Here is a 72,089-nt window from a genome sequence, read left to right as displayed (position 1 = left end):
AAAGCTATGGATGTTAAGGTGAAAATTTTGGAATACATAGTAACTAAATGGAACTAAATTGAAACACAGTATGCCACCACAGGCTGTCGAGCAGACGCATCAGAAATGCTTTAAGAGCGGTTGGTGGTAATAAGCTATAACTTTCAGCGTATGTTGAAGGGGATGCTGGAAAAACCAAAGATGCTATGCGCATTTTTCCGTTAATGCTACTACTACTACTGCTACGGTTCAATCTAAGGGTATTAAGGTGAAGCTTTTAAGAAACATTTAGGTGGATGCTGATTAAATCAAAACAAACTATGAGCATGTGGACTTTCAAAAAGTTGACACAGCAATATCTGAAGAACAAGTTATATGATTAAGTTAGGTCTTTAGGGGTAAGTTCTGGGGGATTTTGAACTATCCAGGTGACTCTATGTGTATACTTTTAATGCTACCACTACAGTTACTTTAACTAATGAGGTTAAGTAGAGAAAGATTAGGAGGGGTTTCAATGAGACGAAAAACTGTGTGAATGCAAGTTTTTAAAATGGTATACAAGCAATATCATAGGCTTCTGCATCACTCTATAATAGCTAGAAATATTATTGAAAATTTTAAACGAGCTGACTCCAATCAAAAATAAACGTTCTGGTGTCCTTTTTCAGAGTAAAAAGGGACCGGAGGGCAAGCAGTGCTTTTCTGAAGCCCATTCATTTTCCCAAGACATCAAGTCAAAATTCTGAGACAGCCATTTTGTTCAGCATAGTAAAAAGGTTCCACAATCGTGCAATTGGGCCATTATGCTTTAAAGTCAAATATTGATTTAAACTAAATTAAAAGGCATTTTGCTTATGGTTGCCAAGAAGACAACTCAGTAGCACATCGAGAACGACTGGGAGCATTAAGTTAAAACTTTTGGGACCAATTCTATTACTACTTCTGCACTTATAATTTAAATACATGAAAAGAGTGTAAATGAGTCCCGGTTGTCAAAGAACGTAGATAGAATCTTTTGGGGATGATATTGTTTTATTTTTCAGATCAACTTCAGGAGTTATAAAATTAAATTAAAAGATACTGTTTTTTCTTAGGATTAAAAATTGTTGAAAAGCTTTCTCCAACATACAAATAGCAACCCAATCTACGGATTCTTAAACGAAAAAAAAACTGAAAAAATATAAAATTTTTTTTTTTCCTTGAAAAGACTATGTCAATAAAAAACGAACAAATATTGACCCGAGAAACTTTTTTTCAAAAATGAGTCTTTCAAAGAAAAGTAAAGAGCTCCATTAAGCCAAAAATGAGCGGAGATAAAGTCAAATAATCTTCCATATAAACAAATACCACAAATCACCATCAATAAATAAGCAAAACTCAAAACTAACAGAAATTAAAATAAATAGCCAAGTCAAACACAAAACAAGCAAAAATTAACATTACTAGGCTGATAACCCCCATGCCTTCTAATGACCAGAACATAATTTTTGCTTTACCGAAAACAAAACACGTTAATATGATTTTACTTTTTTTTTTACTTCCATAAATGAAAAATTAACAAAACTTTAAGGAATAAATATCTATACATGTCAGTTAAACTGACCATCTACGGTCATTCGTTTTTTTTTTGTTTTTTTTAGTAAAATCTTGTTATTAGATGTATCATATCAGAGAACAATCCATAAAGTTTCAAGCTTCAATCTACAAAACCTTGAATTTTGCATTTTTCTTTCTAGAAGAAAGATCATCGATGCACGTTTATTTGTTTTTGTTTTTTCCTAGGGTTAATAAAATGAAACCGAAGATTCTAGATAATTGAGAAAGAACTCATTCGAACGTAAATTCAAAATTAAGTGACCATAAATGCTGTACCGCGAGAATGTTTTGTTTTCTACGATTTTTTGGCACCTTACTATGTCTTTGCTCCAAAAGGACCAATTTGCGATAAGTTTAAAGTTTTGTGAAGCTCATTGATTTAGAAGTTGCAATAGAATATATTCTAGGCTTCCAGGTTGCAGAGGAAGTAATGCCACATTGTGATAGCACTGGATTAAACTAAGTTGAATCACTTTTTGAATACACATACCTAGGGGGATGTGTAATTGCGTATCAACTGTAATAAGGGAGTGGGAGAGTCGGTTTGTAGACAGGGATGAAGTAGATCCCTAAAAGAGCACATTTTAATGGTCCAACTACTTACTCTCCATGTCTGTGTAATGAATTAATCGATCGAAAAATCCTATTGTAGAGATCGTGATGGCTTCAACGGTGTAGAAGATCAAAAGTCTTATAGAATTTCCATTCATATCAACAAATATACCCCTCTTTATCCAACCGAAACAATGCAGTAGAAATATTAACAAGAACTTTTTGAACAAAGCGTTATTCAATACAAATTTTGTAAGTGTATTTAAATTTTGTCAGAAATTTCAATTACAATCCAACATTCCATTTCTTAAGCTGAAAAACGGAAAACATGGGGCGGTGCTAATCCATTTACAATTATTGGTGTATACATTTACACAGCAATTATTGGTTTAAGGTGTTTTTATCCCATAATATACCTTGGATAGGTTAGGGCATGATTCGGAAAACAATCAGAGATCAAATTAAAAAAAAAAAAACTGTTTTTTTTTCCAAGTTGAAAAAGAGGAATAGCTTTGAAACCTATTTGAACAAAATATTCTTTATATGAATGGGGTTGTCTCTTCCTTACCTACTTGCTCTTTATTCTGAAGTTTGACTTTTTCTTCAAATTCCTTAAGATCATTTACAGAAACAAAAGAGCTTTTGAACTATACAAGAAAGTTTTTTAAAGCACTAGAAAAATTTTATTTAATGAGCAAGGTGTTGACGAAGAAGAGGCCCCAAGCCCTTTATATAAATACAGAATTATTTCAATCGGTTTTATGTTATAAAGTTGCTCCTTACTTTAAGCTGAAAAATATTGTTTATTTGTTCAATTATACTCCATGAAACGGTATAATTTTAAGATCACGATCACAACAGTCAGTCTTTTTCAGGGTCAACATTGGAATGATCTCTGCCTCATTCATGAGCCACATTCATGTTCTTAATCTGAAGAAAGCCGGTTTCTCTGTCCTTTATTCAGAGATGATTAGCTTAGTTTCGGTGAGAAAAGCAACTATACAGGTATATTTTGATTTAATATTTAATATATTTAGGTTAGGTATTTTGTTTCAGCATTCTGGGCAGCCTGCTTTCCATAATCCCCTTTACAGTTTCCATAATATGTTACTAAACCATTATATTTTCTTCATATTTTGGTATATTTAATCATGGTTAACCTAACTTCACATCTTGAGTGTGGTTGGTACAACAGATAATTAAAAAACAAAAAAGTAAAGTAATTAAAAAAAACACACAAAAACAATCGCTTACTTATGAAAAATAAGATGAAAACCACTAACATTCAATTCTAATGACCAGCGCCAAACCGTTGGACAGATATTAATAGTAGTAATGCCTCAATTGGTTTAAGGTGGGTTAACCTTAAACCAATTGAATCTCAGCCTGGACACTTTTTTTAAAACTCCTTTAAGACACAGGTGCTTGATACGAAATAAGGTTTGTTTAATTTCCCCCCCCCATCAAATCATGTTTTTTGGATGTTCCATAATGAGACTTGTTAGAGTCCGCTAGTCAAGTGGGGAAGTTTTGGTTATTCAAAAATTGATCGTTGTCTAATATTTACATGTGAAGATGACGTTATCTCGCGTGAATTTTTTGTTCTGGTGTACCTTTATAAACCAGCAAAAACTGGTTTTAAAGGTCCACGACACGTGACATTTTAGATCTTAGGGTTCAATACCTTTAGTATTGAAAAAGAGTTCAGTGCGTCAATATTGGGGAAATTATTCTTGGCACATTCTACAGTAATGATTGTTTTAACTCTGTTGGATATTGAAGACGCTAACATTGGCGAAATGAGAGCTAGAATGCCTAATTTAGCAATAGAAATTACAAGGGGTTGCCGAGGAAAATTCAAGTCGGAACAACAGTTATACTTCGCAGCAAAAGTGAATACAATGCACATAGAAAGATTAAAAGACGGATTAAATGCATTAGTGAAATATATTGAAGACAGCGATCTGATTCATTCTATAAAAAGGATTAAGTTTGTGTCACTGTTAGTCTATAATCGGTTGTGAGAGTGTCAAGATCGAAAATAGGTGGCTATGAGAAACTAAAATCATGCAGAATCTAGTGACTTTGAAAAATCTTTGATTTTAGAAGATGATTTTCTAGAGATATCTCTTCAAAAGAAAAATACTTTCTCAAAGAATGTTTGACGATATAATGAGAAATGACTCTTTGTCTCTAGACAATTTTACGAAACTTGTACGTCGTGGTCCAGATGCATTTACCGAATTTATTGAAATGTTAATTGAAAAAAAATATAAAAAATTTGTGGATTTGCTTTTAACTGCTACGCAGAAATTCATTTCAGACGGCAGTTTTGTAAGGCACCAAGAAACAAGTCGAGAAATCCCGTCTAAACAAATTTTTTGAAGTCACCCAATTACTCCTCCTCCTAGAAGGTATTGATTTTATCGATCATGAGTCCGTTTCTTTTTTGCACTGTGACAGTCAACACTAAGAAAATGTTCCATTATGTTTTCATACATTGGGCAGCTGGTCATCTTGTGAGAATTTTACTTTTATTGATTACTATTCTGAAAAGTGTAGATTATACAATCTATGTAAATTACATTGGAAGAAAAAATCTAAAGGGACTTTTGTACATAGAAGTTTTATTAATAAACACATTTTTATGAAAATTTTAAAGAAAATCACTCCTAGGGCACTGAAATTTATATTATAAAGATAGGAAAGAGTATTTTAAACTAGAAAATCGTTCAGTCGACTATTTTCTTCATAAAAGCTAAGAATTTCAATGTAAGTATATCCGCAACATCGAAAAATTAAATATAATAGTAGATAAAAACCACAGCTTTTAGTTGATAAATCTTCAACTTCCAATTTTGAGCAATAGATTTTTCACTTTTCTCCAGAAAAGTTTTAATGTGAGGTGTGTAAAAAGCATATGGTAGGCCAAGAAGATAAAAAAATTTATATTCTTCCCTGTTTGAAAGATGCAGAGCCAATGCCCTTCTTTACGGTTGTTTAGTTACTATTAACATTGACAATGACATTGTTAACATTTTGAATATAGTCAAGAAAATCAAAGGGTACGCAATAAGAAATATATTTGGACATATAGGGGTCCAACTGGAATACATTGATTATTTTATTTTTGTTTTCTTGGTGCCAAGGCCAACAAAATACTGCGGTCAGGGGTAATTTCCCAAGAGGCTTCAAATTGATTTAGCGAGATTAAGTTTTATAATCTCCTCTAATAGTTTGGCAAAGGCACACTCTAAAAGTACTATGCCCGTTCGGAAACAAATCATATCTGGAGTACCAGACAAATCCAATACAATGATACCATGAGTTTTTGCAAACATTTCTTCGGTTATAACATTTTCAAATAGTTTAGAATCTTGAACTAAGGATTGTATTTTTGATCTATATAGTCTTTTAGGATTTACGAAAGGATAAATTCTAGAGTGCAATTCCATTTACTTTAAATACAAGGGAAAGTCTAAATATTTCAAATTTATGTGGGGAACTCAATCATGCTCCTATGGCACTAGCAATTTTTACAAAAGCCAAAGTAAATTTGAAGGAATTACGCCATTGATATATGATGAATCGGTCTAGGTACGTGTATCTGTAGCAATGTGTTGTTGATTCGTGATTGTACGAGGAACGAACAGTTTGATATTATTTCAACTTGCTCTTAATTTCTCAATTGCCAAAGCAACAGGGCTCAAAACCTGTAGTTTTCGAACATGAAGTATTCCCAAGGTGAGAGATACTGTTAAATCAGGTGCAGTGCCAAGCACTTTTTGCAAGATAAAATTGGACAGAGCAAGTTGTTGCTTTATATCAATCTTAACATTGTGAGGCAGCTATGAGGTATATTGAATATTTCATTATTTAATTTTCCTAACCAACTTGAAGCCTTTCGTTGTTCTATTTCTAAGTTAAATTGCACTTAGATCAAATATCCAGAACTCTCAACAGCTTCTAGAATATTGGAGTCATCAACATGAATCGCATATAACTTGTATAATTTGTAACGTTGTTGCTTGTGCTCAACAATGTTCTAATTATTTAGACACTGAATTGTCTAAACAAATTGTGTAGAACACAATTTTCATAGAAAAACCCCTTGGATGTAATTGTCGTTTTATTGTTTGATTTTTTGACAATTTCATTCAAGTTTATAGATTTGGAAGTCAAATATATGAAATAATCTTCACTGGAATAATTTTGAAAATATAATTTGTCAGAGAGTGGTTGTTGGGGATATAATTGTTCATAATAACCATATTTTACACTCACTTCAACATTTTCCGCATTGAAAAAATCTAGAGATGAGATGACAGAAGGATGAGGTTCTTCATGTGGTAAATATGCCATTCCTAGGAAAAGAAATCTTTTTTTGGATCTAAAAATTTTTACTCTTGGTTTCTTTTTCTTCTTTGACAAGAGTGATAATTCACACTTCTGACCTGAGTTGAAACTGTAGAGTGAAGAAGTCTTTCTTGCTCTTTTTAAACCTTTTCTGCTTTTTTTTTATTTTAATTGATCGCCAAAGGATCGCGCTCCAGACTTGAGATTTTTTTAAAACGCTCTCAATAAATTTCCTTCCTAGAACCCAGTATTGTAGTGTAGAAGACGCAAAATCCATGGAAACCGGTGGAATATATTTTTTGTCTGTGGATTATGCAGAGTCAAATAACTTAGCAAACCATAGCGAAACAATTGCCAAGATCGTAACCGGACATTGAAGAACAACCCCTATAATAGTCCATTCCAAGACTAAAATGTCTTGGTCTAAGAGTAACAACATAGCAAACAATATGAGGAAAAACAAAAGTTTTTTTTTTATTAGGCATCTCACTGAATTGGTCAAAAATGGCATCTAATCACAGTCAAACTCTTTTTATTGCTAGAGGATCCCGATTCACTTCTTAATGTTAACTGACAGAGTTTCAAATACGAAGTTTTGACTGGAATATATTGAAGGTGCCTTATATTGTAGTGATTGAATGTTACCTTTCGTTCAAAAACGCCCAGGAGGGGGACATTGGTATTGCCGACTCTCAACGTCAAAACAAAGGATGAATAAAGAAATATACAATTCTTTGATGAGTTTCTGGGTGGATAGTCTGCATAAATAACATAAACTGTCTCATCGGTCCTATTGGTGCCATTTATGAATATTGTTCAATGATAGATTCATGGGCTCTATCAAATTCATCAGCTCTGTTTGAACACCATATGCATAGCGACTAAAAACATAGATTCCAAGTAAATTCAGGCTATTGTGAGTCCTTGTATCTCGTTAAGAGTCGAAAGAAATGTTTGTAATATATGCAATGAGAAAAAGAATTTAGTTTTTCGATGTTGATTACAACGAACTATATGATTTTTCTGAAGAGTGTAGATGAGTTCATTCTGTAGACAGTCTGTCGCCAACTTCTTTTAACTCCAGCGACTCCAGCAAGTGTGGTGGGGGAATTTAAAGTTCCCGCTTCGCTAATATTTTTATAAATATGCTTCGAAACTTGAACCATTTTGAAATTAAACGTGGTATGAAGCGTTTACAATCATTTTGATATTTAACTGAGATTGAAACACTTAACTGATATTGAAGCGATTTAGAAACATCTTTAGATATTTAAGCAAATTGCTTTGATTATTTTCAAATATGGTTATTTCCAGTAAGAGTTTTAGAAAATTTGATGACTTTAAAAATTTATAAAAATGACTGTTAAATGATTCGAGTATTTTACGGTTTACAATTAAATCTGATACCAAATCAATGAAATTGTAACTCTTATTGTGGTTCATAATTTCACTCTTTTTGTCATCAACTTGTGCATTTTCATTACCACCGAGATAAGTTTGGGGACTTTTACTTTGCTCACGATACGAAAGAGGCATTAGTCTTGCAACGCTTAATAAACCTTTGTATAAATATTCTTTATGCTTGGTGGCGGTGGTGGTGGTGGTGATGTTGAATTTTTTAGCTTGATCACTGAGATTTAGTTTGAGCGGTCTTTCAAGGTAGGGTTTATACTTGTCGTTACATCGAAGACATTTCTGGAGAAAATTAATTTTTCCTCATCAGCAATTGTCTCATTGTTAATGCATTTATTAAGTTTATCTTCAAAGTGTTCTTTCAAACAGTTCGTGGTAACGAACTGTAGTAAGGAGCGACCCGGCTCAATAGTAACCAAAACTCTAAAAAATGGAATTTTGATACCAATAGCTATATCAAAAGAATCGCATTTTAATGCTGGTTTTAAATATATAAGTTTCATCAAGTTTAGTCTTACCCATCAAAAGTTACGAGCCTGAGAAAATTTGCGTTTTTTAGAAAATAGGGGGAAACACCCCCTAAAAGTCATAGAATCTTAACGAAAATCACACCATCAGATTCAGCGTATCAGAGAACCCTATTGTAGAAGTTTCGAGCTCCTATCAACAAAAATGTGGAATTTTGCATTTTTTGCCAGAAGGCAGATCACGGATGCGTGTTTATTTGTTTTTTTGTTTTGTTTTTTTTCCCAGGGGTTTATCGTATCGACCCAGTTGTCCTAGAATGTTGCAAGAGGGCTCATTCTAACGGAAATGAAAAGTTCTAGTGCCCTTTTTAAGTGACCAAAAAAATTGGAGGGCATCTAGGCCCCCTCCCACGCTAATTATTTTCCCAAAGTCAACGGATCAAAATTCTGAGATAGCCATTTTATTCAGCGTAGTCGAAAAACCTTATAACTATGTCTTTGGGGACGACTTACTCCCCCACAGTCCCCGTTGGATGGGCAACAAGTTACAAACTTTGACCTGTGCTTACATATAGTAATGGTTATTGGGAAGTATACAGTTTTGGGTTGGGGGGAGGGGTTGAGAAGAGGAGGATATGCTGGGGGAACTTTCCATCGAGAATTTGTCATGGGAGAAGAAAACTTCCATGAAGGGAGAGCAGGACTTACTAGCATTATTTAAAAAAAAAATTAAAAAATAAATGTGAAAAAGCTTTTTCACCTGGAAGTAAGGAACAGCAATAAAACTTAAAACAAACAGAAATTATTACCCATATAAGGGGCTCACCTCCTTATGATACCTAGCTCTTTACGCTAAAGTATTTTTAGTAATTTCAACTATTTATTCTACGGCTTTTGTGATTCAGGGGTCATTCTTAATGAATTGGGATAAAATTTAAGCTTTAGTGTAAAGAGCGAGGTACTGACGATGGGGCGAATCCCCTCATATATGTAATAAAAACATGAGAATACAAAAGTTCTTTACGTAAGCTAATTTATAACTTACGTAAATCTTTTACCAATAAAAAGATTCGTAAAAAATTAAAAGTTCTAGTTGCCTTTTTAATTAACCAAAAAATCGGAGGGCAACTAGGCTTCGCCCCCGCTCTTTTTTTCTCAAAATCATTCGATCAAAATTATGAGAAAGCCATTTAGCCCCCCAAAAAAAATTTGCAGAATTTCGTTTTATTATTCCTCTGCGAAGAGCCAAAATCAAAACATGCATTGATTCAAAAACGTTCAGAAATTAAATAAAAAAAAACAGTTTTTTTAGCTGAAAGTAAGGAGCGACATTAAAACTTAAAACGCACAGAAATTACTTCGTATATGAAAGAGGCTGCTTCCTCATCAACGCCCCGCTCTTTACGCTAAAGTTTTTTACTGTTTTAAAAAGAAGAATTGAGAGAAAGAGTCAAACTTTAGCGTAAAGAGCGGGGCGTTGATGAGGAAGCAGCCTCTTTCATATACGAAGTATTTTCTGTGCGTTTTAAGTTTTAATGTCGCTCCTTACTTTCAGCTAAAAAAAACTGGTTTTTTTTATTTAATTAATGAAAGAGCAAGTTCTATTGGCATTAATTTGTAAGGTTAAGCAAGTTCTATCGGCATTAATTTTGTAAGGTTTAGCCATCTAGAGAAGAGTGTTTACAATTCCCGTGATTATAGATAGTAACAATGAAAAGAAACAACCGCCCACTTGAACAAACCGTTTTCTTTTAAAGTCTTTTCTTTCTTTTATCAAGCTAGGACACGTACACGTGAACGATGTTGATTTGTCCGCTGCTTAACTACTTCTGGGAGTTGAATACTGCCTTTGGTTAAATTGAAGCAAAGCTCAGATAGGAGATTAACAAATTCACTGTCAATGTCATGTTTGAATACAGCCTTCCTAAGCTGCAGTTTTGAATTACCTAGGACGGAAAGTAATTGCCGAACATTTAATTTCCATCTGCGTAAGTGTTACAGGATATTCTCCTTTAAACAGTTAAAATCTACTTTAGGAAACTCTGCCATCTCCCGACCCCCATTAACCTACAAATCGTCCAAATGTGTCTTAGTGGCATCATATTGAGGGTATATGGTCAGGAACAAGGACTGAATACTTGAAGCACTCTAAGCCCGTATCGAGGCGAACTGCTGTACACCTTTACGACCCTCTAAATCTGCATTGTATTTTCTATAATTATTTGCCCCCTCTCGCCTCTTAAAACAAATTCCTTTTTAAGTTTATATTTAGTTACATCTCGATTTTTGATAAATAATACTATTGATCCACTTCCATTTTCATTGTTATTTTCAACATATTAGATATACTACCCACCCAATCGGTAAAAACGCCCTTAAAATTATCGACGTCCCAGTGAAGCTTCTGGTTCTCTGTTTGCAGGTAATGCGAATACACCTCACCTGACTTTTATTTAAAAAAAATTGAGCGATTGATGCTTTAACACTGTCCCTACTTCCTCTTCTCAAATTTATTTTTAAAGGTAAAGGATAAAAAGGTAAAGGATACGGCATTAGACTTTACAGTCCGTACCGACAGTGCTGATCTCCGTTTTTTGGCCCTTCAGCCAGGAAGTGCAATGGGGGGTTGGGGGCCAGCCAAACTGTGCTTTCGCACACCCTTCCAGCAGTTTACTCTGTCAACCGTGTAAAAACTACCATTTATAAGTTTATTAAATGAGTCTCCAAACTCAGCTCTAAGGCTATAAATATTGCGCAAAGCAGAATCGGCTTGTTAGAAATCAGACAATACAAGGAGTGATCTAGCACCACTTTGTTCGGCTTCCCCCGCATTACTATCCCATTTAAGGGTGATTAGTTGATCTTATAGAACCCTCTCGACCTCGTTTGTTGGCAAGTATTCTAACAAACGGTTTAAAAATTCCACATAAAGGCCAAGATACGTCTTAAAAGAGTCTAAATCAAAGTCAGAGGAATATATACTAATAGAGTTCATCCCAGTACTGAAACCTTCCTCATGTTCATTTCCCTCTGGGGGCTTCTCCATGTCAATTATATTTTCGTTATCTTCATAGAGGCTATGGTCCCCTTGATATGTTGTGAAAAACAAACTGCAACTTAAAGATGTAATGACCTGAAATTATCCAATACATGGGCCCCAAAGTGTGCCTCTGGTTGAAAAGACTATCAGTTAAAAATTTGAAAGTCAGAAACTATCCTACAAATGTGTGTTAGTTTCCCTGTTTACGTTTCAACCATTAGAAAATACCAAAGAGCGTTATAAAACTTACAGATTGGTTGTATGTGTCCATTGTCGGGGGTTCTTCACCATAAAAATCAGCAAGTAGCTGGTTGATCCATGCTGACATTTCTGGCAATTCTCAAAAAATAGTGAAAGTTTCCTTATGGGGAGCTAGGGGACCCCTAAAAAAACTCTCAAGAGGGGTCCCTCTATTAATTTTAAAAGTATTATATTTCTTAGGATGGATAAATACTGTTATACCTTGCCCTCTCAGAGGAGTCGAACATAGACCCTGACATTCTAGTTATTTTCCCATGTCAAAAATGTATTAAATTTTTTACCGCTAATAAGTATCTGTGATTTTACTTACGTTGGGAATGACAATTTCATCATGTATGGTGACCTTGTTTCTCTCATACTGGGGGGGGGGCAGAAATGGGTGCATTCTCACCTTGTTTGGTGGGGTTGGGTCTTGAAGTCCTGCAACTTCATTGCTACGTGACTAGGAAGACCCAAAAGAGGCAGCAGCTTCACCATGGCCTAGCGCAGGTGGCACGAGTCTTTAAGGATCGGCATTTTCATCATGTGTCTCCGGCTGCACATAAATTACCACGTTCTCGAAAGCCCTTGCTATTTTTAGGGGAGGGGGCCATTGGTCAGAATTCTCCTGAAATAGAAAAGAAATTTTAATTTTTCATTAAGTAAAAAATACATCTAATTTTCAACATGTATTTTGCACCCCACTTAAATTTTACTGGCCCCTTTTGCAGCCCCCTCTTTTATATCAATATTAGAAAAGCTCCTTCTGTCCAACTTAAATTGTTAGCTTTCAAATAGTTTTCACATCTGAGTGAGGATTAAAATTGAAAATTATGAAAGAAACTTTTCTCAAAGAAAGATAATGAAAAAGATTTCAACTATATTTTGAAAAGCATACAATCATTCCGATGTTAGAGAATTTCGTGAGGCTAAAATTGCCTCGATTCCAGGCCTAATTCAGAATACAGAATTTTCGAATTCAGAAAATTTCAAATTTTCGAATTCGAAATTCAGACCACAATGCTGCAACCATTGGAGAATACATATTGTATATACATATTATATGCACATATTATATGTACATATAATATATATTATATGTGTGGAGAATACATATTGAATACATATTGCTGCAACCATTGGGTCCAAATGAATACAGAGTTTCATTTGGACCCAAGTACACTGATTGCAGTTTTTCCCGTAAAGAGTGAAGATATATGCCTCCTAATTACTTCAAAATACCTTCCCATGACGCACTTTAGTCTATAGACACATAATTGATGTGTTATTTTCCCAACCTAACCCCTTTTTCAAAGTGGCAAAAAGTAGCTAAACTAGAATTATTTTTTGGGGGGTTAGGCTACTTTATTTATGAACGACGACATTTTTATGAGAAATATCTTTAATAACAGGCAACGATAGTGGGAAAATGACACACAAACAGCAAACTTTTGGTCTACATCATAGGGTTACATCTGGCCCTATTAATGGGATTGGTGCTTTCTCAGAATAGTTTATAATTATGGTCAAAAAGTCGCGCTTCTAGCAGCTCACGCATAGCTACCCGTGTCCTCAAGCACATCAACGAAATTCTCGCAATAAAAATAATGTTTTAGGTTTTCAAAATAACTTGAGCCTTAAAAATTCCAATTCCTTAACATTCACCAAATTCCTATTTATTGTCCTCTCAAAGTCACTTCAGATCTAACTGTCCTAATACCCAATAGATGGTAACTGCTTGAAATAGAGCTAGTGAGAATTCGAAGATAGAAAATAGATCACCCCTCCAAAATATCAAGGATTTAGAGTAAATGTAACTCAATCTATTTGATTAGAAAAAGTATCTTTATTTTTAAACAATTTGCCCTGCTTAAATGCTATTAGAGTGTTAAATTTACCAACTGGCAAAAATGAGCCCTTCCACACAATTAGCGAAAACCTGGCTGTTTGCTTTAAGCCTAAGTAGCTGATGGATATTAATTAAGTCAGGTTTACCCATCTGCCAGGCTAGTGAAAGGCATTTTGGAAATGCAGCCGAGGAAAAGCATATATTTTGACTTGGATAAACGAGATCAACTTATCAGCGATTGGAGATTTTCGGGAGGAGGTGTGATTTTACTTTCTATTTCATATAGAGAGTTATAGTAGCTCAAGTTTGGTTATATTCGCTTATCGCCCCTTTTTTGGTGGGGGAAAGGACATAACCATTTTTTTAATCTCAATGTATCATGTTCCAGATCTGATACAAGACTGAGGAAAATTTCTATTCTAGTACCCGTTTTTACACACACACCCCCCCCCCCCGGGAACAATGGGAAATTACCCAGGCCCACTAATAGAACAACAAAGCTCTTGTTCCTAAGAAACCAATAGAGGAGCACGTGACACCTCTGTTCCTGGAAAAAGCAGGACATGCTTTGTTTGTCTTACTAGAAGAATTACATGCCTTCGCCCCTAGAAAATCAATTGAAATCTAGACTATCTAACTGTTCTGCTCTTAGAAATGGTGCGAAAATATTTATTTGGAGACAACAAAAGGCTATGTGAGTGTGAAGCAGAAAAATATTTTGTTCTGATCAATTTGCCCATGCCCCACTTGAGGAGCCATGAAGGTTTTTCCTGGCCCTCGTAGGCTTTTTAATAATCAAAGAAAAACAATCTCTATTACATAACAGACACCTATATATTGAAGAAAATATTCACTATTCCGTAACAACCGTAAAAAACAGTATTTTACAGGAGGTCTAAAGGTTTTTCCTGGCCCACGCGAGGCTTTGAAACAATCAAAGAAATAATGCTCTGTATTATGTAACAGCCAAAAGAAAACAAACCATATTATGTAACAAACAAAGAAATCCTGAAGTAAACAAAGCATATTACGTAACAACCAAAAGTGAACAAACCCTATTATGTAACAAGAAACTGCGTCGTTAAGAAGTCTTTCTAATAAAAGTGCCTAGACCAGAATTCGAAGAGGATGGGCCACCTATGCCAACTAATGTGACACTACTATCATTGAACAATATCGATATTTTTGAACTTGGCTTTTTCAAACCAAAGTTCAAACTCGAAACAAATACATATTTCGAATGACACATGTTATTGACATGTTATCAATATGATCAACGTTGTTATCAACGTGAGTTTTGTCACAGAACAGTGTACTTTAAGTTTAGTTATTTCCTTTTTTTAATTAAACCCTATTGAACCTTGAACCTTAAAAGGTTCTTATGCATTTTGTTTTCGACAGGGATCGCTATTTACTTACAATTCATTGCTATGGAGATTTGATTTTCTCTCACTTCTACCAAATCATTTAAAAATGTTTTTGAAAACTGGAAAGGGGTCATTCAGTCACAAATTAGAATACATATAGCCCTTATTAAGGGTTAAAATTTCAGGACAGGCACCCAACCATTGGCCAAAACACTGTTTCCCCATGGTTTTTCCCCATTCTGCTCTTTTTTCCTCTGGTTTCTTGACAATTAATTTTTAGTTCCAAACTTCCAGGGGTGCCGCAGCCTTCTTGCCCCTCCCCCAGTGTGTGCCTATCTAACTAGTTTTTCAAAACTTTTGCCTCTTTGTTAAAAAAAAGAGATAATCAAATATTTAAACTATTAATACTAAAGTAATTGCTTTTTAGTTTATTATCCTTGATAGGGATTTCTATTAATTTTGCGATTCTTAAGTTTCACTTCGTAATATGCACTTGTGTGCAAAAAAATATCTTATAAATGTTTCAAGAGGAAGTCTTCGAAGCCAGCTTCCCAGTTCAGGTATTCGCACTCAAGCCAAATTCAAAAGATTAGTCTAGGTTCCCAAGAATAATTTCTGTAATGTTTGAGGGAAATGGAGTCACAGTCTTGCAAAAACGAAACAACATTTAGCAAAGGAGCTTTAAGGTTGGGTAAATGCAGGCTTGACTACTGGCAGGCCTTTTCTGCCATAAAAGAATAACTTTCGTTGAAAACATTTCTATCGCTTTGAATAACCTTTAAAGCACACATCGGACATTTGTGCCAAGTGAGCAGTTTCTTAACAGCCAAACTATAAATTTAAATATATGTAAAAGTATAAATTACGAGGCACTCAGATGCTTCCTTGAAGTCTTTATTCTTTTCTTCTAACAGAAGCTTATTGCTTTGGTGAACCGTGGTAAGCCCAGTCAGCTTTTCCTGTGGTATTTTACTTTTTTTCTGTGAAAGGAAGTCAACCAAAATATTTCGCTGGTTAGGAATTAACTCGCCGTTGGCTTTATTTTTGCAGCTGACAACTTGCATGTTGCATGCAACTAACAACTTGCATGTTGCCTGTGGGTAGAGAACTGCAAACCTGTTGGATGTATGTATGTTGCAATACCCCTTGCCTTATTTGTTTATAGAAATATACCAATTTGTTTTGGTTGAGTGGTCGTGGTTTATACAAGTTTCATACCTCTACCAACAAGGTCATCAGTTAGAGAGAGGACAGAGTTGATGGTGAGTATCCACCCTCTTACACAGTGAAGTATATTGTCTCTAGGATTTCTTATACTTCTGTTTACAAATTTAAACTCTGTTAAGAAGTCAACAGAGTTTCTTAGAAAGTGATACGATTGCAATTTCCTCGTTTGACCTTGTCGGTGAGATCTTGGATCTAGAAAAGAATTCCAATTGAAACTGCCCAGCAGTTTGTTGAAAAAGGTGTAAATCTGTGCAGTGCCTTTTACTTTCAAAGGAATTTCATATTTTTTGGCATAAAATCTAAAAATTTAAATTTTCAAGTAGCAACAATTTTTTTTTTTACTTTTAGTAAATTTGGAAATAAAAATTTCTTAACTTAAAGATCCCTACTTTCATATTCCCTTTAATTATAATGCATTTCATTATACATATCTCTCTAAAAAGTCTTTCATATTTTTATAGTTTTTGAGGATTTAAAGTTAAAAGTTTTCTTAATGTAGAGACTCGTACTTTTACATTTGCAAAAGCAAAATCTTGCTTTTAAAATTTAATTCCGGAACTACGGCCATCAACCAAGGTCCTTAGTCTACTGAACCATTGTCAAACAAACAATAGGTGCAACATTACTTTGCATACGATTAATACCATGCCGACAAACAGGCACGCGCCTTCCTTTCAACAGATTGTCCTTGAAAACTTAACCCCTAAGTAGATGAAGTTAGATAAAAGATATAAGCCAATATTCTTCACTGGGTTCTTCCTCGATATTGGCGTCACAAATGTATAACAAATATAGGCAATTAAAATTGTGAAAACTTGGTCTTAGAAGCCTAAACACAGGTGGGTCCAGAAGATAATTCTAGGGTTATGTCTTTCCCCCACCGAAGGGTGAGATTTGCACCATTTTTAGAGTCGTTGGAGCGAAAATACTGATGGGAGAGGCTGATTTATGTCAGTGCTCCCTTGACATTAATTTTGTATCCAGCCTTTGGCATATATCTACTTTAGTATGTACATAAGCATTATTTACTTACTCTACGTCGTTTTATATTTTGTCAAATTAAATAAAAAAACAAGCTTTTTAACTGCAAGTAAGGAATGACATTAAAACTTAAAACGAACAGAAATTATTCCGTATATGAAAGGGGTTGTCCCTCTTCAACACCACGCTCTTTACACTAAAGTTTGACTGTTTGTCACAACTCTACTTTTAAAACAATAAAAAAAATAGCGTAAAGAGCGAGGTGTTGAGGAGGGGACAACTCCTTTCATATGCGGAACAATTTCTGTTCATTTTAAGTTTTGATGTCGCTCTTTACTTGCCGTTAAAAAAAACTTGTTTTCTTATCTAATTTCTGAACGTTTTTGAATTAATGCATGTTTTGATTTTGGCTCATCGCACATGAATAATTAAAACAAAATTTGTATATTAATTTTTTTTGCTAAATGGCTTTCTCATAGTTTTGATCAAATGATAAAATAGGGGTGGGGAGGAGGCCTAGTTGACCTCCAATTTTTGGTTACTTAAAAATAAATTAGATTTTTTCATTTTTTTACGAAAGTTTTTGTTAGTAATAAACATACGTACCTTAAGAATTAACTTACGTAACGAACTTCAATATTTGTGTATTTTTATTACGCAAATAAGGGGGTCTACCCCCTCGTCAATACTTCGCTCTTTAAACTAAAGCTTGAATTTTATCCTAAACTTTTAAGAATGATCCCTGAATCACAAGGGCCGTAGAATAAATAGTTGAAGCAACTAAAAATACTTTAGCGTAAAGAGCAAGGTATTTTGGAGGAGATGAACCCCCTTATATACGTAATATTTTAAGTTTGTTTTAAGTTTTAATGATGCTCATTACTTCCAGTTGAAAAAAAAATTATTTTCTCTTTTTTTTAATGCTAGAAAATCCTGCGCCCCCTTCATGGAAATTCTCTTCCCTCGTGGTAAATTCCTCCATGGAAAGATCATCCCGTGCAACTCCTCCCCCCGACCCACCCTAATGCGAAAATTTCCCCTCTGAAAACTTCTCTACATTTCATAATAACCATTAGTACATGTAAACCATGGTCAAAGTTAGTAACTTGCAGCCCGTCCTCCGGGGACTGTGGGGAATTATGCCGTCCCCAAGGACATGGTTATTAGATTTTCGACTAAGCTGAACAGAATGGCTATCTCAAAATTTTGATCCGGTGACTTTGGGGAAAAATTGTGCGTTGGAGAGGGCCTAGTTGCCCTCTAATTTTTTTGGTCATTTAAAAAGGGCACTAGAAATTTTAGTTTCCGTTAAAATGAGCCCTCTCGCGACATTCTAAGACTACTGAGTAGGCACGTACGCAGGAATTTTTTCCGGGGGGGGGGCAAAACCCTCGAAACAGCAGATATTTATTTAGTAATGCAAAAAGCACGTATATCGGAAAATACAGATTAACTTTAATCTGTAGTATTGTAGAGGATGGGGGGAAGAAGACTGAAGCCTCAAAAGTACGTTTTAGGCTCAGGTTGTGCTCATAGTGATTTAGAACCAGTGATTAATCTATTATATCCCACTGAAAGGGAAATTTTAGGGTTAACAGTACAATATGGGTGCTGCGGGGGGTAGTTCGACTTTTGCAAAAACGTAGATTTTAATGAAAAATGATAGTTTCCAAAATTGATCCATTAAAAACTGTACTTTATCCTGAAAAGGGGGGATAAACGCCCTAATATCAAGGATAATTCTATCTTTCTGTGGAAAGCAAACTCTCTTTAAAAAAAAATAATAAAAAAAAAATAACAGTACAATTGCTAATTACTTCAAAGAGGGTAAATAGTTAGACAGAAAATGGATTAATAATTAAGCAGTGACTTGACCCGATAATTGCATGCTGTAAAATCCCCCAAAAAAGGCTTCACACATGTATACTAGATTCATAATAAATGTCCTATTTTTGACAAAAATCCCAAGAAACCATGGGAAAATTAAACATTTCACAAAATTTCAGGGGGGCCGAAGCCCCCCTGCGTACGTGCCAGCTACTGAGTCAATACGGTCACCCCTGGGAAAACAAAAGCTAAGAGCTCATATGGCACTTGTGACGAGGCAAGAAGAGCTAAGAGCCAAGAGCTTATATGGTATGAGCTCTAACAAAATTCTAAGAATCAATAGATTGATTTAAAAGGAAAATCAGGGACTTAATGCCGGTTAGGATTTAAAATAAGAGCTCTGAGTCACGATGTACTTCTAAATATCAAAATTCATTAAGATCCGATCACCCACTCGTGAGTTATAAATGCCTAATTTTTTCTAATTTTTCCTCTCCCTTTAGCCCCCCAGATGGTCGAATCTGGGAAAACGACTTTATCAAGTCAATTTGTGAAGTTTCCTGACACACCTACCAATTTTCATCGTCCTAACACGTCCAGAAGCACCAAACTCGCCAAATAACTGAACCCCTCCCCTCAACTCCCCCAAAGAGATCGAATCCAGTACGGTTACGTCAATTACGTATCAAGGACATTTGCTTATTCTATCCACCAAGCTTCATCCCGATTCCTCCACTCCAAGTGTTTTCCAAGATTTCCCCCTCCAACTTCCCCAAATTTCAAAAGATCTGGTCGGGATTTGAAATAAGAGCTCTGAGACATGAATTCCTTCTAAATATCGAATTTCATTAAGATCTGGTCACCCTTTCGTAGGTCACAAATACCTCAATTTTCAAAATTACACCCCCCCCCCCAACTCCACCAAAGAGAGCACATCTGGTCCGGTTATGTCAGTCTCGTATCTTAGACAGGTTTTTATTCTTCCCATTCAGTTTCATCCTGATCTCTCCGCTTTAAGTATTTTCTAAGATTTCTGGTCTTCCCAACCGCCCCCCCCCCGCAATGACGCTGGATCCGGTCGAGATTAGAAATAAGAGATCTGGGTTACGAGGTTCATCTGAATATGAAGTTTCATGAAGATCCAATCACTCCTTCGTAAGTTGAAAATACGTCATTTTTTCTAATTTTTCAGAATTACCCCCCCCCCCCCTCCATTAGAGCGGATCCGTTCCAATTATGTAAATCGCGTATCTAAAACTTCTGCTTACTTTTCCCACCAACTTTCATCCCGATCCCTCCAATTTAAGCGTTTTCCATTATTTTAGGTTCCCCCACCCCAAACTCCCCCCAATGTCAGCAGATCCAGTCGGGATTTTAAATAAGAGCTTTGACACACGATATCCTTCTAAATATCAAATTTTATTGAGATCCGATTACCCGTTCGTAAGTTAAAAGTACCTCATTTTTTCTAATTTTTCAGAATTAACCCCCCCAACTGCCCCAAAGAGAGCGGATCCGTTACAATTATGTAAATCACGTATCTAAGACTTCTGCTTACTTTTCCCACCAAGTTTCATACCGATCCCTCCAATTTAAGCGTTTTCCATGATTTTAGGTTCCCCCACCCCAAACTCCCCCCAATGTCAGCAGGTCCGGTCGGGATTTTAAATAAGAGCTTTGGGACACGATAGCCTTCTAAATATCCTATTTCGTTGAGATCCGATCACCCGTTGGTAAGTTAAAAGTACCTCATTTTTTCTAATTTTTCAGAATTGCCCCCCCCCAACTGCCCCAAAGAGACCGGATCCGTTCCGGTTATGTCAATCATGTATGTAGTACTTGTGCTTGTTTTTACCAACAAGTTTCATCCCGATCCCTCCGCTCTAGGTGTTTTCCAAGATTTTACGTTTCCCCCTCCAAACTGCCCCCAATGTCAGCAGATCCGGTCGGAATTTAAAATAAGAGCTCTGAGACACGATCTCCATCTAAATATCAAATTTCATTGATATCCGATCACCCGTTCGTAAGTTACAAATACCTCATTTTTTTCTAATTTTCAGAATTAACCCCCCCCCCCCATCTACCCCAAAGAGAGCGGATCCGTTCCGGTTATGTCAATCATGTATCTAGGACTTGTGTTTATTTTTCCACCAAGTTTCATCCCGATCCCTCCACTCTAAGTGTTTTCCAAGATTTTAGGTTTCCCCCTCCCAAACCCAATCACCCCCCAATGTCATCAGATCCGGTCGGGATTTAAAATAACAGCTCTGAGACACGATATCCTTCCAAACATCAAATTTCATTAAAATCTGGTCAACCATTCGTAAGTTAAAAATACTTAATTTTTTCTTTTTTTCCGAATTAACGGGCCCCCCCACTCCTCCCCAGATGGTCAAATCGGGAAAAAGACTATTTCTAACTTAATCTCGTCCTGTCCCTGATACTCCTGACAAATCTCATCGTCCTAGCTTACCTGGAAGTGCCTAAAGTAGCAAAACCGGGACCGACAGACCGACAGAATTTGCGATTACTATGTGTCACTTGGTTAATACCAGGTGCCATAAAAAAACAAACAAACACACAAATAAACACGCATCCGTGATCTGTCTTCTGGCAAAAAATACAAAATTAAACATTTTTGTAGATAGTAGCTTGAAATTGCTACAGTAGGGTTCTCTGATATGCTGAATCTAATGGTGTGATTTCCGTTAGGATTCTATGACTTTTAATGGGGTATTTTTTCCTATTTTCTAAAATAAGGCAAATTTTCTCAGGCTCGTACTTCTTGATGGGTAAGACTAAACTTGATGAATCTTATATTTTTAAAATAAGTATTAAAATGCAATTCTTTTTATGTAGCTACTAGTATCAAAACTCCGTTTTTTAGAGTTCCGGCTACTATTGAGCCGGGTCGCTCCTTACTACAGTTCGTCACCACGAACTGTTTGATTTGTCAAACAGTTAGAAGAATTGCGTTTCAAATTTCCGCCGTTTCTATTTCAAAAATGATTTTTTTTTTTTTATCAGTTTAGCTAATTTTGTTTTTATCCATGTGACTATTATGTGGCTTGGGTATAAATCTAGTTTTGGAAGCAGAAGTAATCACTGTGTTGAATACACGAAATTACAGTAGACAGTAGACGGCATCTAGAATCCTCACTCAAGGTCAACTATGTCACATAAACTTGTTGACTTGTTTCTTCCGCCTAACGTTTTTCCCCTGAGAAAACTGACTAATTTTTACTAATTCCATGGTTAGACCGAAACTAACTATGCCTCTAGTATTATAAAACTGCGGCAGAAGAATAGCAAAATAAAATTATATCTTGTGATGATATAAATCATCTCTTTCAACCGCTTATGAGCTTTTATGCTGTCATTTTTACCCGCGAGGGCTCATCTTAATTTCAGGTTGTTTTTATGCATACATGCAAATTACCCTATGCTCTCATAGTTACGTCACTTCTAGCCAATTCCTGATAAGTATTTTTTTTTTGTCAAACAACACTGGCAGTTAAGCCAAAACTTATGGAGGTCGATGTGCAGTATCCTTAGAGACATTGTCTAACAAAAGTTATGAGCATGGCATCAGAAAGAGCAAATAAGTCTGGATTTGCCGCAGAAGCACAAAGAAAGGTGAGGCATAAGTTAAAGTAGCCCAAAATAGACTCCAATTACAAGGTCATCAAAGTCTAATACTTAATTAATAGCCTAATACTAGGCTATTAATGCCTGGGCTGTACACAGGCATTTTTTGGTGGAGGGGGCCTAATAATAAATTGGATTTTAACCATAATCCAAATGAGAACTGTCTAGGAATCGGGAAAATTCGGGATTTTGAGAGACCCTTGCCCCTAGGTATCCCGCTGCGTATATCCCTTGGTGGAACCTAGAATTTTGAGGAGGGGTGTATACAATAAATTTCCCTTTCAAAAGAAAAAGGGGTATGTTCTATAAAAAAAAGTTTAAAGAACTTTTACAGAGACTGCCCTTGAGCACTGTAGCATGAATAGAATAGTGTTTCTGAAATAGCATTTTAGTTTATCCCTAATCTTTTAATTTCTCTGCCTATTAGGCCTACTACTACTACTACTACTAAGAGCTCTCTGTACTTGTCTAATATACAATACACTCGAGAACTTGTATCGCGAAACTGGTCAAACAGCTTCTTCATACCAGACATATAGCTTCGGCTTGGTTGGAAAATACATTATAGCTGTAGTTTAATTTAATATTTAGTTGGTATTTTGGCTAAGTTAGGTTACGTATTTAATATAATGCGCTGTGGGTGACCCTCCTTCCATGATCTTTTGTGGTAGTTTTCATAACTTTGTTACTAAGCAATTGTATTTTCATTATATTTTGTTGTATTTCAATAGAATTCACCAAACTTCAAATCTCGAATGTGTATTGTATAATAAACAAGTACGGAACAATCTGTAGCTGCAAGCCGCCTCAGACCGACACAGCTGCCTATACTCCTCATCTGCCAAAATCTATTCAAAGCTTCACTCTTTATCACTCCAAAAAAGTGTTGATTTTCTTTAAATCCTTTTTTATTGCCCCTTTCATTCTATTCAAATACGACCTGCTTTTGTTCGGCCCCAGATGGATGGCCGTAAAAGCACAATCCTCTTGATAGTCCGTGATCTTCATCCGTAGTAAAACTTGCCCTAGCTATCTCAACCTTTCTTTCATTACAGCCAGAGAAGATGGATTAGACCTGTATTTTTTACAGAGCTTGATGTTCGACATACGTTCAGTCAAAGCAGTACCTGAAACTCTGGGAAACATTTAACCAATCTTCCTCTGCCTTTCGGAACTCCCACCTTTCATCACCATTCATGACTAATGGCTTTACCGTAGCTTCTAACATTCTAATCTTATTTTGCAGACTTATCTTCTTATTTTTCAAGACTTGTTTTGCATGTGAAAAAACTTGACTACTATCATTACTGTAGTTTCAAGCATTCTAATCTTATTTAGGACACTTATCCTTTTATTCTTCCAAACTTTTTTCGCCATTAAAAAACATTATTGATCTTTGCTATCCTACTGTTCACGTCTTCGCTGCATCAGCCGCTTACACCTCTTTACCTTCTTTTATTCCTAGTCTTAGTGAATTAGTCTTACTAACATTAATTTTCAAACCAATTCTTGCACTCTTTAACTCTCAAAATCTCCAAACATTTATTCATTTTTTACATTTCATCTAAGACGCTCAAATTGTCTGCATATTTTAATTCTGTAAGAGTTTCATCTTCCCATTTTATTCAATGCTTCCTATAACCTTTGTTTCTTATCTTAGGACAAGTTCCTTAAAAATAATCCATATAAACGGGGATGGGACAAAACCCTTCCTAACTCCTGATCCGTATTGAAATCAGCAATTACCGGTCCACACGTTAGCATAGACAAAGTAAAGAATCACACTAACGAGATTCTTAAGTTACTTCTTGATTTAAATCCTTCCTTATCACCTTAATTACCTTATTTTTTACTTATTACCTATAATTCATTATTTATTAACTTATTTAATTACCTTAATTATTACGTTATTATTTTATTATTACCCTAGTATATATATATATATATATATATATATATATATATATATATATATATATATATATATATATATATATATATATATATATATATATATATATATATACATATATATATATATATATATATATATATATATATATATATATATATATATATATATATATATATATATATATATATATATATATATATATATATATCGAATCAACAACTAACCTCACTTTCGCAAAAATCAAAGTTAGTCAGGCGAAGCATACAAAAGAGTATTTTCAATAACAGTTTTATGCAGTAGTCTTAAAGAAAACAATTTGAGACCCGATTTCGATCTGACAACGCTAAAGAGACGGTAAGCAGAAGCGGTTTTGGGAGACAGAGGGGGCACTTGTCCCGGGCTCATATATGTTAGGGGCGCAAAATTTCAGATAAATAATCTAACATTTATGATGATTTTTTAATTTTATTTTTATCAAAATAAAGTAGAGGGTGTGATTAGCAGTAAGTTTAAGCAAAATTTATTCCGATTTTTTTTTTCGTATGTTTTCCCATATAAAGTAGCAAAAATTACATCTAAATAAATTTTCTTAAATAAATGAAAATTTTCTTAAAATTTGGCTTGATTTTTTTTGCAGACAGAGAGGGGGGGGTAAGCATCTATTCGTGAGTAAACCAAACAAGGTATTTACTCAAAATTTTTCCTCAGGTGTTAGAGGCCAGAACATCCAATGGCGGCACTCTATACCCAATATTAGGAGACTAAAAAGTTTTCTTTCTAAATAATCCTCAAGCTTTTGGTCCTATTTTGAGTTTTGATAATACCACCAAATGATATGCTATTTGGAATACCACCAAACGATAGGTTGATTAGAGAAAATGTATACTGGGTATTAAATAACACTGTTCCGGTTTTATTCGTATCAAAGGCAATTTAGTTATTTGTGGGCCAGTCAGAAAAGCATGTCAATGCTTGCGTTACCACTTTTTCAATATTTTCTGTGTTAAAACTTGTTATTATCACATACAGAGAGTACAATACATAGATACGTACTTTATTAGTGGCTGAACCATATACCCGGTATGTCACGTCTACAACTACGCAGGGGTGTAATTTTGCCAAAATGATGTTTGGGGGGGCAAAGTTGGAGCCAATTTTCTCAAATCAAGTGAAAAGAAAGTAAAAACTAAAAAATTAAGCGGTTTGATACTATAAAGGTACTATTTAGTATTTTAAAAGTACTGCAAAAGGTAATTTATAGAAGAATATAAAAGTAACTTACAGTACCACAAAGTTAAATATGTACTAAAAAATGATCTGTTTCTGTTAATACTTAAATTATGCAGGTCTATCTTAGTTTTGACACGATTCTGGAAGAAACTAAATTTCAAATGAGGGAGCAAACTGGGGTCCGAAGGGCACACTGAGTTTTGGGAGGGGTAGTTGATCCTCCTGCCCCATAGCAAATTACGCCCATAAACTACGATAAATGTAAACTGACACAAAAAGAAACGAGGAATAAACATGACAAGTGATAAAAAGACAAAACTACGAATAAGTTAAAGACGAAGAAGAAAAAACAAACAAACCAAAGGGCTACGAACTGAATAATAAGCATGTCACTTTAGGTATCAACCAATAACATTGATCCATTCGGACCCTATCAATGAGAGATTCAACTACTAAGGACCGAATAAATTTAGAAACACCAAGTGAATAGAAGTTGAATGTATTGTATAAAAACTGAGCAAAGAAAAAATTATTAGCACATTCAAAGAGGACCTGAAAACAATTTTCAACACCACGATACGAGCAGATTAGGGTGTTAATTAATCCAGTTCTATGTAGGAAGTATTTTAGGTGGCTGTGATCAGTCACATATTGGGCTGAGTAAGGAGTAAGGTATATATATATATATATATACATTAGCAACAAGTTTCTTCATAAATGACACAGATCAAAGCGCACGGAAACGGAAAAACCGTCTGCGTCAGAGCAATTGGTCTACAATGATCTCATGGTAATGCACCTAAAATTGTCATTGCGCGTGAGCGAAAGAAGTCATGAAGAGAGGTCTAGTTTGATGTGTGTCAAAAAACTTTAATGGAGAGTATATGACTTTTTGCTACTTTCGAAATGTTTCTACTATGATAAGAAGATGGTTTAATTTTTTTAAGAAATACAAGGTCACTCTATTTACAAAAAAAAATCAGCACCCAGGTAATGAGGGAACTCCCAAACCCAGTGTACCAATTGTGATATATTGCGTTGGTCAACACGCTACGAAGAATACCAAAAAATAGTCAGCATAAGCTTGAAATTTTGAATCAATAGCAACACGTAGCTCAATTATATTATTAATATTAACGGATCAAAGAAATTGAGATAATATACTACATTGGAGGCGAAAGTTTCCAATTCAAGTGTAGCGGCCTTTGCAGGGCAGAAAAATCTATCAGTCAAGAAATTATGAATTAGTTGTAGAAGCCCTACAATAAAATTTATCAGTTAACTTTTTTAGAGTATTGGTATGCAAAATCTTATACCAAATAATAGTAATAAATTATTCCCTTAATAAATATAAAAATGAACACGGAGAATTATACAAAATCAACGAAAAGAAAACTGAAAACTACAAAATTGAGGTTCTAAAAAAAAGAACTCCAATGAATAGCTCATATTACTCAAAGTAGCTCATGAAAATATAACAGACAGCTTTTGATAGCTTGATAATACATAGCACTAAAACACTCATAATAAATAACACATAAGCACTAACAAATTGATCAGTTTTATTTAAGCTATGGTGACAAAACTATCTATCCACCTAATAATTTATCAAATGCACCTTTACTATAATTAAATAAAAAAAACTACTTTTTTTAACTGAAAGTAAGGAGTAACATTAAAACTTAAAACGAGCAGAAACTACTACGTGTATGGAGGGGGCTGGTCCCTTCTCAACGCCCCGCTCTTTACGGTAAAGTTTGACTCTTTCTCTCAATTCTACTTTATTAAACAGTAAAAAACTTTAGCGTAAAGAGCGGGGCGTTGAGAAGTGAACAGCCCCTTTCATACACGGAGTAATTACTGTTCGTTTTAAGTTTTAATGTTACCAATTACTTTCAATTAAAAAAAACTAGTTTTTTTTTATTTAATTTCTGAACGTTTTTGAATTAATGCATGTTTGATTTTGGCTCTCCGCACGTAAATTATTGAAATTAAATTGTCATACTAATTCTTTTTTGGCTAAATGCCTTCCTCTTAGTTTTGATCAGATGATTTTGAGAAAAAAGGGGTGGGGGAGGTGGTCTAGCTGGTGGGGGAGGTTGTCTACTTTTAATTTTTAACCAACGTTTTTATTAGTAAAAATATACATAACTTAAGAATTAACCTACGTAACGAACTTTCATATTCTTATATCTTTATTATTTATATGAGGGGGTTTGTCCCATTGTTAATACCTCACTCTTTACACTAAAGCTTAAATATTGTCCCAACTCTTTAAGAATGACCCTTGAATCAGAAAGGCTGTAAAATAAATAGTTGAAATTACTAAAAATACTTTAGCGTAAAGAGCGAGGTATTTAGGAGGAGATGAACCCCTCATAAGCGTAATAATCTCTATTCGTTTTAAGTTTTAATGAAGCTCCTTACTTTCAGTTGAAAAAACTTTGTCATATTTATTTTTTCATTGTTTTTTTATAATAATGCTAGAAAATCCTGCGCCCACTTCATTGAATTTCTCTTCCCCGATGACCTATTCTTCCAAGGAAAGATCCTCCCGCATAGCCCCCTCTCCACAACTCTCCCCCCAAACCAAAATATTACCCCTGAAAAACGTCTGTACACTTCCCAATAACCATTACTGTATGTAAACACTGGTCAAAGTTTGTAACTGTAGGGGAGTAAGTCATCCCAAAGACATAGTTATTATGGTTTTCGACTATGCTGAACAAAATGGCTATCTCAAAATTTTGATCCGTTGACTTTGGGAAAAAATGAGCGTAGGAGGGGGCCTAGGTGCCCTCCAATTTTTTGGTCACCTAAAAAGGGAACTAGAACTTTTCATTCCCGTTAGAATGTTTCCTCTTGCAACATTCTAGGACCACTCGGACAATACGATCACCCCTGGGGAAAAAAAAAAACAAATAAACACGCACCGGTGATTGGTCTTCTGACAAAAAATACGAAGTTCCACATTTTTGTAGATAGGAGCTTGAAACTTTTACAGTAGGGTTTTCTGATACTCTGAATGCGATTGTGTGATTTTCTATGACTAATGACTAATTAAGATTTTATGACTTTTAGGGGGTGTTTCCCCCCATTTTCCAAAATAAGGCAAATGTTTTTAGGCTTGTAAATTTTTATGACGAAGACTAAATTTGATGATACTTGTATATTTAAAATCAGCATAAAAATCCAATTCTTTTGATGTGTCTCTTAGCAACGAAATTCTGTTTTTTAGAGTTTAGGTTACTATTGAGCCGGGTCGCTCCTTACTATAGTTCGTTACCACGAACTGTTTGAAAAAAAGAACTAAGAGCTTATATGGCCTGAGCTCTAGCAACATTCCAAGAATCAATAGATTGATTTAAAAGGAAAATCAGATGCTTAATGCCGGTCGGGATTTAAAATAAGAGCTCTGAGTCACAGGGTCCTTCTAGATATCAAAATTCATTAAGATCCGATCCCCCATTCGTATGTTAAAAATGCCTCATTTTTTCTAACTTTTCCTCTCCTTTCAGCCCCCCAGATGGTCGAATCGGGGAAAACGACTTTATCAAGTCAATTTGTGCAGCTCCCTGACATGCCTACCAATTTTCATCGTTATAGCACGTCCAGAAGCACCAAACTCTCCAAAGCACTGAACCCCACCCCCTAACTCCCCCAAAGAGAGAAGATCCAGTCCGGTTATGTCAATCACGTATCTACGACATTTTATTATTCTACCCACCAAGTTTCTTCCCGGTCTCCCCACTCTAAGCGTTTTCCATGATTTCCAGTTTCCCCCTCCAATCCCTCCAATGTCAACAGATCTGGTCGGAATTCGAAATAAAAGCTGTGAGAAATAAGTTCCTACTAAATATCAAATTTCATTTAGATCCGGTCACCTATTCTTAAGTTAAAAATACCTCAATTTTTCAAATTTTTTCAAATTAACTTCCCCCAGCTCCCTCAAAGAGAATGGATTTGTTCCAATTATGTCAGTCAAAAATCTATAAACGTTTTCCAAGATTTCCTGTTTCCAAGATTTCTGTTTTCCTCCTCCAACCCCCTGTGTCCCCGGATCCTATTCGAATTGAAAATGGGGCATCTGAGACGTAAGATCTTTCTATATATAAAGTTTCATTAAGATCCGATTACCCATTCGTAAGATAAAGATACCTCAATTTTCACGTTTTCGAAGATTTCTGGTTTCCCTCTCCAATTCTCCCAATGTCACCGGATTTGGTCGAGATTTAAAATAAGAGCTCTGAAGCACAGGGTACTTCTAAATATCAAATTGCCCTAAGATCTGATAACCCGTTTGTAAGTTAAAAATACCTCATTTTTTCCGAATTACTCCACTCTAAGCATTTAAATCCACTCTAAGATCCCTCCACTCTAAGTATTTTCCAAGATTTTATGTTTCCCCCTCCAGCTCCCCCCAACGTCACCAGATCTGGTCAAAATTTAAAATAAAAGCTCTGAGACACGGTTTCCTTCCAAATATCAAATTTCTTTAAGATCCGATCACCCGTTCGTAAGTTAAAAATACCTCATTTTTTCTAATGTTTCCGAATTAACCGTCCCCCTACTCCCCCAGATGGTCAAATCGAGAAACAGGCAATTTCTAATTTCGTCTGGTCTGGTCCATGTGTCTGGCCAAATTTCATCGTCCTAGTTTATCTGAAAGTGCCCAAACTAGCAAAACCGGGACCAACAGACAGACCGACAGAATTTGTGATCGCTATATGTCACTTGGTAGATAACAAGTGCCATAATAAGCATAGCATGAATTGCTTAAACTTCTTCCTATAATCCCATTTTTTTAGATCGAAACTGTACAAAACCATGTCTACAGTGTCACCTTTACTTGGATTTTCCCACGAACATCTAGTCATTAAACTAAGTCCTACTTACATTAAATGAAAAACAAGGTTTTTGAGGTAAAAGAAAAGGATTTGTTAAGATTCAAATAAATTTATGTCATCTTGGGTATGAGGGGGACTACCAAACCTCTTTATTTCCAAACTTGCAACACTATAGATTAACAGGAGTCCAGATAATTTAGCCTGTGTGTCCCTACCAGTTGTTTCCATTGGAGATGGAGGGGGCTATACCCCCAAGGGTTTTCGCCTCTACCCCCTTGGGGTCTGAAATAAAAAATTTTTGGGGGTATTTTCATTCAAAATATATTTTTTTGGTATTCAGATTGAATAAGTTGAAAATTATGACAACTTCACCCATCTAAAATTGAAAATTAAATTTTGTTCCCCCTTCCCCCACAAACTCGTGAATTTACTTCACTAAATTTAATCAAACATTGGTTTGAAAATGTTCATATTTTATTTAAATTCTCTTCGTAATACCAAATGTAGAATCATTTTAAGTTTGATTTTGTCTACCCTTACCTCAAACAGACGTTTTTAGCTTTTGTGTAACAATACTCCAAGTAAAGTGCTCAGATATGGGCTTTTGTCATTATAAATAAAACGAATCTTTCTAAACAGAAGAAAATTCCCACTCTTTGGACGAAAATTTAATTTCCTTTTATCGTAAGGATTGTGAATACAAGTATGAAACTAACATTTTCATCCTAAATTTACCTATCTTCTTCCAAATGAATGAAGGCTAGAGATTCAATTCGTAATCATCTGAATGCTCGTCTCATTCATCTAGGGCATCTCTTACAATACTTTTTTAAATATAGTCCTTGAAAATAAGCATTGAAATATTAAGCAGCCTTTTCCGCCCCATTAAAAAGTTTGCTGACTTTTGCTATAGTATATAAATATTAGCAGTTGTGACTTCTTACTTGTAGTCTTTTTTCACCCATTTCTGTCAGATTTTTCAAATCTGACCTTCTTATATCCAAGGTTGGTTGCCACCCTACCAGAATCAGCCCTAATTTCTCATGTTCAAATTTAATTTCAAACAATTCGTGGTAACGAACGTGAGGAGCGACCCGGCTCAGTAGTAACCGAAACTCCAAAAAACGAAATTTTTAAACCAATAGTTACATCAAAAGAATTGAATTTTAATGCTGATTTTAAATATATAAGTTTCATCAAATTTAATCACGTCTATTAAAAGTTATGAGCCTGAGAAAAATTTGCCTTATTTTAGAAAGTAAGGGGAAATACCCCCTGAAAGTCATAGAATCTTAACAAAAATCACACCATCAAATTCAGTGTATCAAAGAACCCTTCTGTATAGGTTTCAAGCTTATATACAGAAATGTCGAATTTTGTATTTTTTGCCAGAAGACAGATCAGGGATGCGTGTTTATTTGTGTGTTTTTTTCCCCGGGGGTGAACGCATCGACCCAGTGGTCCTAGAATGCCGTGGGAGGGCTCATTCTAACAGAAATTAAAAGTTCTAGTGCGCTTCTTAACTGACCGAAAAAATTGGCGGGCAACTAGACCCCTTCCCACGCTCATCTTTTTCCCAAAGTCACTGAATCAAAATTTTGAGATATCGATTTTGTTCAGCATGGTCAAAAAGCCTAATAACTATGTCTTTGGAGACGACTTAATCCCCCACAGTCCCAAGGGGAGGGGTTGCAAGTTACAAACTTTGACAATTGTTTACATATAGCAACGGTTATTGGGAAGTGTACAGACGTTTTCGGGGGGGACTTTTTCGCCTTGGGGTGGGATAGATGGGGAGAAGGGTTTATGTGGGAGGAATCTTTCCCTGGAGGAATGAGGGAAGGTAATTTAAATGAAGGGGGCGCAGGATTTTCTAGCATTGTTTCAAAAAAATGAGAAAATAAATTTAAAAAAGTTTTTTTCAACTGGAAGTAAGGGGCAGCATTGAAACTTACAAAAAAACAGAGAATACTACGTATATAAGGGTGTTCATCTCCTCAACAGCACCTTACTCTTTACGCTAAAGTATTTTTAGTTATTTCAACTATTTATTCTACGGCCTTTGTGATCCAGGGGTTATTCCTAAGGAATTGATTCGAAATTCAAGCTTTAGTGTAAAGAGCGAGGTATTGACGAGGGGGCGAAACCCCTCATATACGTAATAAAAAATGTACAAATATAGAAGCTCTTTACGTAAGTTAATTTGTAAGTTACGTATCTTTATTACAAATAAAAACGTTCGTAAAAAAAATAAAAAGTTATAGTTGCATTTTTAAGTAGCCAAAAATTGGAGGGCAATTAGGCCTCCTCTCCCACATCTTTTTTATCAAAATCGTCTGATCAAAACTATGAGAAAGCCATTTAGCAAAAAAAAAAATTAATATACAAATTTCGTTTTAATTATTCATGTGCGGTGAGCCAAAATCAAAACATGCACTAATTCAAAAACGTTCAGTAATTAAATAAAAAAAAACAAGTTTATTAACTGCAAGTAAGGAGCGACAATAAAACTTGAAACGAACAGAAACTATTCCTTATATGAAAGGAGTTGTCCCTTCCTCAACGTCTCACTCTTTAAACTAAAGTTTTCTATTGTTTTAAAAAGTAGAACTTTGACAAAGAGTCAAACTATAGCGTAAAGAGCGAGGCGTTGAGGAGGGGACAACCCCTTTCATTAACGGAATAATTTATGTTCATTTAAGTTTTAATGCGGCTCCCTATTTACAGTTAAAAAAAAAACTTGCTTTTTTATTTAATCCGTATAAGAATGATGGTCATTCCTGAAAATGCACACCATTAACAATACTTGTCAGGGACAGGTTCAAGCATCCGAGATAAAAGTTTTGAGCAAAATGAATGAAATTTTAGATGTTTTGCAAATTAGGGTGCTAGAAATCAATTACATGTTTGAAAATTAATTACTAAGTTTAAGTTGCAAAGGAGAGTCGCTAAAAAGACTAAGTCGCTAAGATTAGGAATAATTGAAGATGAAAAGGTGATCTTGAGCAACATAAATATTTATCAGGTAGACAACTTCACTTACCTTGATAGTATAATTTGTAAAGACGGTGGGAGCAGTGAAGATGTTAAAAGTAGAATAGCCAAAGCTGAGGGTGTTTTTTCGCAGTTAAGCTTGGAAGAGTAGGAAGATAAGTCTGTAAACCAAGATTAGAATATTGGAAGCTACAGTGATGACAGCGGTCAAATATGGTTCTGAAGCATGGGTGCTCTGAAAACATGAATGAAGATTTGCTAAATGTGTTCCAGAGTAATCGCCGACGGATAGTTCTGGACTGACCGTATTTCAAACAGTATGCTTTGCGAAAACTATGGTTCAATCCCGCTTTCTATGACTATAATGAAAGAAAGGTTAAGATGATTAGGGCACGTTATGTTGATGAAGGATGACAGATTTCCGAAAATTATCCTTTGCGGCATACCAACTATGACTAAACGGAAAGCAGGTCGTCCGCGGTTGGGATGGGAAGAAATCATAAGGAAAGATTTAAAAGCAACTGAAACTTCCTGGGAGGATGTAAAGAGGGAGACTTTGAACAGATTGGGATGGAGTAGGAGCGTCCGTACCTGTGTTGGCCTCAGGTGCTGCAGTGAGTTATTAGTAATTTTAGTCATAGTAGGTGATGAATGAAATATCAAGTAAGTTCAAAGCTACTAGTGTCTTGCTTTTAAAGGCGACTGCTTCAATAAGAAACTCTAATAATGTATCCACAAACCCTCCTTCTTCTATGTAATGTAATGTAATTTTCACTTGAATTTCACTTGAATGTAATTTTTGTGCTCCCACACACTTAGAATTTTTCTACAACAAGAGGATAGCACCCTATGGCACAGTAATTGATGCCTTAGTTCCCAAATAGCTAATCAATTTAGCTATAAATTTGTATCCTAAAGAATAAACTTGATACCAAGCGGAATTATGATCATTTCAGAATTTTACTTGAAGCCTATTCAGGCAGAATTGTTTTTGTGCTCTTCAAGACGGCATAAAACACTATTTTTCTGTTGCTTTTGATTGGAAATCTAAATTTAACAAGTTTTAATCTTTTGAATCGGCATGAAAATTAGATTATTCATGTATATACTGTTATCAAACCTCTTTTTTTTCAGAGTATAGGCTGCTATTCGGACGGATCACTTTTCGCCTAATTTTCGTTATCATGAACAGTCTGATTTCGTCTAAGCTGTTATAATGATAAAAAGCATAATGATAAAATTTTTTAGCCCTACTTTCAAAAGTCATGTGCAGAAGACGTTACAAGCCAAAACGTTAATTCCTAAGACTGCGCTGGCCTTCCAAAGGTTTTGAGTACGTGCTGCTTTTAACAAAGGCTAATTCAAGAAAAAAACCTAAAGCAAATCATACAATCAATAATCGTATTACATTATGCTTAAACAATTTCTATTTAGTTGAAATCAACTCTAATTTCTATTTAAAAAAAAAACGAACAACTGAGACTCAAAATCTTATCTGTTGCCGTTGGCGTCACTCCCAGCAAATCGCAGATAAGAGTCGTTTAATGACTATTGGTATCGGAGAAAATTTTGGTGACTATTTAGTATAGTTAGAAATTTTACTGGAACACAATCAAAAATTATGGCTAACGTAAGAGCTACCAAATCTGGATTTGCTGCCGAGGCACAAAGAAAGGTAACCATATGCAAACTTGATTTTTGGCAATTATTAGTTCAAAATACAAATAGTACGAGATAAAATCAAATCATTATACATGAAAGAACGTTGTCTTCATTCGAAAAAAATAGGGATATTGCATGGCAGAAATCAGAAATAAATAGAATATGAATAAAGAGAATAATTTAGCCCTACATTGTGAACGATTGTCGTTTTTGGCCATCAATCTCAGACCAAACGGAAAATAAGTCGTCTCTTGAGGGATGGGGTGAGGTTATAAGGAAGAATTTAAGGGAAATCAGACATGGGAGGAACTAAAGAGTAAATCTTTGAGTATACTGGGGGGATCTTGTGTAGCTTTGTCGGCCTTAAGCAGATTGGTGCTGGATCTAGTTGCTTGTGGTAGTAGCAGTAGCATGTATGAGGGAATAACACACCTCATAAAAATTTCTATAAAAATAAAATTTACAAAAATAAAAATCAAAGAGGTAGCTGGTCTTATGTTATCAAATTGGGTCCATCAAAGATATTGTTGTAAAATTACCGTAAAATAAAAACTCGATAAATAAAATTGGTAAAATAAGGCGAAATCGGTAGAATAAGGTAGGATTGGTAAAAAAAAAAGAAGGTAAACTAAACTACTCCTTAGGAAATACAGAATAAAATTCGTGTTTTAGACTCGCCCTTTACCTACAAGACGAGTAAAATTGGTCAGATAAGGTAAGATTGGTAAAAAAAAAGAAGGTAAAATATGCTACTCCGGGGGAAATGCGGAACAAAATTGGTGCTTTAGAGTTTACCTTTAGCTATAAGACCAGTTTAGCATATCCTTTAAAACATCACTTACACCTTTTACTGAAATTTTTTAATGATTCTGATTTTCCTGGGCTTAAAAAAAGATCCCTTCACCTTCACCACCAAAAAATGTCCCTTCACCTAGAATTTCATATATTTAATTAGCTGTCTAGTTTATCCCTTTGGTAATCTTGTGCCTAGGGTAATACCTCAGTAATTGGACAGTGCCTGATTTCGATCGTCAATTTTGTAAAAAAAAAAAAAATCCAATCAAATTTACCATTATTTAAGAATATAATACTCATTTTTACTCGTAATACAATACTCGTAATACTCATTTTTTTACGTTTAACAGCCTTGTTACCCTAACTGCCTTGCATATTTAAATAATCGTATTCAGCCACGTTCCTCATATTATATACATGTTATTTTTGATTTATTTATTTATAAAAGTTCCGAATACAAGTTAAAAATAGGTTTGTAACACTTTGATTAACTAAGCAATGGGTCATAATGGCGGAACATTCAGTCACTTTCATAGTCATTAAGACTGTCTTCAACAGGATTTGCTTGCAAATCTAGGTCCTCTCCTTCGAAGTTAGATTCTGATTTAGGTGACCATGCCTGTTCTGAAGACCGTCCCCCCACAAAAAACGAAAGTCCTGGATACCCCTAAGGGTTATATTTCAGTTTCTACCTCCACCCTCCCTCCATCGTCTCTCCCTTAGGTAATGCAATATGATTGTCCCTGACTTAAACAGGAGAGTAGAAATTTCAATTTCCCTTCTAATGAAAATACGAAATTATCCAAGGGGAAAGTAGGGAGGAATTATCCGTTGGGAGTGGGAATATTCCGTGGGTAACTATCACAAATCAGCATCAATAAATAAATGAAACCCAAAACGAACTGAAATTACGTTAAATAACCGTGTTAAACTCAAAACAGGCAGAAATTAACATTAGTAGGGCTCAGAACCCATATGCGTTCCCAAGGCCAAAACATAATTTACACTTGGTTGAAAAAGAAAAGCATGAATGTGCATTGTCACTTTAATATACATATGATGATACATATTCCTTAAATGTTAATAATATTTGATTTATTAAAGTTATAAAAGCAAAACATCAAAAAAATTCAGTAAAATGCAAATTATGTTCTAGCATTGAGAAGACAAAGGAATTTTGAGCCCTACTCAAATGTTAATTTCCGCTCGTTTTAAGTTTTACTCGTTTATTCTTTGTAATTTCTGTTCGTTTCTGGTCTCATTTATTTGTTGATGTTGTTTTGTGGTAATTTTACGTTTGATAGATGCTTTGATCCTATTTTCGCACTTTTTTTGTTTAACAGAGTTCTTTACTTTTCTTTGAAAAACTTATTTTGTGGAAAAAGCTTTTTTTAATTAACTTGTGTTTGTTTTATATTGACATTATCTTTTCAGGGAAATAGAAAAAATAGTTTAAATCTTTTCGATTTTTTCTTAAGAATTTAGGAACTAGAACTTCCAGTTTTCAACCAAATGAGGGTCTTCTAAAGTTAAACAATCATCCTTTCCATAAAAACTCTAAATGCCCCCGCGGCATAACTTATAGCCTTCGTCCCCAGGCTTTGCTGGTTTGTATCAACCCCAAAAGCCTTGTTATATGATCTTTGGACTAATTTGAATAAAAAGACTATTTCAAAATTTCTATTGGATGGTTTTAGGAAAAACACGACATGTGGGGGGAAAGGATGCTGCCCATCGATCACTTTGACTCTTAAAAAGGCATTAGAAATTTTGATTAAAAATCTAGTGAGTCCCCTACGAAGTATATACGACCACCCATTCAATTAAAACCTTATATTCCCTTAGGCCATAACTAACAATCTTTGCCCTTGAAGCTATGAGGGACGGTGGTGTCATCCTCAAAGACATAATTTCCGGACCCTTCAGCAATAATGAACAAAATTACCATCTCCGAATTTTGATGGGATGTCTTTGGGGAAATGATGAGTTTGGGTGGGGGCTGGTTGCTTTTGATTCCCTTTGAATCTTAAAAAGGACGTTATGACTTCTAATTTCAAATTAAATGAGCCCCACCTTAAGTTTATGCGACCACCCATTCCATAAAAACCTTATATAAATCTTATAAACAAGCTAAGTCAGTCACTTAGCACATAGTCTTGCCCAATCTAATTGGTGAATAGTCTTTCATTTATTCTGGCTTGTTTTTTTTTTTTTTTTTTTTTTTTTGTTTGATTCAGTCCTTCTTCTGCGTCATTAGAGCTAAATCACAAGGTTAGTTTTCCTTCTTTTTTTGAGCATTGAAGACGGCTGGGCGGAAGTCCCTGCCGAAATATCTGCCTCTATTATTTTCGCTACTTTTTTGTCCGCTGGCTGACCTTACCCGCATTTTTCTCGGTTATTTAATTTATCATTTTTTGTCTTGTCTGTCATATGTCAATACTACTGTCTTTAGCAGCTCGCAGAACTAATATAATTTTACTTCAGCTAATATTTCACCATTTTAAAATTATAATTACCTGTACTATAATATACTTTATCGTTCTGTTAACAAGCGACCTAAATCAGACAGACGGCCTTATAAACCGGAGAACACAACTTTACAAGAAACGAAATCCTATTCAGTCCTTTTTCTGCAAACCTCTTCGCGCTTTTGTGCTCTGAAAAGTGCAAGGCGTCGTAAAATATGTCAGTAAAATATTTAAGATACTGGTAAAATACACAAAATTCAGGCAAAATACGTAAAATACTAGGGCCGTAAAATTATGTTAAAATACCCAATTTTACCGTGACCAATTTTACCAATTGCAACACTAATCAAAGCCAGTGTTTTGATTCCATAATTATATGACACATCGGTTTAGATTCCTAAAAGTAGAAGAAAGTCAAAACCGTGAATCGGCAAAATATCCACCTTATTGCCAAGCCTTTCAATTTTTTATCAAATTTTTATTATATTAACAAAAAAATTACTGAAATCTGCCAAGGTTAAAACTTGTGAGTTATTTCTGGAACTAATGAGTGTTAGGATAGAAGGACAAAAGAGAGAATAATGAGGACTTTTTTCCCAAGACAGTGAACTTGGAAGGCAGTTTATGGAAAGGCAGTATTATGGAAAGGCAGTGTGGTCTTCGTCATTATTTAGGATAGAAGGACTTACAGAGGTTCTTGATTCTTCTTAGGAAATATTTTAAAGTGAAACTAAGATCTTTCCTGAATCTGGAGAATCCAATGAATAAATCATAAAATTCGTAAAAATAACTTTGGGAAATGTCATTCGACCAGTGAGCCTTTTAGAAGCCAATCTCGTCAATATTACCTTTCAAACTTTTTTGGGATTTTAAATTTAAAAAGATTTGAAATTTATTTTGAGAGGAGGGAAATCCAAAAGGCAGAGCTCCCTCCGCTATTGTAAGGTGCATAACAGTACTTATCAAATGTGATAAAACTCAACAAACAAAAAAAAATCATCCAATCACAAGGATATTTTCTCAAAACAAGGATTATAACGAACATTGACCAAATCTTTTCCCCATCATTCCTTCAATAAGTTTTTAAAAGGCCGACTTGACCAAATTCATTCTAAGGCGTGTTTAGAAACGATTTCCATACTCAACCAAATGAGCAATCCCTACACACTTTGCAAAATTAGTAAACACTATGGCTCATGTACTAATATGAAAGCGAGACTGTTTTCTTCTACTTTTCCTGCAGAGGTTTTTCAAAAACATGTGGAAATGCCTTATCAGGGAGGTAGGGGTTCCCCCCTCGAAATGTCTGTCTGACTCGTAAAAACGTAACAAAAAAGAATACAAACAAATTTTTTATGCACTTTTTAGATTTTTTATGTGACTCCTGCCTACCCGGAAAAATCTTTTTGTACGACCCCTTCCAAGAAAATCCTGGTTACGGCCCTAGGTGGGGAACCCCATACCCCCTCCCACTTTTATAAGAACTTGGTTTTTCCTGTTTTTTGGTATATTTTTGGAAATTTCGGCGATTTTAACTTTTTGTCTAATTTGCGTGCACCTCCTCCAAAAAGTTCCTAATAAGCTCTCATGTGCATATCTAGAAAACTAGCCTACGGAGTGTTAAAAATGTAAAACAAGAGAAAGTATCCAAGAATGTAAACACAATTTTAGTTTTGGAGGGATACAACTAATTTTTCTTTGGGGGGGGCTGGGAGAGAACCCAACAAGGGAGGGATCTTATCACTGCTGTAATATTCAGGCAGAACTGCTAAACATTGATAAAACTTGGATAATAAGATAAAAACTAAGTAACGGTAGTGGTGGCCAGTAAAATTGAAAGAAATAGAAAACAAATATTTTTACAAGATTTCCTCTTAGAGTTTCTGCTTTATTTTCTATACTGCGTTTGGTGTTTCCCCCTCTCATTTGTCCGGTAAATTTCTGCATATATGTCCGTCCTCAAGATACAATTTTTAAACTAATAATTGTTTCATGCCTAACCCAGCAAAATGATACAAAAGCATGTTTTCTTACTTTTTTTCATTTCCTTCCATTTTTTGTTGCTTATGTGATTCCGTATGGCGAGAGTTTTTAAGCAATCATAGGGGTAAAGTAGAACAGATCAAAATGAAAAACTAAAATAAATAAAACTACTGCCCTAAGCCTTGTAGTTGAATATACAGGCAGTTTAGAGTATTATTAAACTTGATGTAGATGAATATTTATCGACAGTCCATCAATTATTTTTATACTGAAGAAAGTCATAGTTTTGACATTTCACAAAAGAAAAAAATTCAAATTAATTCACGCAATGACATCAGAAGATGTAAGAGTCAACAGACTGTGCCGCTCCCATCAAAGTTGAGGTAAAAGACTATGAACACGCTATTTGGAATCCATCATAAACACATAAAATTATCACATGTTACCGTAATACCGCTGACTTAGTAAAGGGCAATGTCTCGAACGATTAATTGCCATTACCATTCTGGCCTCTCCCTACAGAGTGTCTGTTCACGAAACTGGAAATTGTAAATCTTGGGAGTTCTACTGCCTTTTTTAAGGGCCAAAACTGACAAAGGCAGTTCTAGAGCAAATTTTTTAGGGGGGATGTGACAAGGGCACAAATAATTGACCAAATTGACAAATTTATTCAAAAAAGTAAAATAAAAGAAAAAACGAGATAAGAAAACCAGAAAAATCAAAAGGAGCTGGGGCTCCCACCCCTCCCCTTTATCAGCCTATGAAAACCGATTTTAGGAAGCTGACACCCACTAAATGCCCCATAGTTTCAAGTTATTCCCGCAACCCCGCATGGTATCGTAATAAAATTTTAATCGTTCCTATCAATCATAATGGTTGAAAGAGCATAATGTGTTCCCACAAGTTGACATTGCGCATGAGATTCTAGGTTCAAGGGCCCAAACCATAAAAATAGCCGAAATAAAACAGAGACTTCACGTATATTTTAAAAGTTTAATTTAAAAAACTTTTTTCAAAGAAGAAGATTTTTAAAAGAAAAATATTGAGCCATTGACGAGCAGATATAAAGTCAGCCTAAGATGAGCAAATATAGTCAAATAATAATCCAAACTTGAGGACAAACAAAAATTGCTATCAATGGATACCTGACGCCCAAGAAAAGCAGAAATTAAGATAAATAATCACATCAAACATTAAGATGATGCATACTGCTGTAGATGAATAAATACATCGTAAAGCGAGTGGATATTAAAACCAATAAAAAAGTCAAACCTAAAACGAACCGAAATTACAACACATAGGAGAAGGACTAATACTCTTTAAACCTTTTAAAGGCTTCAGTTTGCTCTTTACTGAAAACAACTCATATTTCATGCAGTGTGTTTTTTACTTGGCATAAATTCAACAACAACAGAACCAAAAAAAAGTGTTACAAGCAATGTTTCCACTTCTCTCTTCCAACAAACTGTAAAATCTCGGTGAGTTTTGGTATCTTTTACCGAAAGACGGGTTGGGAATTCGGTAGATTTCTCGAAAATTTGGCAGAATTGAAAACACTGATTACACAGCTAATCGTGTTTAATGGGTTTTACTCCATCCGTCTCAAATCCTCTAAACGACTAGAGCGCCATTTTTGGAACAATCTGGTTTAATTTGTCAAAATTTGACGAAGAATAAAAATAAAAACATCATAATATCTGAGACGACTGGAAAGAATTTATGAAAATAAAGTGATTTTTTTATATATAGTAATATTAATTCTTGAGATTTCAGCAATTTTTTAATTTTTCAGTAATTGAATTTTGAAACAAAATATTTAAAATATATTTGGTTTTCAAGGAAGCACATATGGTGCCATAATCTCTTGAAGTACTAGATAGTAGTAGCTCTACTCCTGTATGCAGTAATTTCTGTTCGTTTTAAGTATGACTTGATAATTAATTTTAATTTCTGCTTGTTTTTGGATTTATTTATCTATTTACAGCAGTACCAGTCATTTTGATGTTTTGGGTAATTATTTGTTTCAGTTTCTGTTCGTTTATCATTGGCAGTAATTTCTGTTCGTTTTAAGTTCGGATTAATACAGGAAATTGTTTCTGCTCGTCTTAGGCTATGTCTCGTCTTATATGGCTTTTTGCTTTTATTTGAAAAACTTCTTTTTTGGAAATTAAAAAAAAAAATAACTTCTCTTGGTTTTGATAACCTGAATGTACATAGTGTATTTTGATTTGACTATACTCTCTATCATAGGACACGGAACAACATTCGTTTAACCCCGAGCCCCTAAAAGTTTTCTGAAAATTTTAACATGATACCCCAAACTGGAAAAGCGATACCCAAAACCGAACCGGAAAAGATATTGCAGATCCATTATTTGGGCAACCTGGAAGACTGTTGTGTTTTTTATTTTCCTAGCTACTTAACCGTGGAAGGACTACAAGTCCCATAGGAGCTCATAGCGTACAGTGTTTAGATGGATCAGAGAAATAGTGCATTAGAAATATCCCCATATTTTCGTTCCATATTTTTCCACTGAGCCTACACTGTTCTGGTTTTTCTCGCCTATTTGTTTTTCTTTTTTTTTTTTTTTTTTTTTTTGGTTTTGCTTCGTACGTGATTAATTAAACTCAGGACTAAAGAATTCTGATCATTTACAGACTTCCCAATAACTACTCTGAGCATGAAAACTTGGTCAATACATCCCCACGTCATTATTATATCACGAAGTTCTTTTCTTTGGATTAAGTGAAAAAAAAGTATTTTTTTAACTGAAATTAAGGAGCGACATTAAAACTTAAATCGAACAGAAATTATCCCGTATATGAAAGGGGCTGTCCCTTCCTCGACGTCTCGCTCTTTACGCTAAAGTTTGACTCTTTCTCACAACTTCAGTTTTTAAAGCAATAAAAAACTTTAGCGTAAAGAGCAGGGCGTTAAGGAGGGGATAGCCCCTTAAAGAGCTGTCACTCTTTACTACAGTTCGTTACCGCGAACTGTTTGACTTTCTGTACTACATGGTTCTATAATGGTTCTTTCACACTATTAAATATAAAAAAACAAGTTTTTTTTAACTGAAAGTAAGGAGCAACATTAAAACTTAAAACGAACAGAAACTACTTCGTATATGAAAGGGGCTGCTTCCTCATCAACGCCCCGCTCTTTACGCTAAAGTTTGACTCTTTCTCTCAACTCTTCTTTTTAAAACAGTAGTAAAGATCGGGGCGTAGATGAGGAAGCAGCCCCTTTCATATACGAAGTAATTTCTGTTCGTTTTAAGTTTTAATGTCGCTCCTTACTTTCCGTTAAAAAAACTTGTTTTTTTTTTAAATTTACTTTCTGAACGTTTTTGAATCAATGCATGTTTTGATTTTGCCTTTCCGCAGAGGAATAATTAAAACAAAATTTCATATTTTTTTTTTTTGCTAAATGGCTTTCTCATAGTTTTGATCAAATGATTTTGAGAAAAAAGGAGCGGGGGAGGAAGCCTAATTGCCCTCCGATCTTTTGGTTTATTAAAAAGGCAACTAGAACTTTTAATTTTTTACGAGTGTTTTTATTAGTAAAAGATATACATAACTGATTAATTAGCTTACGTAACGAACTTTTTTATTCTCATGTTTTTATTACATATATGAGGGGTTTCACCCCCTCGTCAGTACCTCGCTCTTTACACTAAAGCTTAAATTTTGTCCCAATTCATTAAGAATGACCCCTGAATCACAAAAGCCGTAGGATAAATAGTTGAAATTACTAAAAATACTTTAGCGTAAAGAGCGATGTATTAAGAGGAGGTGAGCCCCTCATATGCGTAATAATTTCTGTTCGTTTTAAGTTTTAATGCTGCTCCTTACTTCCAGTAGAAAAAACTTTTTCATATTTATTTTTTCATTGTTTTTTTTTAAAAATGCTAGAAAATCCTTCGCTCCCTTCATGGAAATTTTCTTCCCCCGTGACATATTCCTCGATGGAAAGTTCTCCCAACATATCCCCCTCTTCTCAACCGCTCCCTCAACCAAAAAATCCCCCTGAAAACGTCTGTACACTTCCAAATAACCATTACTATATGCAAGCACTGGTCAAAGTTTGTAACCTGTAGCCCCTCCCACGGGGACTGTGGGGGAGTAAGTCGTCCCCAAAGACATAGTTATAAGGTTTTTCAACTACGCTGAACAAAATGGCTATCTCAGAATTTTGATCCGTTGACTTCGGGAAAATAGTTAGCGTGGGAGGGGGCCTAAGTGCCCTCCAATTTTTTTGGTCACTTAAAAAGGGCACTAGAACTTTTCATTTCCATTAGAATGAGCCCTTATGCAACATTCTAGGACCACTTGGTCGGTACGATCACCCCTGGGGAAAAAAACAACAAACAAACAAATAAACACGCCTCCGTGATCTGCCTTCTGGCAAAAAATACAAAATTCCACATTTTTGTAGATAGGAGCACAAGGGCACATCAGGAGAATACACTGGCCTATATAGGGTTTCGCCACTTTAAATTCTCTACCCAGCACAGTGCTGTGGCTACCACAGAATATCCATGGCATCCCCTTGTCAGGTATCACCCCCAAAATACATGCCTATGAAAGAAGAAAAAAAAACAAAAAAAAAACAGCAAATGTAAAACAACCAAGTAAAACCAAAACAAGCTTATCCTGTTAATATATCCCTCTTTTTAGCAACAATAGGTAAACTAAATATTATAAATTTTACCAAATCACAAATATTAACACATTGCAAAAAACCTGAATGAACTAAACAATTATAGAATTCATCTTTACCATGTGGCTAATTTTTAAGAAAATCCGCTCAATTAGAAACACAGTTCAAAATAAATGGCGCTGCGACAACATTTCTCGAACCTCCGAAATTAGTTGAAAATTTCTTTAAGTATTTCTAGATAATTCTTTTGATATTTATTTAAAAGTTCTAAAATCAGCAATTAAATGCGATTCTTTTCATGTAGTAATTGGTATCAAAATTCCATTTTTCAAAGTTTTGGTTACTATTTAGCCGGGTCGCTCCTAAACAGTTCGTTACCACGAACTGTTTGATAGCTGCAGAACCTTTCACACAAGCAAAACCTAAGAGGAAGTGACCTTATATTACCTAATCTTGTGGAGCAAATTTTGTCTGTAATGTAGAGAATCAGAAAGTTCGTGGTAACAAACTGTAGTAAGGAGGGACCCGGCTCAATAGTAAACGAAACTCTAATAGACGGAATTTTGATACTAATAGACGCATCAAAACAATTGGGTTTTTTTCTGATTTTAAATTTATAAGTTTCATCAAATTTAGTCTTACTCACCAAAAGTTACGGGCTTCAGGAAATTTGCCTTATTATGGAGTTTTTTACTGTTTTAAAAAGTAGAGTTGAGAGAAAGAGTCAAACTTTAGCATAAAGAGCGGGACGTTGAGCAGGGAACAGCCCATTTCAAAAACGAAGTAATTTCTGTTCGTTTTAAGTTTTAATGTCGCTCCTTACTTTCAGTTTAAAAAAACTTGTTTTTTTTTATTTAATACCAAGTAGACTTGATTCCAATGTATAATTTTACGTTACGCACGCTAACAATATGTCATGGCAAAGCCAATGTAGCAGCAACAAAACGAAAACTACGGATGAACGATTAAATAATTTGAAAACAAATAAACACAATTTTCTTAGAAATATTTCCATCATTGACTAAAGCTTGAATCTCCATTCTAATTCTGCAAAAAAGCCTATACTTATCTTAATAAATTTTAAACATTTAAGATAGAAAATAACGTGTGTAGGGTGAAAGCCGTTTAAGCATAATCATGCTTAGTAATTAATTTCCTTCCTACATAAATCAAGCTAATGCGTCCTGTGAAGATAGGCATATAAAATAAGAGCTATACAATTCTTTTTATTTAAAGAATATTTTCCGTAATTACGAATGATTTGCGAGTCTTTTTTTCGTGTTTCTAAAGGCTTATGAAATGTCATTAACTCGTTAGTTGGGAGTATAAATGAAAATAATCGTCTTAAAAAAAAGTCAGATAATTCTTTTGTGGTTCTACGTTTTATCAGTATATATGAATAGTTTCCTCTTAAGTGATTGTCTTACGTATATCTTATCAGAAGGTTTGTTTTTACGCAAACCACATTTGTCATTTATTTTATTGCAAAAAATGGAAAACACTTTACAAAAGAAATGTATTCTGTAGCTTTTAGTCAGAGTAGGAAATTCACTGGAAATATTCTTATGTCTGCATTTTTTTAAAATGAAGTTGATTGCGATTAAAATATCTTCCAATGGTGCAAATAATCATCCTCAAAACTTAGTTTTCCTCCCGTTCAAAAACTGTTTACAGTTGTTTGATGTGCAAAGTTCCTGGAGCCAAATATTTCACATCTTTTGAGGCTAAATAAGTTTATTTTTTCCGTTTAACCTATTTTCAAACAGTTCGTAGTAACAAACTGTAAGTAAGGAGCGACTCAGCCCAACAGTAACAAAAAACAAAAACGGAATTGTGATAACAATATATACCTAAAAGGAATTAGCTTTAGCTGATTCTAATATATAAAATTCATTAAGTTAAATGTTAACAATTAGAAGTTACGAGCCTGAGAAAATGTGTCTGTTTTTCGAAAAAGAGGAGAAATATTCCAAACAATTTGATGATACTAATGAACGCTATACCATCAGATTAAGCATATCCGAGAAACCTACTATTGAGTTTGGAGCTCATGTCTACAAACATGTGAAACTTTGTGTTTTTTGGCAGAACAAATATCACGGACGCGCGTTTATTCGTTTGTTTGTTGTTGTTTGTTTCGTTCTTTTTCTGCAAGGGTAATCGCATCAAATCAATGGTCTAGAAATTCGGAAGATATTTCATTTGGACGGAAATCTTGAGTTCTAGTGCGCTTTTTAAATGACCAAAAAAACTGGAGGGCAATTAGCCTCCCTCCCATGCCCATTTTTCTTCAAACGAGGCTGATCAAAATTTTAATATAAATATTTGATTCAGCATAGTTGAAAGGTTCAATAATTTTGCCTTTGGTGGTGATGATATGACCCTCCATAGTCCCTAAGGAAAGGACTTCAAGCTACACAATTTGTCTGTATTGTTCACAGATAGTATTTGTTATTGAAATATACAGAGAATTGCCGGAGTGATTTTTTAAGGAGAGGAGGAAGAGGATTTTCCACGGGTGTAATTTTTCGTGGGCATGAAGGTTTCTAATGGTGATTTTAAGGGGAAATGTTACACAGGGTGAAGGGACAGGGAAGGGGATTTCCTGGAACGATTTGAAATTTGGTCAGAAAATAAATACAAATAACATGTTTTTTCTACTGAAAGTAAGGAACAACATTAGATTTTGAAATAAACGGAAATTATTTTGTATATGAGGGGGCCTGCAATTACCTCAACCCTCGCTCTTTTCGCTAAAGCTTGACGTTTTGTCCTAATTTTGTAGGAAAGACTACTCAAAAACAGAGGGACTTTGATTTTGAATAGTAAACATTTTTAAAGACATTTGAGGTTTTTGCGTACAATCAAGGGTTGAAGAAGGGCCAGGTCCCTCCATTTACAAAATTATATGTAAAAATAACGATATAGAAACTGTTTATAGACAAGGTCCCCCTAGACAATTATAGAACTTTAAAAAGGAAAAATTTTGAGAATACATTCAATATCTAGAGAGATAGCTTTTATCACCTTTTTAAAAATTATATTTGAACAGAAATTATTTAATGGCAAGACAAGACTTATCTAACAGTTTAGGGTAGCGAACTGGAAGTAAGAAGCGATCCAGCTCAATAGTAACCGAAACTCTAGAAAACGGATTTTTGATACCAATAGATATATCAAAACATTCGGCTTATTATGCTGGTTTCAAATATAAAAGTTTCATCAAGTTAAGTTAGTTTTACCGATTAAAGGCTAGGAGCCAGAGAAAATCTGCCTGATTTTCGAAGAAGGGGAGAACACTACATAAAAGTATTAGAATCTTAATGAAAATTAAGTACCATCAGATTTAAAAAACACTATTGCAGTGGTTTCAAGCTCCTATCTGCACAAATGTGGAATTTTGAACTTTTTTGCTAGAAAAAAGATCACGGATACATGTTTGTTCGTTTGTTTGTTTGTTTGTGTTTGTTTTATTCCAGGGTGATCACATCGACCAAGTGGCCCTAGAATATCGTGAGAGGGGTCATTCAAACGGAAATTAAAAGCTCTAGTGCCCTTTTTAAGTTAACAAAAATATTGGAGGGCAACCTGACCCCCTACCCGCTCCTTTTTTCCTAAAGTCGTCCGATCAAAATTTTTGGACAGTCATTTTGCTAATCATAGTTGAAAGCCCCAATAACTATGCCTCTGGATATAACATGACCCCTCACGGCCCCAGGGGGAAGGTTTTTAAGTAATAAAATTTGCCCATTTTTCACACATAGTATTTGTTATTGTAAGATATGTATACATTCTCGGGTGGGGGGGGATTTTGCTTGAGGTTGTCCACGGAGGAATTTTATATGGGGAGGGAAGTTTCCAGGGGGTAAACTTGTCAGCGGAAATTAGACACTGGGGGAATTCGCCAGAATTCCTATACAAAATTATCTTTGAATGTCTTGCTTTCTCTTTTCCGTCTCAATTTTACGCGTGGAATTGTTAAGGGTAATTGTCCCGGGTAAATTTTCCTCGGGATTGAATTGTGTAGAAGATATTTCCGTGGGGAGGGGTATCTCTCCATGTAGTGGGGCCATACTTCCTGGCATTACTCAAAAATGATCAGATATTAAAATAAAACAATTTCTACCGTCAAATAATCAGGAATGTTTTACGGATGAAATGTGACGCAATTTTGTAGGAAATACCGTTGTATTAGTAAATGTTATAAAAATAGACCTAGTGATTGAAAGCCTATTATGTTGCTGATTTCACCACACCTAGGAAATGTTGGCACGAAGATCGATCACTGTCAAGAATGATTGTTTCCATATTTATCATTGTATCCCCTAAATAGGCTGAATCATGGCAAAACTTAAGAAATACTCAAAAAGTAATTGTTTGTCTAAGGCGTAGCATGACTTGTATTCAACAAGCGAAGCTCATCACTAATGTATTCTTTCACGAAAAGTGGTACTTCAAACTTTTTGAAAATTACATATAGGCTATTTACTAATTGTCGCGTAGTGAAGTCCTGCCATTATATTATCTTAACTAGAGATCACACCAAGGCCTTTTCCAGGGGGTAACCCAATTTTAATCTCCCCTCCCCCTGAATTTCTGTTCAACAGTAAAAAAGAAAGAAAAATACATACAAGCATTTTCGTCGTTGCGTTTTGTTAGTTTTCTTATACCCACCCCACCCCCAGACAAAATTTATGGATACGGCCTTGATTACCAAAAAACAATTCTCTTTTCTAAAGTCTCCTAAAGTTGATTTTTGATGTCTCCACAGATAAACACAGGGTGTATGTGTTAAAATGCTGTGACTAAACACTTTCCTTTTTTGTATTGGCTTAAAGTTTCAAGAAAGCCAACTTCTCACAGAGAACTTGACTGTCTCTTTTTTATTGGTTTGAAGATGTCACACATGTGCTATAGAAGTGAGAAATTGAAATGGTAGAATTTAGCTTACGAAATGCAAACCAAAACGAGCGGAAATTGTTACAAATCTAGAAATGGATATAAAACAGACAGAAATTGCAAATAAATAACAACAATTGGATCGAATGTAAAAACGAATAAAAACTGCGACGAATAAGGCTGGTGCCGTTATCTCTCACTTCTATTTCCCTAAAGGCTAGTGTCATTAGTACCTTACTGAAAACTAAAAGGATTTTCTAAAATGATATTATTGTTTTGCCAATTGAATTCCCTTAATATTTGAAAGGATCATATTCAAATGATGAAAAAGACGAAAAGAGGTGTTTTAACATTCAAAGTAAATGAATTGTTACCTGCATTACATGTCGAGAGATTTTTCTAAACATAAATATAACATCCAAGGATTTGCTGCTCATAATGAGAAATGTTGTTTCTATTTTGTTTTTTGTTGTTGCCGCCTCCAACCGTTTTTGCAGGAAAACAAATCTAGCAAAATAAGAAACTATAAAAATTTTTCGATAGTCTGGCTCCGTACTTTTTCTTTAAATGTAGGCAATGCTCGTCCTCACAGTGCTCGCCCAATCCCTCACGGAAATTTTCAGACATCCCCCATGTAGTGCCGGATTATCGTCAAGTGATTATCTTTTTCCTGAATCGAAAAAAAAATACTTGGGAGGCAGCATTGTCAAACTAATAAGCAACTCAAAGAGACTGTTACATCTCGTATTAAATCATTGGCAGCACGATTCTGCAAAGTAGGGTATTATAAAGCTTGTTCATAGATGACAAATACCCCCAATCGGCAAGGGAATTGAGAAATAACGTTTATTGTACTTTGCTTTTGGTAAGAAAATAATTTTATATTTTTCATAGTCTTTTCTTTACAATCAGCGTTTAAAAAAATAACCCATGTGTTTAATATAATGACGCCAATGCAGGAAAACATATGGTTTAGAAAAATACAATATACTTTTTAAAGAAATATATTTAATTTTATTTTTACAGATAAACAGTAAATATGACCCAGGACTTGCACAAGAAGCACTAGAATGGGTAAATAAGCTGACTTCGAAAGTTCCAAACACATCCGGTGACCAAGAAAATTTCTATGAAGTTTTGAAAGATGGTGTCATCCTATGCGAGTAAGTAGATAAGCCTAAAAGAGGGGGTAAACTGAAGGTAAATAAGTTAATGGGATAGTGGAACGACCAGTCAGCTCTGTTTCAAAATGTCATGCGTATTTACATGTATATTCAATTTTTTATAGAGGAGAGGGAGGGGATACGAGTTGAAAATAAAACTATTTTCAGGTATGGATGTAGAGGGAGGGGTGTTATCTTTCATTTGTCTCATTTTCCAATTCTAAAGAAGTTTTGAATTGTTTCTGTAATTCCACATTTTTTGTTTTCTACGTAAATTCCTTTTTTGTGCTTTTTTCAGTTGCTCACTCCTCTGAATTGTCCACTGGGTGGTAAAACCTATACAAAGGTGCTTTTAATTCATTGAAGAATTAAGTCACTAAAAAGGAATCATCTGAAAGGGAAAAGCTATCTAAAGAGGGGTAGATTTGTTGCAGAGGGAAAAGCTATCTAAAGAGGGGTAGATTTGTTGCAGCTAGCTCAATCCCCTTCATTTAATGACTTTTGAAATTGATTATGTAATTTATTATAGCTAGGCCTATTAGGCCTATAAGGCCTATGATTTCCCTTTTTTACAAAACCGCACTCCTCTTCCCCTTCCGAAAATTGTGGTTTTATCAAATTTACGGATTTTTTAAGAAATTTTGAAAATGGCCGAATGCACATCAAGTAAAATTTCAAACAACACTGTGTTGTTCGAAATTGTAATATCTTAAAGGAAATCTTACGAACGGTGATAGAAGCATATTTACCAAATATTTTACAGCTCTGATCGTGTACTGCGACTCTGCTTTAGCCGCAAGAGATCATCCATCCGTGTTTTTGGTTTCATACTTAGGGTAGAAATCTCAATGTCAAAATATCATAAATCTCAGGTGAAAGAGCACATACAAGTATATTTTTGAAAACTGTCTTTACACCATCAAAAAATTTGGAATGAATTTACAACATGATACAAAGAAAAATTTATAAGTAGCTGTGAATTTGTGGCATGTTATTGTTTACAAATACATCAGTAGTCATGTTGTTGCTTTTTTTAATTTTTTACCAAAGGAGTAGGGGACGAAGCCCTCTCCACTCCATCATATCAGTTGGAGGTACTCACACTTAAAACTAGACATGATAAAGTAACATATACATTTATTGAAATATGGATATTTTGATAATAACAATAAAATAATAATTTTTATTCTTCAAAAGCTCTTGGGCCATGCGGACACAAAATGAAAATAATTGAACTATATAAACAAAGCGATAACACAAGTTACAACATTTTATTGCCATTCAAAATAATTAATTTTTTTATCTGTTCACCATTTATACAGCATTCATTACTTACTATGCTCGCTAGCTATCTTTCGTCAAGCCAACTCTCTCCATACATTGTCTTTGGCAAATCACTCAATTCTTCACTCTCGCAAATCATATTACCTACACTCTTATCCACATTGGTGCACATAAGAAAACAGTAACGAACATCCTTCCCTGGCATCATTATCATGAAATGGAACTAAGCGTGCTATAATTAAAGACAGTCAAATGAATATAGAATTCACAAAATTATTATTTCTGTAAATCCTTAATAAATTTCCCTGGAATGGTTTTCGTCAGCTAGTTGTAAATCAACTAGGACAAAAATCAACTCAGACAGATAGCATATTTGACAAAATAGTGTAGAGTTACACCTACCCTTCACAAAAAAATTCTTTTGATGTGGAGTTTAACCTCACTGTAATTACTAAAAATTTATTGTGTGCCTACTAATTACAGTCGTTCGCTCTGATATTGTAAAGTTCTCGACATTTTTAGTTTAATAGGCTTTTATGTTCATTTTAGACTAGCGAATGCGATTGAAGCTGGCTCTGTGAAGAAAATTCAGCAGAGCAAAATGGCTTTCAAATGTATGGAAAACATTAATATGTTCTTAGAAGCAGCCAGGAAATTCGGCGTCCCAGCAGAAGAAACATTCCAGACGGTAGATCTATGGGAAAAACAAAATCTGTCATCAGTTGTCAACTGCCTTCACTCCCTAGGAAGAAAGGTAAAATCCCAAGTTTATCGAAAATTTAAAAGAAAATCACAAAAAAAACAAAAGCAAAAAAAACAAGCGACTCTACGTATGAAAGAGCTCTGCGAAAAAACGTACGTTGAGGTAAAAGATTTTCCTCTAGTATGCAGTACAGCTCCTGCCTCAATCTTCGACAGAGCCACACACACATATATATATATATATATATATATATATATATATATATATATATATATATATATATATATATATATATATATATATATATATATATATATATATATATATATATATTCAACTAACTTTAACAATAGAGTGTCTTCCACCTCCACGTACTTACAACCCCCTCACCTATTTGACATAAAAAAAATCAAATACTATACAAAGGAAAAAGACTTATTCTATATACTTCTATTAGGACTAATTATAAGATTATAAGATATAGATTATAATTATAATCTAATTATAATTATAAGGTAATAGATTAGGTTTGAAGACCTAATCTATCAAACTTCAGTTAATTTAAATTATCATCAACTTTTTGATCTTTTACCAATATGGAGGGGGGGGCATGGGCTCTCTTTTTATCTTGAGCAAGGGAAGGGCTTGCCGGCTAGAGAAGTGGAGTTTTGCTAGCGAAGAGGTGGCAAGCCCGACTCATAGAGACCATCTATCCAATAAAACAAACAAATAAAATTTTTCTGCATCGTTACGCACTACTGATAAGGATTCCAACCAAAAGATAGTTTCGTAGGAATGGGAGGGGGGATACCTAACGCCTAAAAAAGAGATTTGTCAATTATTTTTATAATTTTCGTAAGAGGCGTATCGGATGAATTGAAGCAATATTCAGAGAATCACGGATTTAACCTCTGACCTCTCTGTATTAATCTCTGAATATTAATTCAATTTATCCGATGCGTCTCTTATGAAAATTAAATAAAAAAACAAGTTTTTTTAAACTGAAAGTAAGGAGCGACATTAAAACTTTAAACGAACAAAAATTACTCTGTATATGAAAGGGGCTTTTCCTCCTCAACGCCCCACTCTTTACGCAACAGTTTGACTCTTTCTCTTAACTCGTACTTTTTTAAACAGTAAAAAACTTTAGCGTAAAGAGCAGGGCGTTGAGGAGGAAAAGCCCTTTTCATATACGGAGTAATTTCTGTTCGTTTTAAGTTTTAATGTCGCTCCTTGCTTTCAGTTAAAAAACTTGTTTTTCTATTTAATTTCTGAACGTTTTTGAATTAATGCATGTTTTGATCTTGGCTCTCCGCACAAAAATAATTAAAACGAAATTTGCATGTTAATTTTTTTTTGGCTAAATGGTTTTCTCATAGTTTTCATTGGAAGATTTTGAGAACAAAGGAGCAGGGGAGGAGGCCTATTTGCCCTCCAATTTTTTAATTACTTAAAAAGGCAACTAGAACTTTTAATTTTTTACGAACGTTTTCATTAGTAAAACATATACATAACTTACGAATTGACTTCCGCAACGCACTTCTATATTCGTATGTTTTTATTACGTATTTGAGGGGGTTCACCCCCTCGTGAATACCTCGCTCTTTATACTAAAACTTGAATTTTGTCCCAATTTCTTAAGAATGACCCCTGAATCACAAAGGCCGTAGAATAAATAGTTGAAATTACTAAAAACACTTTAGCGTAGAGAGCAAGGTATTACGAGGAGGGGAACCCCTCATATGCCTAATAATTTTTGTTCGTTGTGTGGCGGTTGAGAGGATGGAAGCTCCCCTTTCATTGCCAAGACGAATGCCTTCGAAGAGCGAATAAACTAAATGAGGATTTTTTTTTTCTCCGGGTATTGTTCTGCAAAGGATAAGCCTTGATGAAAAAACTGGGTTTTGAGAAGGCGGCGGTCCTCCGCCTATTTGGAGTAATCCATGGTAGGATATTAAAAGCCAATAGCAATAAAAATAATAAAACTTTTATTTAATGAAGAAGTAGGAAGCAACAGTTAGACTGAAAAGCAATAGAAACTGTTCCGCATAGAAGGGGGACTGTCCCTTCCTTAGCCCCCAGCTCCTGACGCTAAATTTTGACTTTTGCTTAAATGCTTTAAGAACCACTGGTCAAAAACAAGGACAATTGGAATGGAGTAAAAATTATTTTTTGGAATGCCTCAAGAAATCATTGATTCGCATTTGCTTTAAAAAACTAGATTTTCAGCTCAGATATTTTGAAATAAATTTGACGAATAGGAATTAAAATTATCCTTTAGATACATTTGTTACACTCGCAAATGCTTTCTGTAATGTGCAATAATATTTTGGTATAAGGACCATGGGATTGGAGAATGGGCAGTAACCACAATAATAAGGGAAAGCTTTCGTTTCTTTTAAGTTTTAACATGGCTCTTTGAGTCATTTGGAAAAAACTAGTTTTTGCCTTTAAATAGCCTGAAATTCGAAATTTCCACTATGTATGGTAAATAGCAGTCATTCATCTTAATTAACGTAACATGAACCTATGTGCTCTGTAATCCTTACACTTGGTAACGCAATAGCAAAGTTAATAGTAACTATTAATTACAGGACTTGGGAAGCTCAAATTACAAACAATTTTATTCATTTTACTGTCCTAACCACAAGCAAAAAATGCTCTTAATTAAAGGTTTAGGTTCTATCTCAAAAATATAAATTAAAGACCAAATGTTTAATTACAAATAAGGTACTAATTTTCCTACATTTATACATTGTAATTTAAAATATTTTCAAGGAAGAATTTTGTCTAAAATAATTTTAAAGGGTTTAGGAAGTTCATAAAAATTCGAACAAAATTATTTAAAATTAAAATATTTAAGAGAAATGCGTTACTTCGATTTTTTTTTAGATGAAGTATTATTGTTAGTGCAGGTAAGCACCGTTCAATTATTCTCATTTTTCTCAAATTCATCTTGATTTTTGGGGTTTTTAAGACAGGTTTGTAAAGTAATCCAAAAAAAGAATTAGAAAACATTTATGGAACATTTACACCACAGCCAGAAGAGAAACTAAGTCTTAAAATTACGAACTTTAAGTAAGATCTCTCTGAATTGAATCGCCTTACTAAATAGCTTTTTATGAAACAATCAATATATTTCGTTCAGATTTGTTTCTTTATTTATCAGAGTATTTGTCTTAAGTTTTATTTTGAGCCTGAGCGATAATGTCAGGGCCAATACTATTTGCCCACGCACGCCTGACAATGTCTTTGGCTAATGGGAGACTAATGCTATTAGTCTAAAAATAGTCTTAAACTGGGGAAACTTGATATGTAAACCTATTGAAGATTCACCTTTATTTACACTTTTCTCAGAGTTCAATGAAAAAATTTCAACCGAAATTAAAGAAAGACCTTGAAATTAAAATTTATGAAAAACTTATAATTGGGGCGCCCCTGTAAGCCCCTGCATTCTGATCTTCGGAGTTCTAATCCTGATAGGTTTTTCTTATCAAAATCTACTAGAACGAGATGCATTATTATATGTTTTCATTATACAATATAAGTTTTAGTCCATATATTTTGAAGTTTGACTGGAACCTTTCTTTTGAAAGACAAAGTAAATAGCTGGTGTCGGATATCAGCTACAATATGTAGCAGTCGTTTCGAAGATATTCCTTCACAAGAAAAGGGATTTGGGGGTAAATTGTATCCCAGCACACTTTGATCTAAAGGTCAAGGGTTAATTTCCTAGTGTTGGAGGAGGTCTAGAGTACTAAGAAAAAATGTTCATCAGATAAAAGTTTTTATAATCAGATAAAAGACAAAGGGCCAAAATTTCGGGTTTAGGAGAGTTCTGCCGACCTATCTCTCTTTAGAGTGAACGCAGTCTCACTCTAAAGTCTGTATTTAGTCCACTCACTGTTTAGTCTGTGAACGCAGTATTCCATTTCACTCTTAAAAACCACCAATAAATGGACAGCCTTTTTGTCGAAGCAACGAAAATTCGAAAAATTTGAGGCTGAAAATACATTTTTAGGCTTTATAGCAATCACCATCAACAAAGCTCAAGGGCAATCATTAGAATAATGAGGTATAGATCTGAATACAGATTGTTTTTCCCATGGACAATTATATGCTGCATGTTCAAGAGTCGGTAAACCTGACAATCTATTTATATGCACAGACAATGGGACAGCCAAGAATGTTGTATATTCGCAAGTTTTACGTAGTTAAAAATATATATATATCTATCTATATTCACAGGTGACACACAGGGACACAACTACAATGGCGCGTAACTAATATGGCGCGTAACGATTTACGCGCGCGGGGGGGGGGGGGGCTTGGGAGGGGGGTGCGTAGTTAAAAATATATATATATATATATATATATATATATATATATATATATATATATATATATATATATATATATATATATATATATATATATATATATATATATATATATATATATATACATATATATATATATATATATATATATATATATCACAGGTGGAACACAGGGACACAACTACAATGGCGCGTAACTAATATGGCGCGTAACGACTTACGCGCGCGGGGGGGCTTGGGGGGCGCGAAGCGCCCTCACCAACTGCTAGTTATACATAAATAAAGCTTCAAATGAGGCAGTCATTCTAACGAGTTTCCTTTTCGGGACAGTGTTTTTTTTTTTTTTTTGCAAATAATGGTCGAAAGCTCCACCTTATTGTGAGGCGATTTCTTCTGTTGCTTAAAAAAGTTTCCAATACTCAAAATATCCTCTCCGAATATTCTATGACCACTGGCTCGAAACGATCGTTCCTGAGAAACCAACAAATGAACACAAATTCACGAAATCCGCAACTAGCCGTGAAATAAAAAATGTGAAATTTCACATTTGTTTATAAAGACGGCTGAAATTTCTGTTCTTACTAGTGAACATGTTAAACCTGATGATTCCAACTTTATCTAGCTTGTACCTCTATGGAAAAAGGGTACTTTTTCTAAAAAATTAAAAAAAATTTCTATGGTGATAGCTTTTGATAGGTAAAGTCAAGCCCATTTTTTTATGTATATATTTTGTGGTCGGCAAAAGTTATATACCTTTTTTCTACAATGTTTCCGAAATTCTAGTTTTTAGAGTTTTAGTTAGTATTGAGAAAGTTAGTCCAGTGACGATTGATTTCATGCTTTTTTGATGGTTCATCATGTAAAAGTCTAGTTTTCAAGTAGCTGAAAACGCGACGTTTTTAACAATAAAACTTAAGAAGCAGCCTACGTCTTTTAAGGACTAGAAAAATGTTCAGCTGTATAATTAAAGGACACAGATAAAAACAAAAAAACACTAGAAACCACCACAAGAAAATAATGCGTTAGAAAAGCAAAATCACCTCAGTTAATGATACATCGCTAGGACTAGCAATTTTAGACAAATTATACTAACGGTAAAAACAAAACAAAAATATAATCTTTGCAAGAGGCAGGGTTGCACCCGATGACCAAAAATCACTAGATTTGAGTGATTTTCTTGTTGATTTAGTGACTTTTTACAATAATGCAGTAGTTTATGCGCAAATTTAGTGATTTTTTTGTTCTGGCAATATAAAAACAGCATAAATAGTGATAAATCGCTAAAGGTGGCAACTCTGTAGAGGGTCAATCTGTTTCAAAAGATATGGACTACGGGTGGTGCATGCCACTTTTGACGGGCGTATGCCCTGTTGGGCACTTAGTGTGCCATGCGTGATGCAAAACCGCGTTCAGTGATGGAAGTGGGCCAAAATTCTAAAAGTGCCACAAAGTGGACGACCCCAGCATTCTTTGTTGATAACAGCACAAGTGTACAATTTTGCTTTGAACATTTTTATTCGAGCATCTGTTTATGCTTTCTTGTAAGTCTCATTTTGGCAAGACTTAGAAGCATTGGATAAAAAGGACAACTTGAACTCTAATTCAGTGAGATATTAATTAGACTTATAATTGATTGCTTTATTCACATAAATCTTTATTACAAGTTACTGAGCCACTAACGCTGGTTGTAAGAAGGGGCCTAACAAATAATTATTCCCAAGGATTAAAAGACAAACTTTAAAATTGGGTATGGTCAAATCTCCTGGAAGCTTACTTATTCCCTTTACTAACAAATTAACTAAAGTTTGCTTCATTTTATAACATATCGAAAATAATGTATAGCATTTATTCTTTGTTTTCACAATTAAAAATTTAATTTGAAGAATCCAAAGTATTTTTGAATTTTTAGGATCATGTTTAAGACGAAGGCCAACATTCATTTTCTACTTATCTTCTGATATTTAAGCGTAAGAAGTAAGCTCTAAATAAAAGAAAAAAATGAAACAAAATACGTTTTATCTGATAAAATTTGGCGTTTGATAAACATGAGATAATTTAAGCCCTTAGTCAATGTGAAATTTTGAACACTACTTTGGACTTTCATCTTCGTTTGACTTTTAAAGCTGAATCTTAAACCTAATACATTATTAGAGTACATTCATAATTACAAAAATTAAATACTATCGTGTGTAAAAGTTCTCTAATTTAAATCTTCTGATGTATTTTACTAAATTTATCTATACAAGCAATTTGCGATAACGTAGTGTAAGTACAGAATGAATCGGTCCAATAGTAAGTGAAACCCTAAAAAGCGAGACTCTAAAAAACTAAATTTTGACTAAATACGTCTGAGACCATACTGGCTATGCATGACGTATGAAAACAAGAAAGGAAATAATAAATGAAAAGATAAAAATAAAATAGGTCAAAAAACGAAGATTTTGTCATCCAGTAGCAAAATATGAAAAACAAGCAAATATTTCGACAAGGACCTCCGCCAAGTCTTCCTCAGTGCTCAAAAAATTTGAGAAAGAGGAAAAAGAAAAAAAACGAAACAAATAAGAAACAACAACAAAATTTAATTTTCTTAAGTGAACTGTACGAGAGGAAAAAAGACACTGAATCAAACAACAACAAAAAACAACTTGAAATCAATAAAAGAGAAGTTACCAATTAGATTAAATAAGTATCCTTTGCCTTGCAACAGATTTCGCCTGTCTACAATTTCGGTTTTCATTAAATACGCGGACAGGTTGTCTTCAATTAGACTGGACGAAAATATTCATAGAGTCTTTTAATATTAAATTGTTATATATTGGGCTTAAGGAAATATCTCCCGTGTCTCTATTTATAGCCAAATTTCTATTTATATATTTTTTTTATCTCAATTGCCTCTTTAAAAGATTGCGGTAGGCCATTTACGGTATATATTAAAGTTGCCTTTTCAAAAAGAACTAAATGGTCAGGATTTTCGTATGTATGCTGGGCCGGAGCTGAATCAAAGATGTAATTTTTATTTTCAAATCTCAGGGACTTATCTATCGAAATTTTGTGTTCATGCAATCGTTCCCCTAGTTGTTGATGGGTCCTGCCAACACGAAAATCCTGACCATTTAGTTCTTTTTGAAGGGGCAACTTTAATATATACCGTAAATGGCCTACCGCAATCTTTTAAAGAGGCAATTGAGATAAAAGAATATATATAAATAGGAATTTGGCTATAAATAGAGACACGAGATATATTTCCTTAAGCCCAATATATAACAATTCAGGTTAAAAGACTCTATGAATATTTTCGCCCAGTCTAATTTAAGACAACCTGTCCGCGTATCTAAAGAAAACCGAAATTGTAGACAGGCGAAATCTGTTGCAAGGCAAAGGATACTTATTCAATCTAATTGGTAACTTCTCTTTCATTGATTTCAGGTTGTTTTTTTGTTGTTTTTTTTTGTTCGATTCAGTGTCTTTTTTCTTCTCGTACAGTTCACCTAAAAAGGTTAGATTTTGTTGTTGTTTCTTCTTTGTTTCTTTTTTTTCTTTTTCCTCTTTCTTATTTTTTTAGCACTGAGGACGACTTGGCGGAGGTCCTTGTCGAAGTATTTGATTGTTTTTCATATTTTGCCACTGGCAGACAATATCCTCGTTTTTTGACCTATTTGATTTTTGTCTTTTCATTTATTATTTCCTTTCTTGTTTTCATGCGTCAAATTTTGACTACAATATATACATAAAAAGTGTTGCCTTTTTATGCTGATTAAATCTAAAAAAAAAAGAATTTTTATCAACTGAAAGTAATGAGCAACAATAAATTTGAACCGAGCAGAAATTATTTATTATATGAGGGTGTTCGCCCCCTCGTCAATACCTCGCTCTTGACGCTAAAGTTCAAAATGTGTCCCAATTCTTTAAGAATGACCCCCTGAATCATGAAGGCCGTTTAATTAGAATAAAGAGCTCTTTTGAAAGTACTAAAAAAAGCTTTAGCGTAAAGTACGAGGTATTGACGATGGGGCGAAATCCCTCATATATTTAGTAATTCTTGTGGTTTTAAGTTTTAATGTTGTTTCTTACTTTCAGCTGAAGAGACTTGTTTTTTTAATTTAATTTCTGATCATTTTTTATTCAATGCCGGGAAATCCGGCGCCCCCTTCATGAAAATTATCTTCACTCGTGAAAAATTCCTCATGGAAAGATCCTCTCACGTAACCCCTTCCCCCAGAAAAAAATACCCTGAAAATGTCTGTATACTTCTCAATAAGCAATACTTTATGTAAACAATAAGCAAAGTTCATAACCTGCAGCCCTTCCTCCAGGGACTGTAAGGGATTAAGCATAAAGCGCAAGTGATTAAAGAGGGGGCAACACCCTCATATAAGATATTATTCCTGTCTGTTTTAAGTTCTAATATTTCGTTATTTTCAGAGGAATTTTTGTCAAAAACAAAACCATATTTTCGGTGTAATTCTGTTAAAACTTTGCCGACTGAGGAAAATGGCTCGGAATTTGGAAAAGTCAAAAAATAAGCATATTTGGCCCAGGCACTATAAACAGTGATGCCCTGGCATATGTACACCAAAGTTGCACCCATTGATAACTGTTTAATTACTGCATATAAGAGGCCCCCTTTGGGCTGTTATACGCCACTTGAGACTGTCATGAAACAAAGTTCGGGTCACTTATCGGAAAATTCGTTTTCAACACGAGATTTACATAACTTTTGTGTTTTTTTAAAATCATCTCAACTTAATGCGGGACACCCAGACTCTCTCATACCACGACTGGTTTTGCCCTTCTGAAGGACATGACCAAGCTACTTAAGCCGTCTTTACGTTATTCTTATACTGAGCGATTGCGAAAACTTTAGCTCTAGGTGAGTTACTTTTGGTACTTTTTCGTACCACAAATGTATTGCAAACATGAAAAAACAAATGAACGAGCCCTCACTCCTTCGACGAAAAGTGTTTCCTCACTATTGGATAAGCTCTAGCAAGGCAAAATTTTCCGTTTTTTTTTTTACAGTTAAATGTATCTAAAACAGCTTTGTTAAATTTGAAGATAATAAACCTTTATTATTGAGGTTCATGTAAATTTACCAGTTAAAAATTCATTTAAATATAAATTTATCAGGTTCATGTAATTTAAATTCAAATTTATTCAATAATGTAATTAAATTACATAATGTAATAATGTAATTTAAATTTATTCAAGTTCATGTAAATTTATCAGGTATCAGTCTGTAAAATAAGATGAAGTATCACCTCAAATCATCGCAACAAAGGAGTTTTATCTCAGTTTTATTCCTAACACCTTGTCAAAGGTATTTTCCGGCCAACTAATCAGATCATTTGAATTTTCGAATCTTGTAATCATTCTTTTTAACTTAAGGGGGTGATTAAGTGAACTGATGGAACTCGAAAATCCCATGTTAAATTGAAAATTTATATTTAAAAAGTACTCAAGTATTCATTGGCGGAAGATGCCGCTTTTAATATCAGGCCATAGCTTCTTGAAGATGCTACAAAATGTTTGAAAGGATTTTGTTCTATTTCCTCTAATTGCTTAGAAATCTTAGAAAATGTCTAGGTATTTTTCACAAGTGTACTGTATGAAGGATATTGCTTTTGGAACAAAATTGGTACTATCATGTGAAGAAGACAATAACCTATAAGATGATTGGAACCATTTTTTGATGTATTTTCCTGTTTTCTAACAGTCCCCTAGAATATTTTCAGCTACCTGAAATTTTTACAAGTCGGTTGCCATAAAGAATCGTTTCAGATCGCCGATAATAACCCCTAGAGACGAAAATGACAAGCTGGAATAATCAGCTGCTTGTTAATAGTGTGAAATTTTCATAAATTATTTCAATGCAATGAAGAAACATAGAAATGAGAAATAGTCAGGAGCCTTCAGGAAAGTTATGCACACAAAGCCGAAATCATGGGGAAAATTAAATCAAAGCGAGGTATGGAACTGCGAAACTGCGAGAAATTTGGGGATAGGCTAGTGGATAAAGAACCGAAAAGAGTCTAAGGCGGACTATTGCATGGAAGTTGGAAAGAATGGACTGGTCAACCCCAAACGAGGCCACGACTACTTTTACCAAGTACAATCAGTCAGCTTGAATGTGCTCAGCTATATACTTGCTTTTTCATGATTTTTACCCAGAAAGACTTCTACATTGAAAAGATAGACCGCAATCGAGGCTTTTGGACCGAAAAGATTTTTCCCAAGCTGAAAGGATTCTTCATTGATGCTTTGATCCCAAAGTTCCACAGGGGGTTCCAATACAAGAGCCGTACTTATAAGATTAATCGTCTAGTACCGGTAACAGGAAAATTCATTTTCCTTACATTCTATCCTTCTTTGTAGTTACATACTTAATTGTATTGTCATTTGAAATAAAATACCTTTGTTTATATTGCTTGTCCTCCAACTTTATCAAACAGTTCGTAGTAACGAACTGTAGTAAAGAGCGACCCGGCTCAATAGTAACCGAAACTCTAAAAAATGGAATTTTGGTACCAATAGCTACATCAAAAGAATCGCATTTTAATGCTGATTTTAAATATATTAAATAAAAAAACAAGTTTTTTCAACTGAAAGTAAGGAGCGACATTAAAACTTAAAACGAACAAAAATTACTTCGTATATAAAAGGGGCTGCTTCTTCATCAACGCCCCGCTCTTTACGCTAAAGTTTGACTCTTTCTCCCAACTCTTCTTTTTAAAACAGTAAAAAACTTTAGCGTAAAGAGCGGGGCGTTGATGAGGAAGCAGCCCCTTTTATATACGAAGTAATTTGTGTCCGTTTTAAGTTTTAATGTCGCTCCTTACTTTCAGTTGAAAAAACTTGTTTTTTTATTTAATTTCTGAATGTTTTTGAATAAATGCATGTTTTGATTTTGGCTCTCCGCAGAGTAATAATTGAAACAAAATTTGAATTTTTTTTTTTTTTGCTGAATGGCTTACTCATAATTTTGATCGAATGATTTTGGGAAAAAAGAGCAGGGGAGGAAGCCTAGTTGCCCTCCAATTTTTTGGTTAATAAAAAAAGGCAACTAGAAATTTAATTTATTACGAATGGTTTTATAAGTAAAAGATATACGTAACTTATAAACTAGCTTACGTGAAGAATTTTTTATTCTCATATTTTTATTACACATATGAGAGGGTTCACCCCGTCGTCAGTACCTCTCTCTTTACACTAAATCTTAAATTTTGGCCCAATTAATTAAGAATGACCCCTGAATCACAAAAGCCGTAGAATAAATAGTTGACATTACTAAAAATACTTTAGTGTAAAGAGCGAGGTATTAGGAGGAGGTGAGCCCCTCATATGGGTAATAATTTCTGTTCGTTTTAGGTTTTGATGCTGCTCCTTACTTCCAGCTGAAAAAAAACTTTTTCATATATATTTTTTCATTGTTTTTTTTTAATAATGTTAGTAAATCCTGCGCTCCCTTCATGGAAATTTTCTTCCCCCATGACCAAGTCCTCGATGGAAAGTTCCCCCAGTATATCCCCCTCTTTTCGACCCCTCTCCCCGACCAAAAAATTCTCCTGAAAACACCTGTACACTTCCCAATAACCATTACTATATGTAAGCACTTGTCAAAGTTTTTAACTTGTAACCCCTCCCACGGAGACTATGGAGGAGTAAGTCGTCTCCAAAGACATAGTTATAAGGTTTTTTGACTACGTTGAATAAAATGGCTATCTCAGAATTTTGATCCGTTGACTTTGGGAAAATAATTAGCGTGGGAGGGGGCCTAGGTGCCCTCCAATTTTTTTGGTCGCTTAAAAAGGGCACTAGAACTTTTTATTTCCGTTTGAATGAGCCCTCTCGCAACATTCTAGGACAATTTGGTGGATACGATCACCCCTGGAAAAAAAAAACAAAACAAAAAAAAACAAATAAACACGCATCCGTGATCTGCCTAAAAGTCATAGAACACTACTGTAGAAATTTCAAGCTCCTATCTGCAAAAATGTGGAATTTTGTATTTTTTTGTCAGAAGGCAGATCACAGATGCGTGTTTATTTGTTTTTTGTTTTTTTTTCAGGGGTGATCGTATCAACCCAGTGGCCCTAGAATGCTGCAAAAGGGCTCATTCTAACGGAAATGAAAAGTTCTAGTGCCTTTTTTAAGTGACCAAAATCTCGGAGGGCACCTAGGCCCCCGTCCCAAGCTAATTATTTTTCCAAAGTAACCGGATCAAAATTCTGAGATAGCCATTTTATTCAGCGTAGTCGGAAATCCTTATAACTAAATCCTTATAAGTGTACAGACGTCTTCAGGGGCGTTTTCATTTGGACTGGGGCAGGGTTGAGAAGAGAGGGATATGCTGGGGAAACTTTTCATGGAGGAAGAAAATTTCCATGAAGGGAGCGCAGGATTTCCTACTATTATTAAAAAAAAACAATGAAAAAATAAATATGACAAAGTTTTTTCAACTGAAAGTGAGGAGCAGCATTAAAACTTAAAAGGAACAGAAATTATTACGCATATGAGGGGCTCACCTCCTCCTAATACCTCGCTCTCTACGCTAAAGTATTTTTAGAATTTCAACTATTTATTCTACGGCTTTTGTAATTCAGGGGTCATTCTTAAGAAATCGGGACAAAATTTAAGCTCTAGTGTGAAGAGGGAGGTACTGTTGAGGGGGTGAGCCCCCCTCATATATGTAATAAAAATGTGAGAATACAGAAGTTCCTTACGTAAGCTAATTTGTAAGTTACGTATGTCTTTAACTAGTAAAATTTATTTTTACTAATAATTTTACTAATAAAAAAATTCGTAAGAAATTAAAAGTTGTAGTTGCCTTTTCAGGTAACCAAATAATCGGAGAGCAACTATACCTCCTTCCCCGCTCCTATTTTTTTCTCAAAATCGTTTGATCAAAACTATGAGAAACCCATTTAGCCAAAAAAATAAATACCCAAATTTCGTTTTAATTATTCATCTGTGGAGAGCATAAATCAAAACATGCATTGATTAAAAAACGTTAAGAAATTAAATTAATAAAAACAAGTGTTTTTAACTGAAAGTAAGGAGTGACATTAAAACATAAAACGAACAGAAATTACTTCATATATGAAAGCGGCTGTATCCTCATCAATGCCCCGGTCTTCACGCTAAAGTCTGACTCTTCCTCTTAACTCTATTTTTTAAAACAGTAAAAAACTTCAGCGTAAAGAGCGGGGCGTTCATGAGGAAGCAGTCCCTTTCATATACGAAGTAATTTCTGTTCGTCTTAAGTTTTAATGTCACTCCTTACTTTCAGTTTTATTTTTTTTTAATTTAATTTGTAAGAAAACTTTGGTTTTCTAAGAATCCTCGAAGAAAGCTTTCAACTAAGTTCGCTGTTTAGTTTCGAATTAATGAAATGAGGTATTTTAAATAGCCTATCCCTAGGAAATAAAGTGGAAAAAACAATAAATTTTAAAATGCATTCTATGCATGCCGTCACAGTTGCATATACATGGGCATTTTGTACTTGAGAATGATAGTGCTCTTTTGCTCATTTTCTAATCTCCCTTGGTCGGTAACCAAGCTTTGCAAGACACTGTCAAATATATTATTATTTCTCGGCTGAAGCATCTCACCAAAGGAAGCTGTCAATCAAAACCTTTGACAAGACTTGATAATTGGTGCTATTTGAAGTTTTGACAATCGACGATCTCTAGAGAATTAAAAGACAGAAGGGTAACCTTACTTCAATTCTGAAGCTCGATGTTTTCAAGTTCACTTAATCACGGCCTTAAATTGTCTTTCTAACGACTATCTCTTAATATTCATGTTTACGCAAAAATCCGTTATTTAAACCATGAGAAAGGACTTTGAAGATAGACCAATAAGATTCGAGTTTTCATTCCCGTTTTTACAGTTTAATTTCATTGAGCTTCGGATATATTTTTCTCAGCTCGAATCTACATTAAACTTGATTTGTATGAAAATCTAATTTCAACTTCGACTCTACTTTTGTCAAGATTTTCCAATACAAACAAAATTCCCTGCTTTTTTATTTCCAATTTTGCCTCTAAATGACTTTAAAATACTGCATAAATGAGCTATTTGATATGAAAAATAATTTAGTAAAACCTAAAGATTAGGTTTTTTGAAATAAAAACTGTAAGTAGGAGACGTGCTTTACAAATACTGCGAGAACAGTATGTATTACGTTTGGAGCAATCACTCATGTTCCAATATGAAGGATGAAGCTTATATTTAAGTTTTAGCAAAACTGACGAAATTCAAGGCATAGTTACGGAGAGATTGAAAAACTTCATATTTTTCATATGCTTTTGTTTATATTTTACATAATATGCCTATTTTTCTATTTCCCCTCATCCAAAACATGAACCCCTCTCGAAGAATGAAACCTTACACTCCATCAAGTTTGTAATCTGTTTCGTAAGTTTTCTTGGTGAAAATTCCCTAAGAATACCCCTCCTCCCCGTGAATAAAAATACTGGATTCCGCCTTTTATTAAGTGAATGAATAAAATTTGGGCAGAAGTATAAGTAGCATAAGTTTCATGTTGTTTTGAAATACTATAGAAATTCAAATTAGTGGTAAATTAAAATTTAAAAAAGGGTAAAAAGTATTGGAATAACAAACAATGGAAAGTATTTAAAAATAAAGTCAGAACATTTTGCCATGAACAGACGACGCTTATGTCTTTATAATGTGAAATTAAACACATTATAAAATACTCACTAATGAAGTAAGTATGGTAAGGTTTTATGTCAATATCTATACGCTGGGTGATTTAACCTGGGGAACATCAAGTAAAACAACTCAAGAGCAGTAAAGTGGCCTGGAAGTGTCGTTATTTTCACTGAGCTGCTGCCATGCAAGAAGTGAACTTCTATATAAAAAAAAGCGCGTTCAAGGTTTTATCCGATTCTTCCTCATATATAGGTTAGCCCTGGATTCTATATAACTAACGCGGGCAAATTTCCAGCATTTTAATTGACGGGGGGGGTTAAGAGGGGACCATATCCGGGTATTCAATGAACATGGGATGCATAATAGTTTTGTTTCTCCATATTACTGTGGGGCAACGGTCCCCTTCTCCTAAACGATGCCTCCGGTTATAATAATAATCTAACTTTTGTGTTGCAATACAACATGGAACATGTTTTTAAATATTTCTTTAGGAAAATTAGATTTTCTGAAAAGGAAGCAAAATCTGTGCTTCATTATCATTGTGCAGTTCTTTAATTAGGAATTTTACAGTAGTTTTTTTTCTCTATTTAACTCACAAGGTTGTTTTTCACATGTCTATTTTCAAATTATTACAGGTAATAAATCCTTACAGGCAGTTTAAAGTTTTATGAACCCCGTAACCTCTCCCTTCCCCAAGCCAAAATTGAATCTATGAGCAATGCATTGTACTATTCGTTCAACAAAACATTACAAATCTGACAATCAACTTAATGAATTTCCTGTTGGCGTGACGAAAATCCAGAGAAACATTAAAACAGGTGTTGAAATGATGAATATAGTCAAGATTACTGTGTTTTTGCTTGTACTGTCTGCTCTGTGACTGAGCATTTTTTCGTTTTATTAAAATAAATTACTGATAGGATTATTAGCTACTCAGTAATACAAACTTCAATATCAAAGACATTTTAAAAACAGGGAACAACGAGCAGAAAAGAAGCTTTCAGTTAAAACTAATGAGCTAGAAAACCAATTTAGAGCTTCTTCTTCTTTTGGGCAAGTTGAAGATTTTGATGAGTATGAATTTTTGAATAAATGAATCTGAATTTGAATATAATACGGATTCGGTTTACAATGACCTAGACTGTCCTCTGCTTAAGCCTAGTGTCTACACAAAAATTTGATTTTGGAATAAGAATTAAGTTCCTCTAATTTATGTGCAAAGAGTTAAATGTCAAAGTCTAGATTTTTCTTTATGCTATACTCCCTGAGATATGACATAGCATCTACAAGAATGAAACAGATGTCATGGGTTTTCCCACAGCCAAACCTAGCACAGATATACTAGAACTTACAAATTCTAGTTTTCTACGTTCAGCATAAAATGAAGGAGAAAAGAAGGGGGAAAAGGCATTCAGACAACTTTATTACGAAACATTATCTTCATCTATTTTTTCGATTTCAAAGATAAACAGAAAATCACTAATTCATAATTTGCTCAAATTTTAAAAAATGCAGATACTAGGTTTTGGAAACAAACAACCAAGAGGGGCTGTTCATTGCTCAAGAGGAGTTTTATACCTAAATCAATTGCCAGAGGGAAAAGAGACAGGAACATATCAAGTCATTTCTTACCGATTCAATTCATGATACAGTTTATTGTCCCTCCATTTGAATATTGAAGCCACTGAAAATCCAGGAAAGAAAGGATAGAAAAGAAAATTTTAAACTAAAATTCATGAGCGAGAAAATCTTTCCAGAGCTTTTTTTGGACATTGCATAGACTAATGATTCATAACGGCGATGCCAGGTAGGTTCAAGATAAATTTGTAACATCATAGGCAATTTATATTTTATATCTCTGGTTCTATATAGTTGCACATGGGATAGCAAATGCAAGGAATAGTAAAACATTGTGGGTATGTTCACGATCTCCAACTCAGATATTTGGAGCTTTATTCCGATTGCAACTGTCATGGTTATTGCCAGTTTTCAATTCAAAGCCTTAAATGAGTCTTCAATGTGTTTAAATCTTAATAAACTGTAAGTTATTTCACATTTAATGTCTAAAAATATTAACATATCATATAATAGGCTAATTATAGCATACTTTTTTTCAAATATATCAGTACATTAAAACCTGCCTGTTGCAGATCTCAATTGACCTGGACGGTTTTCTGCAATCCTCAGGCTTCCCAAATGGAGACTAGAAATCCCCTTCCATCCCCACCCTCTTTTCTGTAAGCAAATCGAGTCAAAATTTTGGGCCATTATCTTGTTCAAAATAGTCCAAAAACCATTAAAAACCGGAGTTTCGATAATAATAGATACATGAAGAATTAGATTTTTATGCTGATTCCAAAAATATTGGCCTAATATATACAGGCCAAAAATTGGCCTGTAATTAATGCAATTTTTTAAATTTAACAAAATATTTTGTGTAGTCACGCTTCTGTATCTTGAGCACAAGTCTCAATACATTTAAATGCCACTGAAATTTTATCCTGCAAGACTATTTTCAAGACGACGGTGGAAATGGAAGATATTTAGCTTAAAAATCAACTTCTTTGAAGATATACATTGTACAGCACCCACCCACAGTTTAATTTAACACCCACCCACCCACTAATCCTCCCCTCATCTACCCTTTTAATCGACACTTTCGTATATGCATATATTTCGGAGACTTTGAGAAGTGTCCGTCGGAAGGAAAGTTTCTTGTGGGGAATCCCAAGGTAAATTTCACACATTAGGAGATTTCCTGGCATAATTTGAAAAGCGGTCGGAAATTAAATTAATAAAAAAAAATCAACGTTTTTCGACTGAAATAGGAGCAACATCAAAACTTCAAGCAAACAGAAATTAATCCTTATATAAGTGAGGCTGCCGCTTCCTCAACCCTCGCTCTTTACGCTAAAGTTTGTTTTTATACAACAATTCTTTAAGAAAACTGCTTAAATCAAAGGCCAGTTGAACTTGATTGAGAAGTATTTTTAAAGATTTGTAAGACATTAGCGCAAAGAGCAAAGGTTGAGAAAAAGATAGCTCCCCTCATATCCGGAATGATTTCTGTTCATTTTAAGTCTTAATAATGCTCCTTACTTTCAGTTGAAAAATTGCTTTATTTATTTACTAAGAAAACAGACGAATTGCCAAATGTATATACTCATTAACCTATGTATCTAGTCATAACATACATTTCAGGATAAAACATGCTAATATAATTATTTTATTTACAGATGGGAAAATATGGCAAACCTGGCATTGGGCCAAAGGAGGCAGACAAAAATGTACGAGAGTTTACGGATGAGCAGTTGAAAGCTGGTCAGTCAGTTATTTCGCTTCAATATGGAAGTAATAAAGGAGCAAACCAGAGTGGAGTTAATTTTGGCAATTCAAGACACATGTAGTCGCGTATGAGAACTACATCTGTATTTTGGTCATTCCAAAATTTTCTTTTTTGGGGGAGCAACATTGAAAGGGAGGCATTTTTATATAGTTACCCCAAAAATGTGAGCAGTTCGTCTTAAAGTACTTAATTGTATATTTCTTTGTTCTTTGCTGAGGATATTTAATTTTCGAAAAAAATTCCTATGCACTGCCCAGTTTGTACTAAAATTTTAAATTCTTTGTTCAGATGATTGTTTTTCTATTTCTTTTGTGACCAGTTTTAAAAATATACAATGCTTAGGTGTATTTCAAATTTGATTTATATTTATAGGCATATTTGAATTTTAAAGCTATGTTAATCTTCATCTATTCAACAAACCATTCTACTTTTATAAGTGTAAGAAAAAAGACACTTCCAATCAGTCAAGCCAAACTTCCAAGCCTAGACATGTATTATTTCTGGCTATGCACTTGCTTAAGGAGGGAAATACTCCCACATATACTTGTGAAAGCCACTCTTAAATGCAGATGATAATTGTATTGC

General features: G+C 34.5%; 1 protein-coding gene across 2 annotated transcripts; it reads left to right on the top strand.

Annotated features, from left to right (window-relative positions):
• Positions 1 to 22,408: 22,408 nt before the first annotated feature.
• LOC136026282 (myophilin-like) lies at positions 22,409 to 71,851 on the top strand. 2 transcript variants are annotated; one of them, XM_065702677.1, is made up of 4 exons: positions 22,409 to 22,530; positions 51,021 to 51,157; positions 52,991 to 53,195; positions 71,395 to 71,851. In XM_065702677.1, exons 1-4 carry the CDS (start codon positions 22,471 to 22,473, stop codon positions 71,563 to 71,565), a joined length of 573 nt encoding a protein of 190 aa, XP_065558749.1. In that variant the 5' UTR covers positions 22,409 to 22,470; the 3' UTR covers positions 71,566 to 71,851. The 2 variants fall into 2 exon arrangements, with proteins under 2 accessions (XP_065558749.1, XP_065558758.1); XM_065702686.1 differs by lacking the exon at positions 22,409 to 22,530 and adding an exon at positions 35,049 to 35,203.
• Positions 71,852 to 72,089: the final 238 nt, after the last annotated feature.

The sequence above is a fragment of the Artemia franciscana genome, chromosome 1 (genome assembly GCF_032884065.1).
Source record: "Artemia franciscana chromosome 1, ASM3288406v1, whole genome shotgun sequence".
NCBI classification, from domain to species: Eukaryota; Metazoa; Arthropoda; class Branchiopoda; order Anostraca; family Artemiidae; genus Artemia; species Artemia franciscana.
This window is presented reverse-complemented; position numbering and strand designations above follow the sequence as displayed.

Bases quoted from the DNA above. Each gene is read 5' to 3' on its own strand.
- LOC136026282 (XM_065702677.1), top strand. From the start codon at position 22,471: ATGAGCATGGCATCAGAAAGAGCAAATAAGTCTGGATTTGCCGCAGAA. The intron at 51,158-52,990 runs GTAAGTAGATAA...TGTTCATTTTAG, and splicing joins GATGGTGTCATCCTATGCGA to ACTAGCGAATGCGATTGAAG. The intron at 53,196-71,394 runs GTAAAATCCCAA...TTTTATTTACAG, and splicing joins TTCACTCCCTAGGAAGAAAG to ATGGGAAAATATGGCAAACC.